Source organism: Scyliorhinus canicula, chromosome 14 (genome assembly GCF_902713615.1).
Source record: "Scyliorhinus canicula chromosome 14, sScyCan1.1, whole genome shotgun sequence".
Taxonomy (NCBI): Eukaryota; Metazoa; Chordata; class Chondrichthyes; order Carcharhiniformes; family Scyliorhinidae; genus Scyliorhinus; species Scyliorhinus canicula.
In genome coordinates, this window is record NC_052159.1 from 17,342,880 (window position 1) to 17,414,968 (window position 72,089).

At 49.0% G+C, this 72,089-nt stretch overlaps 1 protein-coding gene across 2 annotated transcripts; it reads left to right on the forward strand.

Annotated features, from left to right (window-relative positions):
• The first annotated feature begins 5,409 nt into the window (after positions 1-5,409).
• LOC119977626 (P2Y purinoceptor 8-like) lies at positions 5,410-59,752 on the forward strand. 2 transcript variants are annotated; one of them, XM_038818770.1, is made up of 4 exons: positions 5,410-5,940; positions 7,102-7,143; positions 51,059-51,140; positions 56,216-59,752. In XM_038818770.1, exon 4 carries the CDS (start codon positions 56,267-56,269, stop codon positions 57,254-57,256), a length of 990 nt encoding a protein of 329 aa, XP_038674698.1. In that variant the 5' UTR covers positions 5,410-5,940; positions 7,102-7,143; positions 51,059-51,140; positions 56,216-56,266; the 3' UTR covers positions 57,257-59,752. The 2 variants fall into 2 exon arrangements, with proteins under 2 accessions (XP_038674698.1, XP_038674697.1); XM_038818769.1 differs by lacking the exon at positions 7,102-7,143.
• The last annotated feature ends 12,337 nt before the right edge of the window (positions 59,753-72,089 follow it).

Here is a 72,089-nt window from a genome sequence, read left to right on the forward strand (position 1 = left end):
AGGTTTGTTAAGTCTTTTGGGTGTAAAAGGACAGCATACAGGTTACTTAGTGTTGTGTTCTTTGGGGGGTGTATTTGATTTACTGGTTATTCACTGTTTATTTTTAAAAGGTTAACTTGAGTTCATAGAATAAACATTGTTTTGTTTTTTTAAATACTGGTGCCATTTCTGCTGTACCACACCTATAGAGTGCGTTGTGTGCTCCCCATACCACAATCAAGGATTAGAGAACCCCAAAGTGTATCATGGAGTTCACCTGACCCACAACAGGCTTCACAGCGCCAGGTCCCAGGTTCGATTCCCCCTGGGTCACTGTCTTTGCGGAGTCTGCACGTTCTCCCCGTTCTGCGTGGGTTTCCTCCGGGTGCTCCGGTTTCCTCCCACAGTCCAAAGACGTGCAGGTTAGGTGGATTGGCCATGATAAATTGCCCTTAGTGACCAAAAAGGTTAGGAGGGGTTATTGGGTTACGGGGATGGCCTCCTTCTGCACTCTATGTTCTATGTTCACAGTGCTTAGCACTGCTGTTCACAGTGCCAGGGACCTGGGTTCAATTCTGACCTTGAGTGAATGTCTGTTTGGAGTTTGTGCATTCTCCCCATGTCTGCGCGGGTTTCCCTCTGGGTGCTCCAGTTTCCTCCCACAGTACAAAGGTGGATTGAACATGCTAAATTGCACCATAGTGTCGAGGGAGGTGCAGTTTAGGTTATGGGGTTACGGGTGTGGAGTGCTCATTCGAAGAGTCGGTGCCGACTCGATGGGCCAAATGGCCTCCTTCTGCACTGTAGAGATTCTGTGAACACTCAAGAGCTTCAACACCATCCAGGACAATGCAGTCTGCTTGATTTGCACCCCATCCACAAACATTCACTCCCTCCCCCACTGATGCACAGCAGGAACTCATCAAAGCTCCTTAGACGCTACCTTTCAAATCTTTGACCACTACCATCTAGAAGAATAAAGACAGTATGCACTTGGGAACAGCACTGCCTGAAAGTTCCCCTCTAAACCACTCACCATCCTGACTTGGAAATGTAATCGCTGTTCCTTCACTGTTTCTGGATCAAAATTTTTGCACTCCTTCCCTAACAGCACTGTGAGTATATCTACACCACATCGACTGCAGCGGTTCAAAGAGGCAGCTCACCATGACCACCACCTTCTCACAGGAAATTAAGGATGAGCAATAAATGTTGGCCTATCCAGCGGAGCCCACATCCCATGAATGAATACAGATAAGTATATTTTTACTGAACGGGCTACAGATTAGTCCTGCTCTTTCCCCATAAGCCCTGCAAGTTTCACGCTTTATTTTGAGAACATTACTATTGAATCTGCTTGCACCACCTCAATAAGCATTGCATACTACACATGGTTAGCAATCGCCACAGGCCAGGTTTCAAGAAGCTATTTCTTCTGTGGGTTACACATTTTACTTCTTGATTCTTTCCCATTTCTCCCCTTCTTTACCACTTTTGTATATGTTGAATTAATGCTGTGGCGCTTCAGTGAACCCCCCCCTCCACCCCCCCCCACCCCCATCTTCACTCAGGTGACCATTCGCCATTCCTCAGTCTAAGAGATGGGTGTCACAGACTTTTCAAAAATGAACAACGCAACCAATTCTGACCTCATCCCATGTTCAGTCCTGGGGTACTTCCAAAGTCTGGAGAGCTATCATGAATGGGAAACCCGGCTGGTGCCCAGACCTGCGTCTTGGTGAAAGGAACATCATTATTCCAGTAAAATCCCAACATTCTGCAGAGCACAGGAGCACAAGTCGGTGATTCGATTCCTCAAGCCTATTCTACCATTCAGTTGCACCATGGCCTGATCTGCACATAGATTCTGCGGACTGTCCCTTATTGCTTGACATCTTCACCTCAGCAAAGAGGCCATTCGCAGACCTGAATATTTCAATTGACCCCCTCCCCAATCTATAGACGTTTGTGGAAGTGAGTTCCAGATTTCAACTGAAACATTCCGCCTGACTTTATCCCTGATCAGGGTTAGCGCTAATTTTAGTTCTCTGTCTCCTTAAACAGGACTCCCACCGCAAAGGAATGAATGAGACTGTATCTATGCTGTTGAATCATTTTTCAGATTGAACAGCTGATTAGATTACCTCTCTGAAGACAGAACTTGTATATTTCACATCCTCGGATTTCCTCATATATCTAATGGCCTCGGAGGGAGTGCAGCATAGACTCAGCAATAATTAACCTGAACAGGCGGTTGAACTACAAGGAGAGCTTCCATAAACTGTTGTTCTCCTCCCTGAAATTTAGAAGCTTAAAGGGGAATTTGATCAAAGTTGTCAAAATATCAGGGGCAACAGACGGGTCCAATTGGGAGAAAATATTTCCTGCTGGTTCGGAGGAAGCTTTTCACAGTAACTTCATTGCAGTGTTAATGTAAGCCTACTTGTGACAATAATGATTTTCTTTTTTTTAAATTAAATCTAGCAGGACATGGTCGAAAATTTTGATACAGACCCTTTCAGGGGTAAAAGTAGAACACACTTCCACACGCTATCCTACACCAATCTGAAAGCAAATAGTATCATTATTACCTGGACCTCAATTGGAAGCGAGCATGCAGTCAGGCAGGCTAGTTTCCTGGTGTTGGGATGAGGAAGGTTTTCGTGCTGACACCAAAATCCTAATGCACAAGGCAGTCATCCTCCCAACTCTTCTATAACACTCACAAACTTTGACTACGTACAAACGCCACCTCAAGGCCCTGGCGAGGTACCATCAATGCTGCCTGAGACGGATTCTCCGCATCAGCTTGGGGGACAGGCGTACTAACATCAGTGTCCTTAAAGGAACCAAGAGCATCAGCATTGAGGCCATGATCATCCGAAACAAATTTCACTGGGCCGGCCATGTGCTTAGGATGTCAGAGTTTCAACTACCAAAGCAAATCTTCTTCGCCCAACTCATGGAAGTCTTCCAAACAAGAGGAGGGCTTTAAAGACACCCTAGAGACCATACTCAAGAAATGTAACATGGCGTCAATGCCTGGGAGACATTTGGGTCAGAAGAGAACTACTTGGAGGAAGCTCCTAATTGTGGGGTCACAATTCTTCGAGAATATTCAACAGCAAGAGGAGGCTTGGAACTGGAGCCTGAGAAATGGATACCAGCGATCATGGGTGGGATTCTCCGAGCTCCGCGCCGATTGGTGGAGAATGGGCCATTGATGCCGAAATGGCGCGACTCCGCTCCCGCGATTCTCCGGGGACCACGGTTTACGCTGTGCGGATAGGGGGCCATTGACAGAGGTCCCCGCGGCGATTAGCAAGGTCAACTGGCCAAGTGCCCAGCGGCGTTGTTCTGTTGGGAATAGTTGGCGGCGCTGCGGACTCAGTGGGGGGTGATGGGATCTTTCACCGGGAGGGGCCTCACAGTCGGCCAGGGGCACGATCAGGATGCACCGATCCATGGGCGCGCGCGATCTAGGGGGGAACTACATTCCTGGTGCCGCTCCGTGGACTGAGTCCGCCATGTCACACGGGGCAGTCGCCGCCGTGCACATGCGCGGACTCACGACCGGAAGTGCAGGGCCACATATCCGCAGCCAGAGCTGGGAGAAGCACTCCGGGGCTCTCCTAGAACTCTGCAAATTGGAGAATCACTCTGAACTTTCTTAAGGAAAGTTCAGAGTGAAACGCTCGCGTTTTGAAGCTGGCATGGGGACATAGCCCTATTATTGGAGAATCCTTCCTCTAGTGTCCTAGGATCAATCCCACTTCCCGGAAACACATGCCAAGTGTGCAGCCGAAAACGTGGCTCGGGGATCAGAGTCATCAGCAACACAAGAACCCACAGAACACATGACCAGTTACATGGAGTTCCTTAGTTGGACAATCATACTTGTTAGTGAGTGATCGCAAAGAAGACGGCCTATTGTCAGAGGGTGACTGGAACAATCCTTGGAGGTCGCCTCCTGGTGGTAGCCCAAGGCACCAGGTGGACGCAGTGAACTTGCGCAGCTGCCTGGCCTCAGATGCTGCCACATCCCCCTGTCAGAGGGGCTTCCCGTCCACAGTGCTGGCAGGCTGCTAATCCAACTTTTTCCTTCAGTTGAAAAATTCTGGAGATCGGAGGTGGGATTCTCCGATCCCCGACGGTGGAGAATCCCCGATGATGCTAAAATCGGGGGCGGCGGCTCTTTTGCGATGCTCCGGCCCCTGGAAAGCGGAGTGCACGCAGAGTACGGCACATGCCTTATCCATGCCTCCGTACGTTGGCTGAGGCCTGCCCCACGATGCTTCGCCCCTGACCGGCTGAGTTCCCGACAGAGTGGGACATGTATGATCTCACCCGGCAAGAACTCAGCGTGGCGGCTGCGGACTCAGACCAGCGCCCACCACAGTCAGGGGAGGGGCGTTCCGCGGGCAGGGGTGGGCATATTCGGGCTGGGGGCACTGTGGTGGGGCTGTCCGGGGCGCGCAAGCCGGCCGAAGGGGGGGGGACTACTTTGCGGGCCGGGCCGCGCCATGAAGCACAGTGCGGCCACTGCAGGTCGGCACCGTGCATATGCACGGCCACGAATTGGCCAACTCTCCGGGGCTTATCGGCAGCTAGAGCCGGATGCTCTGCACTGCCTCCCTGCTAGTCCCGAGCAAAACAGGGAATCGGTGGCTGTTTTGTGCCCGTTTTCCTGCCGTAACCGTTCGCACACCGGCATGGGGACATAGTCTCCAAATCGGAGAGTCCAGCCCAGGATTTCTCTCATTTAATTGACACGTCAGCCTGGTGTTGCGAGTGTGCTCGAGGGTGTCCTGGAGCTCAGCTCTAGCCATTAATTGGCAAATTTGTAGAAAATCACAGCCCAGTGACCAGTCAATGCCAAATCCTGAGGTCTGTTTGAACCTGAGATCGGACTCCTGACGCCTGTGGAGAAAATCTTACCCATTGTCTCTGGGCTGGCAAACTGCCCTTTTCTCCACATCCAATTTGTCTTTAAGACTAATACACAGAAGTGTTGAAAGAACTTTATTTTAGGGCACTGTTATCTAACCGTAGGCTCTGCCCTAGCTGCTCACACGAGTGCGTTGCGGATTGCTGGAAAGTTGACAACCCGGTGCCCAGGGAGCACGGCACTGCCAGAGGGGAAGTCTATGGGGTTGTGTGTGGATTGGCACTGAGGGAGGGGTAGAGGAATCTGTATCTCTCGGCCGTTGGCAGCAAAGCCCAGCAGTGGAAACATCTGCAGAGGAGAGGGGGGGGGGGGGGGGAGGGGAAGTTACTGACACACAGAAAGAGGATCCAAGCCCAGTTACTCACCGCTTCACCAAGTTCAATCCTGAACACTAGACAGTGACGCAAAACGTCTCTGAAGTGTTGCAATGTTGAGCTGGGTAAGGGCGTGGAGAGGGCGGGTCTCACTGTGGGGAGGGTGGGTCACCAACAGATCCTCAACTTCTCCCTGCAATCTCGCTTTAAGAGTGGAGAAAAACCGGGGTGTTTTTTTGTTGTTGTTGTTGGTTATTAATCAGTGTTGACGTGTCCAATGATGTGCATTTAGACCGCTGCAGGACACATCATGTCCTGCACACAGGATGTTCTCCGCATCGCCCCATCAATAGCCACCATCATCATTCCTGTATTGCGCTGCTCGCCACATTCAACTCAGTTGACAGTGACAGGACACAGCCACCCTCCTGGGTACTGCCTGCTGCCCCTGGCTTCTCCTACACTGTTCCGCTAAACCCGCGGAACCCAACATCAGTGCCACGTGGATGCGAAGACATTAACAAGTGTCCAGATAGACCAGGCAGACAGATGCCTCTGAGACTCCAGGTGGGAGCTTCACAGTTCACCACCGGCTCACGCTGAGCTCCCCTTTCTCCGTTCGTTCACCGTCAGCAGGCTGGAAAACAAAAAAAAACGTCACAGGAACCTGAAGAGGAGTGGATTTGAAACTCACAAGCGGTAAGTCGTTTTATCTCATCACAGGACAATCCTTGTCCTGAAAAATTCTTTCAGTCCCTCATTCTTGTGCCCTGATTGTGAGAACTCACTTATAAGAATTATAATTGTCACAAGTAGACTTACATTAACACTGCAATGGAGTTGTTGTGATCTGACCGTTGTGTTGTCAACTAAGTGTGTGTACACTTGCGAATACCTTTGTGTGTGTGTTGTGTCTGTGTATATCTTTCTGTCAGTGTGCAAATATGTGTGAATTTTGTACCTGTGTGTAAATATCTGTGCAAACATGTGTACATGTATGTGCGCTCTTTGTATGTATATGTATGTGTATATCTATGTGTGGTGTGTATATGTCTGTATACCTGTGTGTGCTGTGTGGTGTGTATGTGGGTGTGTGTAGTATGTGAGTGTAAGTGTTTATATGTGTGTGTTGTGTGTATATGTGTGTATATTGTGCGACTGTGTGCAAATTTAGAGGTGCTTATTAAAATCAGGATTAATTGAAACTGATACTTAAAAAAAATAAATTTAGAGCACTCAATTTTTTTTTTCGAATTAAGGGACAATTTAGTGTGGCCAATCCACCTACCCTGCACATCTTTGGGTTGTGGGGGTGAGACCCACGGAGACACGGGGAGAATATGCAAACCCCACATGGACAGTGACCCGGGGCCTGGATTCGAACCCGGGTCCTCGGCGCCATGAGGCAGCAGTGCTAACCAATGGGCCACCGTGTCACCCTGAAACTGACACTGAACCGCAGACCCCAGATTCTACCTCACCCCTTTTTGTCTGACTAATTGCTTTCATGTTTATGCAAAGGAACATTATCCGCAGGAAATCCTTGTGATTCACCTTTGTGAATCTTTTTTTGCGGGAGCTGCTAACTTAATAGGGCTGTGAGGTTATTAACAACGGATTACTACGGCAAGAATCAGTTCATCAATTTGAATTTGTGCCTGCTTTGCTCTTAAGTCCCAGAGGCATTTTATTGGGTGGATTCTAATGAATGGGAAGTCGTACAATTCCAAAGCCAAACTAAAATAATAAAGAGTACTGGAAAAAGCAGATAAGAGAGAGAGGAATGGTTTGAGGTTTTGTTAGAGGTGTATTCCTCGGTGAGAACCTTTGCATTGTATTTACATCAGTTCTTACTTTCAGTTCCCGTTTTCAGCATTCTGACCTAGAGTGACGCCCAGGAAGGTTAGTGTACTTATTTCACCATTGCAGATGTTGGGTTATATTGCCACTGAATTAAAGAGACGAGATAGCTTCTCCTCGGCTTGTCTTGGCTGCTTACACCAACCTGCTTTGTGGATAGTTGTGTTACGGCGCCCTGGGTTAGTGTGCGGTCAATTCCAGCCCCTCTTAACCCAGAGTCGCAACACAATTGATTTAACCAATAGTTCTTAGAAAAACACCCCGAGTATTTGGCCCTTGGCTTCCCAATAATGACAGTCACCAGGTTTGTAAATTTAAACCAAATTACTTTTTATTTATAACAAAACCTATACTGAAATCTGCAGTAAATACAACTGGCCAACTATTATCTAATTCCTAATCCTCCACTTTAACTTGACACACGCACTAAGACAGACAGACACAGAGGGGAGGAGATGGGTGAAAATCATTCAGAAAAATAAATAAAGTCTTTGCTTCACATGGTTGACTTTAAGTAGACCTTCTTTCAAAGTAAGCTTTCAGACCCAGGTCTCTGTTTGCAGCCTGTAATGGCTTCACAGTAGATTAATTCAGGTCTTGGTCGGTTCAGGAATACATCAACTCAGTGCCTTTCTGAGGAGAGGAGGAGGGAGCAGGTCCTTGGGCCTGGACCCAGCCATTCAAGCACTGTGGCTACAAGAGCAGGTCAGAGGCTGGGAACTCTGAAGTGAGTAACTCATATCCTGACTCCCCAAACGGCTGTCCACTATCTGCAAGTCATAAGTCAAATGGACTGGGTGTATGTGGACATCAATCACCAAAGGTGGCAAGACAGGTTGAGAAAGCATTTGGAACCAGATGAGCCATAATCTTACTAAGTGGCACAGAAGATTCAGGGGCTGAATGTCCCGTTTCTGCTCCTTGTTTGTATAGGCTCTGTCAACATGGAAGAAGAAAATGAAAGCAAAGAATTTAGCTTAAACTTGTATCAATAATTTTCTTAGGTAATTTGGACGTTCTGAATTCTCCTTCCGTGTACCCAAAACGGCGCCGGAATGTGGCGACTAGGGGCTTTTCACTGTAACTTTATTGCAGTGTTAATGTAAGCCTATTTGTCACAATAAACATTATTATTAGCTGGAGTATTTGCAATTCTGGGCATCGCACTTTCAGACAAATGTGAAGGCTTTAGAGAGAATACAGAAAAAATCCATGGGAATGATTCCTGAGAGGGGCACTTCAGTTGTGTTGAAAGATTGGTGAAGTTGAGACTGTTCTTCTTGGAGAAGAGAATATTGAGAAGCGATTTGAGAAGGTTACTTCTCATGAATGGGTCTGTACAGAGCAGAAAGAGAGAAACTGTCACCAGTGGTGGAAGGATCGAGGAGCAGACGGCAGAGTTCAGGCAATTGGCAATGTAAATAACGGTGACAGAAGGAAAGGCTGTATCACACAGCGATAAATGTGCTGACTGAGAGTGTGGTGGATGCAATTTCAGTTGACGCGCTCACGGAGAAATTGGAATATCATCTGAAAGGAAAGAATGTGCAGGGCGATGGGGAGGAGGTAGAAGAATGGTACGAGGTGAATTCCTCCTTCAGAAGGTCAGCACAGACACATTGTGCTGAATGGCCCCCCCTGTTCTGTAACTATTCTGTAGTACAGATGGAACACTCTCCAATTGCCTTTGACACCATCCAGGACAAAGCAGCTTGATTGGCAAACGCACCACCACCCTTAAATATCCAGTCCCTCCAACAACGGTGCATGTTGGCAGCCGTGTGTATCCATCTGCAACATGCACAGCAGCAACTCACCAAGGCTCCTTTGGCAGCACCTTCCAAACCTCCCTAACAGCACTGTGGGTGTACCTGCAGCACATGGACTGCAGTGGTTCAAGAAGGCGGCTCAGCACCACCCCCTCAAGGGCAGTTAGGGATGGGCACTAAATGCTGGCCCACATCCCATGACCGAATTTAAAAAAAAGTTCCGATTGCATTTATTGGTGACTGTCTTATATTTACAGCCGCTAATTTTTGTTCCCCCCCAAATATGGAAATACTTTCTCCTCATCGTAGAGATGTAGGGGATGATTTTCCACTCGCGTCGCTCCCAGCGCACATCCCACAATTCCATAAATGGGTTTCGAGCGGGCGCTGAACGGAAGGTGATGCTCCTGGCCCGCAAAATCTGACGCTACCCGGTTCATGCTCTCACTGGGCGTTATCCAGAATAACATATTTTAAAAAAATTAATGTGGCCAATCCACCTACCCTGCACATCATTGGGTTGTGGGGCTGAGACCCACACAGAGCGGGGAGAAAGTGCAAACTGCTCACGGACAGTGACCCGGGCTGGGATCGAACCAGGGACCTCAGCGTCGTGAGGCAGCAGTGCTAAGCACTGCACAACGTGCTGCCCCCAGATTAATATATTTAAATTAGTATCTAAATGCGCTCAGACCGTTTGAAGCCAGAGACTCCTGGCACCCGGGATTCTCCCCCTTCCCCCACTCCCGCCAGCATAGCTGACGCCGGCAGCATTCGCTACTGGCTTCCATTGTTGGAGGCCAAACGTGATAACAATGCCGGGGTCCCGGAGGACATTGATGCTTTTGGGTGGGCAGAGACATGGCAAGGAAGTGCCCCAGAATTGCCCTGGAACCCTGACAAGGCCAGGTTGGTGCTGCCAGTGTGCCAGGTTGGCACTACCATGGTGCCAAGTTGGCACTGTCGGGGTGCGAAGGTGCACTTCCAAAGGACAAATCATGAAAGGGGGCTGGTGTGTAATGCCAAGCGACGCCAACAGCCTGGATTCAATTCCTGTACCGGTGAAGAATATCCATAAAGGCCTCGCCTTCTCAACCCTGCTCCTCGCCTGAGGTATAGTGACCCTCAGGTTAAATTACCAACAGTCAGCTCTCTCTCAAAATGGAAGAGGAGCCTACGGTCCTCAGTAACTGTGGCGACTTTCATCCATTTCCCCCATAATTTTGTACATTTCAGTCGGGTCCGCCATCAACCTTCCCTGCTTGAAGGAAACAACCCCAGCCTAACCAGCCTCTCTTCACAGCTGAAACTCTGTTAATGCTCTTTCAAAAACATCTTTCAAGTGACCCTCAAAGCCTCAGATTCCTCGAAAAAGGAGCACCAGAATGTTTGTTTTTTCTAATAATTATAATCTCTCAATCCTTAAGGATATCTTTTGAATCTTCTCCAATTCATCTTTATTCTTCCTAAAATATGGAGACCAGAATGGTGTTCAGTTCTCCAATTGTGGTCTAACAAAGTTTCCTTACAAGTTCAACATGGCTTCCCTGCTTTTCAATTCCCTCCCACCCATCCCTCCCAAAATGAACATTCCGCACACAATCTAGAACGGCAGGAGAATCATACAAACTTGAAACATTAACTCTGTTTCTCTTTGCGCCGATGCTGCAGTTTTCAAGCATTTTGTGCTTCATTCCATCAGTCAATCCCACTGTGTTTAAATCCCTTACCAGCGCCTCAGGCCTTACTCTTCTCCATCTTCAGGTCATCCCATCTTCGATACTCATCTCACCGCGTTTCCCGTTTCCCTCCGTAATAGATGACCAGACCATTTAAATTTCTTTCCAGATACTTTCTTTGACAATCCCACAATCTTCACCACCCACCTGATGTTCCGGTTCCCAATGTTGTCCTTTCTCATCACTCCGCACATCCATCTCTGCATCTGCATCTTATTGGTATCCAGCCACTGTTCCTCTCTCCTTAATGTTGCCCAGGTTTCTGCACTGCACAATAAGGCTGGAGCTCAAATCCTAACATTTGAGTTGGGTTTAAAGTAAAATCTTGAAATATAAAGCAGAATACATCTCAGAATAAGGGGTTTGCGATTTGAAAAAAAGTGGAAAAAAAATGGAAATCGCTTATTGACACGAGTGGGCTTCAATGAAGTTACTGCGAAAAGCCCCTAATCGCCACATTCCGGCGTGGAGTCCGGGGAGGCTGGTACGGGAATCGAACCGTGCTGCTGGCCTGCTTGGTCTGCTTTAAAAGCCAGCAATTTAGCCCAGTGAGCTAAACCAGCCCCTAGCATTAGCATTTAGCATTGCGATGAAGAGAAATTTCTTCACTCAGAGGGTTGCAGATCTTTGCAATTCTGTACCGCAGAGGGCTGTGGATGTGCCGTTGTTGAATAAATTCAAGATGGGGATTGATTGATTTTTGTGAAGGGGATAGTGTGGGACCTGCAGTTGAAGTAAATGGTCAGTCACGATCTTGCTACAGGTGGACCAGGCTTGAGGGACCAAACGGCCATCTCAATATTAGTAAAGAAATGATGTCGGGGATGGAAGACCGATAAATCCCCATTGCCCTGATAATCGACATCCCAGAATACTTAACGAAGTGGCTCTGGAAATAGTGGATGCATTGGTGGTCATCTTACAGGCTTCTGTGGACTCTGGAGCATAGATCCTGCAGATTGGAGGGTAGCTAATGTCACTCCAATGTTCAAAAAGAGAGGTAGAGAGAAAACAGGGAACCATAGATCAGGAAGCCTAACATCGGTACTGGGGAAAATCCTTGAAACCATTATCACGGACTTCATTGTGGAGAATTTAGAAAACAGTGGCATGATCAGACAGTGTCAGCATGGATTTATAATGGGGAAATCATGCTTGACAAATGTATTGGAATTCTTTGAAGGTGGAGCCAGTCGATGTGATATATTTGGAAAGCGTTTGACAAAGCCCCGCATAAGAGATTATCATGCAAGATTAAAGTGCATGGGATTGGGGGAAGTGTATTGAGATGGATGGAAAACTGGTTGGCAGAAGGGAAACAAAGAGTAGGAATTAACGGGTCCTTTTCAAATTGGCAGGCAGTAACTAGTGGGGTGCCACAGGGATCGGTGCTGGGACCCCAGCTATTCACAATATATATTAATGATTTGGATGAGGGAACAAAATGTAATATCTCAAAGTTTGCAGAGGATTCGAAGTTGGGTGGGAGGGTCAACTGTGACGAGGATGCAGAGATCCTTCAGCACGATCTGGACATGTTGGGCGAGTGGGCAAATCAATGGCAGATGCAGTATAATTTGGATAATTATTCACTTTGGGAGCAAAAACAGGAAGGCAGATTACTACCTGAATGGCTGTAAATTGGAAGATGGGAGTGTGCAGCGGATGCTGAAGGTAAGCATGCAGCTGCAGCAGGCAGCAAAGAAGGAAAATGGTATGTTGGTTTTCATTGCGAGAGGTTTCAAGAACAGGAGCAGGGATGTGTGGCTGCAATTATACAGGGCCTTGGTGAGGCCACACCTAGAATATTGTGTGCAGTTTTGATCTCCTTTTCTGAGGAAGGTGGTTCTTGCTCTCAGTGGTGTGCAGTGAAGGTTTACCAGGCTGATTCTGGGGATGGTGGGATTCATCTATGAGGAGAGATGAGATTGACTAGGTTAGGATTGTTTTCGCTGGAGTTCAGATGAATGAGGGGATCTCATAGAGACTTCTAAAATTCTAACAGGACTGGAGAGGGTGGATGCAGGGAGGATGTTCCCGATGGGTGTGTCCAGAACCAGGGGTTACAGTCTGAGGATTCGAGGTAGACCATTTAGGACAGAGATGAGGAGAGATTTCTTCACCCAGAGAGTGATGAGTTTATGCAACTCATTACTGCAGGAAGTAATTGAGGTTAAGACAGTGAATGCATTCAAGAGGCGGCTAGATATGGCACTTAAGGCAAATGGGACCAAGGGTAATAGGTAGAAAGTAGGATTAGGCTATTGAGTTGGGTGATAAGCCATGATTGTGACGAATGGTGGAGCAGGCTCGAATGGCCGCATGGCCTCCTCCTGCTCCTATCTTCTATGTTTCTCTGTTTCTCATTCTCCGAATGCTCGAAACAGCTTATATTGGCTATAGGTGACGATGAAGCTGTCGATTGTCTTGAAAACCCAACAGATTGGCGAATGCCCTTTGATGAAAGAAAAACCTGTGACTTCAGCCGACCGTCACTGTGGCTGACTCTTAAACGTCTTCTGAGGTCGCCTCACATGCCTTTCAGTTGTATCAAACTATGATTCAATTTTAATTCCCATGTCACTTGATTTCCTTCAAACGGAGGGAGTTAAAATAGGCTCTTTAATATATTGTAGATGTTACATTAACAACATGAATTTCTGGCAACATTTAAAAATAGTTCTTCTTGTGTCGGTACAGGATTACGAATGGCGTAATGCATGCCCGCGTTGCCACTCAGCTGCCATCGGCAGCAGATACAATAGTCTGAGAACACGCATGAACAGATTCAAAAACAGCTTCTTCCCCGCTGTTACCAGACTCCTAAACGACCCACTTATGGACTGACCTGATTAATACTACACTCCTGTATGCTTCACCCGATGCCGGTGTCTATGTCTTTACATTGTGGGCCTTGTGTTGCCCTTTTATGTATTTTCTTTTTATTTTCTTTTATTTTCATGTACTAAATGATCTGTTTGAGCTGCTCGTAGAAAAATACTTTTCACTGTACCTCGGTACACGTGACAAAAGAACCTTAGTTAGGCTACACTTGGAGTATAGTGTTCAATTCTGGTCGCCGCACTACCAGAAGGATGTGGAGGCTTTAGAGAGGGTACAGAAGAGATTTACCAGGATGTTGCCTGATACGGAGGGCATTAGCTATGAGGAGCGGTTGAATTAACTCAATTTGTTCTCACTGGAACGATGGAGGTTGAGGGGCGACTTGATAGAGGTCTACAAAATTATGAGGGGCATAGACAGAGTGGATAGTCAGAGGCTTTTTCTCAATTACTAGGGGGCATAGGTTTAAGGTGCGAGGGGCAAGGTTTAGAGGAGATGTGCGAGGCAAGTTTTTTACACAGAGGGTAGTGGGTGCCTGGAACTCGCTGCCAGAGGAGGTGGTGGAAGCAGGGATGATTGTGACATTTAAGGGGCATCTTGACAAATACATGAATAGGATGGGAATAGAGGGATACGGACCCAGGAAGTGTAGAAGATTTCAGTTTAGACAGGCAGCATGGTCGGCACAGGCTTGGAGGGCCGAAGGGCCTGTTCCTGTGCTGTACTTTTCTTTGTTCTTTGTTCTTTAATAAACAAATCCAAATCCAAACTTTTAACAGCAATACCACAATCTGTTTGTTACCTTCTGGTTTTATTTACAATCAATACATGTTATTATCCTGAGCTGCACATAATCCGCTCATTTTAATCAATCTCTGAAAAACCCATTGGGTTCTTGGGGTTGGGTGATAATGACTTTATTGCGATAATGTGAGATGGATGGCGGTGAGTTGGCAGCCCATTTTCCAACCTCCTATTCCTGTCAGAGTCAATCGGATAGAAAAATTCTGATCGAGGTAAAATGGGCTCCTGACCCGCTGTCGCTTTACACTACCGTACCTAATTGTGATCTACCTCGCTGTCGAAATGTTCTGAATCCTTTTCTTTAATGTGTCAATCAAACGCCTGAAACCTTAGAGCTAAATTGCAGTCACAAAATAGCTCTGAAACTCTAAAAACCGGTGTAGCACTCAACAAATTGCAATGTATTTTTTCCCACATAACTCACAGCCCGAGTCCATCTCTGATACACAGTTGTATTTCGAAATACCACAGATGTCTGTGCTGCATTTTGAAATTGCTTTGAAGTGACACTAGTAACAGCCAAAAACAGCAAAGTACTGTGGACCTGAAAGAAAAAGAGAAAATGCTGGAAATACTCAGCTGGTGTGCCAGCCTCTGAGCAGAGAGATGCTGAATTTTTTTTTCAATTTTAGAGTACCCAATTCATTTTCTTTTCCAATTAAGGGGCAATTTAGCGTGGCGAATCCACCTAGCCTGCATGTCTTTTTGGGTTGTGGGGGAAAAACCCACCCAAACACGGGGAGAATGTGCAAACTCCACACGGACAGTGACCCAGAGCCGGGATCGAACCTGGGACCTCGGTGCCGTGAGGCAGCAATACTAGCCACTGCGCCCACCGTGCTGCCCAGAGAGATGCTGAATTAATGGATAGGATTTCCCTCTGGACTTGGGAATCCCGAAATTGGGACCAAATGGGAAGCCTGAGTTCGCACTTGCTGCGAGCCAAACCGATGAAGCTAATTTCTCATACGCAGCCAACGAATTGTCCACCTCCACGCACAGCATTCAGTTAAGGATGGTCGGCAGGCTCCCTACGCTGCTGGTCCAATCCCAGGGCTTGTGATGTCAAGTCTTGGCAGCCCTGTCGGAAGGGTCAGAGCGAGGGGCACTGCTGAGGCAGCTAGGGGAACGCGAGGGCACCTCTGAACAGAAGCACTCTTGGAAGGGTCAAAATAAATAATATTTTTGGTGGGGTCAATCAGGAAGGCCTACTCTAATATCGGTAAATCCCTGCCCATGGCAGCGCCCGGACCCCGAGTGAGGCCTTTGCTGCCCGTGATCTCCATTTTTAGGGGGATGGAACTTGCTGCCACAGGGAGGCCACCTCTATTCAGGTTGGTGCCTCCTCATACATCAGGGGTGGGTGGGGCAGGGCGGTGGGTTCACTGCCCACTTCCTTCCAGCCAGCATCCAATCCACATGCCAGTCCCCCACCGGAAAACTTCCCCGGTGGCGGCAGTGTATCAAGAAGCCACGTCAATGGGCGTAATGGTGGCGCAGTGGTTAGCACTGTTGCCTCATGACGCTGAGGACCCTGGTTCGATCCTGGCCTTGGGTCACAGCTCGTGTTGAGTTTGTGCATTCTCCCCGATCTGCGAGGAGCCTTTCCTGCAAGGCTCGCCAGCAGGAATTGATTCTAGGTGCATCTTGAGTCCTTATAATACAATTTTACTTATATGTTGTTATTAACCCTTACTTTCCTTTTTCATTTCCCATCCCTAACTATTTTTAGAAGGTGGTGGTGAGCCGCCGTCTAGTGCTGTCAAGAAGTTAGTAAACTCTTAAGTGAGTCGCATATCGTTTTGCAAAAGTAGTAGCGGGAATGAGGGACTTCAGCTATGTAGAGACTGAGGTAACTGGGATTATTCTTCTCGAAGCCGAGAAAAATAAAGGGGGGGGGTTTAGTGGAGGCGTTCAAAGCTATGGTGAATTTTGACTGAGTGGATAGAAGGAAACAGTGCGGCCAGCTTCAGTAAACAGACAACATTGAACTAAAATCATCAACAAAGGGCCAGAAGGAAGATGAGGAGAATGGGCGGGATTCTCCGACCCCCCCGCCGGTCGGAGAATCGCCAGGGGCCAGCGTCAATCCCGCCCCCGCCGTGTCCCGAATTCTCCAGGACCGGAGATTCGGCGGGGTCGGGAATCGCTCCGCGCCGGTCGGCGTGCGCCCCCCCCGCGATTCTCCGGCCCGCGATAGGCCGAAGTCCGCCACTGTCATGCCTCTCCCGCCAACGTGGATCAAACCACCTACCTTACCGGCGGGAGCAGGTGGCGCGGGAGGGCTCCGGGTTCCTGGGGGGGGGGGGGGGGCGCGGGGCGATCTGGCCCCGGGGGGTGCCCCCACGGTGGCCTGGCCCGCTATCGGGTCCACCGATAGGCGGGCAGGCCTGTGCCGTGGGGGCACTCTTTTCCTTCCGCCTTCACCATTGCGGAGGCAGAAGTGACCCACTCCCATGGGCATGCGCGGGGATGACGTCAGCAGCCGCTGATGCTCCAGCGCATGCGCGGACTTCCACTGGCCGGCGTAGTCCTTTCGGCCCTGGCTGGCATAGCGCCAAAGGCCTTCCACGCCAGCCGGCAGAGCGCCAACCACTCTTGCGCGGGCCTAGCCCCTCAATGTTAGGGCTTGGCCCCTAAAGGTGCGGAGACTTCCTGTCGGGTAGGGGAGAATCCCGGGCCAATATTTTGAGGAAGTGAAATCACTCTGCCACTGCCTGAAAGAGCAGCGGAAGCAAATTCGATTGTAACTTTTGAAAGGTAATTTGCTAACCACTTGTGAAGGAAGGATTTTCAGGGCTATGCCGGCTAATTGCGGGATTTGCAACGCTTGGAACGCATCGCGAGATTTTACAAAGCTTCACAAGACGTCGCAATCTGGATTCCGCCCTACCAATGCACGATCCAGTACTTTGTAATGTCTGTAGTACCTTGCTTCATCTCAAAGCAGTCTGCGGCCAATCACGCATAAATAAACACTGTGAGTAGGTGTGTATGGAGCAGGAAAGGGTGCAGGAGATCCAACACCCAGAGGAAATGGCTGATAACACTTGTGCCTTATCAAACCAAAATCTAAAACTGATTTCAATGTTTTTTTTTTCTCAGCAATTCTTGATTTTTCTTTCGTGCATTTTTTAATCCTTTCTTGGGAGCATCTCTAAAGATGCAGGTTGTCAGATTTGGCAAGTGCATGTAATTAAGGCCACACACAACGACGTCCTTTTTGGTCGTTGAGAGCACCTGTGCACAGTGTGCTAGAATGTCTGTAATTCCGTTCAGAGTGTTTGATAAGTATGAAAGGGGACCTTCACTTTCTGTAATTTACAGCTTAAGTTGCCCACAAAAGCAAATTAGCGGTCAGAACTTTCCAGCCGTTCACACCGTTGGGATCTTCCAGTCTTGCCCACGGTACACCCGTGCCGGTGGTTTCCCGTCGGTGAGGGGAGCATTCAACAAGAAACTCCCTTTACTATGGCAGCACCAGGAGATCCCACCGCCTGCCAATGGCTAGTCGCCTTCGCTGCTGCAAAACACATGGAAAGTCCCGCCCAGAGTTTATTCAATAGTGTTTTCTTAGTTATTTGTTACAGTAAAAGTTTTAAAATGTGAAATCTTGCCATGTCAGCTCTTCAGCTAGTAACTGCAAGTTTGAATCTCATCATTGATCTCTCAGGAGATTGTGACTCTCTGGTCGTTGAACAACTTCAGGAGAGGTGACCCCATGGTGTTTTGGCTTCTCCTTGCCGATCATAGAATCCCTGCAGTTCAGAAGGAGGCCATTCAGCCCATCAGGTCTGCACTGACCCTCTGAAAGAGCACCCTACAGAGGCCCACTCCCTACCCGACCCATGTAACCCCATAACCTGCACATATTTGGACACTATGGGGCAATTTATCATGGCCAATCCACGTAACCCGCACATCTGCGGGAGGAAACAGGAGTACCGGGAGGAAACCCACGCAGACACGGGGAGAACATGAAATCTCCACACAGTCACCCAAGGTTGGAATCAAACCTGGGTCCCTGTCGCTGTGAGGCAGCAGTGCTACCCACTGCAATCCATAGCACTGGAGCCCATTGTGCAGCAGATAACTCAATATAGGCTTCAGATCACCTCTGTTGTTTCCGAATCTTTATCATGCAGACCTCCAGGCGGGACCTGATGTTGTCGACTCCAGTTGGACATGAAAGTTCCACTGACACCTTGCCCACTCGACTGGCCCTTTCTGCCATCTTCAACAGATTTTTGATATAACTTATCAACAGAGCTGGTTAAAAATGTAATGTTTTTTGAATACCCCAGTGATTTTTCTCTCAGCTCATTCACAGCAGTGCCCAGGTAACCACTCGCCCATTCCTGGGACGTAGATACCAGCCGGGAGGGTTGGCAAAACACTTTGGTCGTGTGCGTATTCTTATTGTATCTTTTTTAAAACCTGACATTATAAATTAATCTAATCCTGAACGAGTGAATCATATTGTCGTTCAGTTCCAATGTAGTCGGGCCTGTTGCATCTTCTGTTATACGATATATATTCAGAAAACATAGCACAGTGATTAGCACTGTTGCTTCACAGCGCCAGGGTCCCAGGTTTGATTCCCGGCTTGGGTGACTGTCTGAGCAGAGTCTGCACATTCTCCCCGTGTCTGCGTGGGTTTCCTCCGAGTGCTCCGGTTTCCTCCCACAATCCAAAGATGTTAGGTTAGGTGTGTTGGCCACGCTAAATTGTCGCGTAGTGTCCAAAAGTTAGGTGGGGTTGCTGGGTTATGGGGATTGGGAGGTGCGGTAAGCTTAGGTAGGGTGCTCTTTCACGGGCCGGTATAGGCTCAATGGGCCGAATGGCCTCCTTCTGCACTGTAAATTCTGGGATTTTATGATTTGTAGTTCGCTTTCCCAACAATTTTCACCTCTCTCCTGATGACTGGATTAGATTGGATTGGATTGAATTGGTTTATTTTCATTTGTACCGAGGTACAGTGAAACATATTGTTCTACGTGCAGCTCAGACAGATCATTCCGTACGTGAAAAGCAAATACATGATAGGGCAAACATAAATACACAATTTAAATACATAGACACAGGCATCGGGTGAAGCATACAGGAGTGTATGCTACTCAGTAGAGAAGATGTGTGAAGAGATTAGATCAGTCCATAATTCCATTAGCCCATGAGAGAGTCATTTAGGATTCTGGTAACAGAGGGTAAGCTGTTTTTGAATCTGTTTGTGCGTGTTCTCAGACTTTTGTATCTCCTACCCGATGGAAGAAGTTGGAAGGGTCAGGAAGTCAGGTGGGAGGGGTCTTTGATTATGCTGCCCGCTTTCCCCCGGCAGCGGGAGGTGTAGACAGAGTCAATGGATGGGAGATGGGTTCGCGTGATGGACTGGGCGGTGCTCACCACTCTCTGTAGTTTCTTGCGGTCTTGGGCCGAGCAGTTGCCATACCAGGCTGTGATACAGCCAGATGGGATGCTTTCTATGGTGCATCTGTATACGTTGGCAAGAGTCAGTGATGATATTGATTCATGCCTTCCACTATGATACCGGCCTGCTAAGTTTTCTTTTGATTCATTTATGGGACATGGGTATCGCAGTCACTCCTCAAACCTATGTCAACTAGCGTTACGGATAAAACTCTCACATTATCGCACAACAATCTCCTTTATAGTACCTTATCAAGTTACCCCAAAAGTACCAAAACACCACTGTAAAGGGTATCAAAAGCTCTGTTTAACACAGCATCAAAGGTATCAAAGCTCATGGCTTGGACCTAAGTACCACCCATTGAGAGATGAGGTGATCAGACTCCCTCTTGGAGGATCCCGACATCCTCTATGGTCACCGACCCAGGGCAAAGCTTCTTACGATGGTTATTCCTGCAGGTTATCACTTCAGAACCCTCTGTCTCTCCTTTTCATGCAGATCTTGCTTATGCTTCCAGTCATGTACACACAGGACAGCACCAATCACTCATTGTCCTTGAGTCACGAATGCTCAAAGAGTCGTGACTCCCTCAGGTTTTGTAATTCTCTCAGGAGCTCGCCACACAGGGGTCTGTCTGCAATCACTGTCTGACCAAGGCATAGTAACAACCATTGTCCACTCAGTTCCTATGCACTCTTCCTGGCTGCACACCCCATTCTTTCACTGCAGAACCCCCCCCCCCTCCACACTGTTTATGCTGCTGATGCTGATAAAGAATTGCTAACCATCATGATTTGATCGTGTTTCTAACGAACGCCCATCAGGCCACCACTTATTGCCCATCCATGAATGAATCATGCATGAATGCGGGCAGTGAGGGGTTAATCCCAAGCTAAGCAGCAAACACTAGGACTAAAGGAGAACTCTCACCCAACAGAATGGCTCACATTGCTTCACAATTTAAATAAGTGTTTTTGAAATGTCATCACTTTGGGAGACACAGATGCCACGTTTCACAATGAGACAGTGACCAGATGATCTGTCTTGGGGGCTGGTTTAGCACAGGGCTAAATCGCTGGCTTTGAAAGCAGACCAAGGCAGGCCAGCAGCACAGTTCAATTCCCATATCAGCCTCCCCGAACAGGTGCCGGAATGTGGCGACTAGGGGCTTTTCGCAGTAACTTCATTTGAAGCCTACTTGTGACAATAAGCAATTTCAATTTCATTCATTTTCATTTCATTTCGTGATGTTGGTTGAGGGATAAATATTGGGCAGCCCAAATCTCCCTGCTCATCTTTGAAGAGTGCCAGAGCATCTTTCAGGTTTCCCTTAAAAGGCAATCTGGGTTAAAACTTCTGAAAGGGATCAAGTGCAGCCCTCCCTCTGTACCGCCTTGCAGCATCAGCACAGATTCTGTGCTCCGGCTTCATGAGATTGAACCCACAAACGTCCGAGGGTGCTGACAACTCCGAAAGAAAGCAACCTTCAGTCTTCGATGCACCTTCCTGTACTTAGCGTCTTGGGCTGATGGTAGAAATGTCAATTATTTAGGCTCACTAAACAGGAGCTGAGTGTCTAAAACTGGGCTGCCCCAGGGTGGAGTGAATTCCCGATTGACGTCAATAGTCTATTGTAATGATATCTTGCCCATAGACCTAATTGCTTCTCGCAACAGAATACAGATAGTAATCCTATGGTGTCATCCAGCTAATCGATTAACATCAAATATGTTTCAAACAAGCGAATCTTTCATACTATGAAATGGGATGCTAGAAATTTGTTCTTCCCAATTGAAGTAGTGAAATGTTCAGCATTTTTATTGTTCCTGTGCATTTCATTTCACAACACGGTGCCAGAGACAGCTGTGAATTTGATCCAGCTGTTTACTAGAAGCTCAGAAATGTCTGCAGACATTGAACAGTGAGGTTGGTTGGAATTCTCTTCGTTAACCCATTTTTGCAATCCTGGAAGAAATTTGGCACAGTCGAATGGACACTCCAGAGAACATCCTGGCCTGGTAGAGTGTTTGAAACACAGAAGGAGGCCATTTGGCCCTCTGGGTCTGTGCCAGCTCTCTGTTGAGCAATTTAATCATATCATTATGCCCCCTCCTCTGGTCAATAATAACCCCTGGGACGTTGACAGTGGGGATTCAGCAATGGTAATGCCATTGAATGCCAAGGAAAGATCGCATTTGTGTGGCGCGAATGTTACTTGTCCCTTTTTAGCCAAGCCTGATTGTCAAGATCTTGCTGCGGAAGTACATGGATTGCTTCAGTATCTGAACAGTCAGGAATGGTGCTGCACATTGTACAATCATCAGCGAACATCCCCACTTTCGACCCTATAATGGAAGAAAGGTCACTGATGAAGCAGCTGAGGATGGTTGGGCCCAGGGCAATACCCTGAGGAACTCCTCCAGCAATGTCCTGGGCTGAGGTGATTGACCTCCAACAACCACAACCATCTTCCTTTGTTCCAGGTATGACTCCAACCAGTGGAGAGTTTTCCCCCTGATTCCCATTGACTCAGTTTTGCTCGGGCTCCTTGATGCTATACTCGGTCAAATGCTGCCTTGATGTCAAGGGCAGTCAGTCTCACATCCCGTCTTGAGTTCAGCTCCTTTGCCAATGTTTGGACTAAGGCTGTAATCTGGTCAGGAGCTGAGTGACCCTGGTGGAACCCAAACCGAGGAAATGTAAGCAGGTTATTGCCGAGTAAATGCCGCGTGAAAACACTGTTGATGACCCCTTCCATCACTTTGCTGGCTGGCTGAGTTGGATTTGACCTACTTTCTGAGCACAGGGCATAACTGGGCAATTTTCCACATTGCCAGGTGGATGCCTATTCTGGCTGTCGGTCCCATGTGCTGACCCCTCTTGAAAATGAATGAAAATCGCTTATTGTCACAAGTAGGCTTCAAATGAAGTTACTGTGAAAAGCCCCTAGTCGCCACATTCCGGCACCTGTTTGGGGAGGCTGGTAAGGGAATTGAACCGTGCTGCTGGCCTGCCTTGGTCTGCTTTAAAAGCCAGCGATTTAGCCCTGTGCTAAACTTCTTTGTGTGAAGTTGCATTTTCTGACATCAGTACTCTATTGATATTTTATAGTTTTCTGGTCTTGTCCCACACTCGCAATTTGCTTTCAAGTAATATTGTGGATTTTTCTTTTCTGGATTATTAATTATCTTGCATATCTCTACACAACCACATCTGGAGTGTCATAGATAGATTACATAGAATTTACAGTGCAGAAGGAGGCCATTCGGCCCATCGAGTCTGCACCGGCTCTTGGAAAGAGCACCCTACCCAAGGTCAACACCTCCAACCTATCCCCATAACCCAGTAACCCCACCTAACACTAAGGGCAATTTTGGACACTAAGGGCAATTTATCATGGCCAATGCACCTAACCTGCACACCTTTGGACTGTGGGAGGAAACCAGAGCACCCGGAGGAAACCCACGCACACACGGGGAGGATGTGCAGACTCCACACAGACAGTGACCCAAGCCGGAATCGAACCTGGCACCCTGGAGCTGTGAAGCAATTATGCTATCCACAATGCTACCGTGCTGCCCAGGAGCACTGCCAGGGTGAAAGACTGGTAGAGCCAGGGCCCCACCCTGCCCAAAAGGCAAGCAGCTGGGGTCTCCAAATCCTTGCCATTCCATCTGGGGACAAGTACCAAACAACACTCACCCAAGGTCCCCGTGTCAACCTAGTCAGGCCGATAACTTCACACTTATTCCCTTACTCTAAACTCTAACAGGGAATGTGTGAAATCTATTCACACTTTTTACCTTACACTAAACTCTAACACAAGGAATGAGCCAAGTGAGCCTTCTTTGTGCCGTCTCCGGCATTCATTGACTGGGGGCACCACTAGAAATGGGCATCATGATGGCACTGTGGTTAGCACTGTTGCTTCACAGTGCCAGGGACCCGGGTTAAATTCCTGCCTCGGATGACTGTCTGTGTGGAGTTTGCACTTTCTCCCCGTGTCAAAGAACAAAGAACAATACAGCACAGGAACAGGCCCTTCGGCCCTCCAAGCCTGTACCGGTCATGATACCAAGCTTTGCAAAAGTCCTCATCACTTCCTTGTGCCGTATCCCTCGATACCCATCCTATCCATGTGTTAGCCAAGATGCCTTTTGAATGCCATTAATGTATCTGCTTCCACAGCCTCCCCTGGCAATGCGTTCCAGGCACTCACCAATCTCTGCATAAAAAACCTGCCTCGCACGTCTCCTCTAAACTTTGCCCCACGGACCTTAAACTTATGCCTCCTGGTGACTGACCCCGCCACCTTGGGAAAGAATGCCTGCCCATCCACTCTATCCATGCCCCTCATAATCTTGTAGACCTCTGTCAGGTCACCCCTCAACCTCCGTCTTTCGAATGAAAACAGATCGAGTCCATTCAGCCTCTCCACATAGCTAACACCCTGGTGTTTACCAGACCAGGCAACATCCGGGTAAACGTCCTCTGCACCCTCTCCAAAGCCTCCACATCATTCTAGTAGTGTGGCGACCAGAATTGCGCACAATATTCCAGGTGCGGCCTTATCAAGATTCTATACAACTATAGCATGACTTGCCAGTTTTTATACTCAAGGGCGAGTCTGCGAGGGTTTCCTTCGGGTGCTCTGGTTTCCTCCCACAGTCCAAAGATCTGCAGGTTAGATGGATTGGCCATGCTAAATTTACCCTTAGCGTCCAAATATGTGCAGGTTAGGTGAGGTTATGGGGCTACACCCATTACATTGGCTTTAAAAAAAATCAAGCAGGCAGTCAAGTAAACAGGAAGAACGTGTTTCAAAGACACATGAGCCAGTTTTGGGATTGGGCCGCAGCATAATTTTTCAAACTTGTACAAAAAGCATCAATTGTCTCATCCCAGACCATTAAGTTAAGGTTTAAGGGGACATTAGCAATTTATCATTGCATCTCAGTTACCCAAGATATATTATCCTCTCCCTCTGTGGTAAGGACAGTTCTCTTCATGTCGGAACAATGCGAGGTGTTTGTTGAGAATATACTGTTGGCGAAAGGGACAGTCAGTCTGGTCAACAAGCTTGTTGATGAATCCCCACCTGGGAAGTCGTTAGAGGCATGACCTTGGCACTAACCAAAAAAATGAAAATTCTGCGGCTTTGTCATGGATGGACAATACCACTGTTATTGCCGGCAAAGTAGTTTAAAAATCTACCCTGTTGTGTTAGGTGTGGAGGCCTGGGAGGTAAAAATGACTGAGGTCATCTTGTGCAGGTGGGGGTTGTTTCGATGGAAGGAATGGCAAGAACAGGCTAACCCAAGGTGCGTGGTTTATCATCCTTTGTGTAGGAGAGAGGTGGTTGGATATTGCTTTGATTGTTAATCTGTATGGTCACTTACTTGCCTGTGAAATAATATTGTTTGACAAATCATACTTTTTTTCTCCAAGTATATTTTCTCTGAAGGGTATTATTACCATGGAGGGAGTGCAAGGTTCACCAGATTTGTTCCCAGGATGGCAGCACGGTAGCACTGTGCTAACCAAGCACAGTGGGTAGCACAGTTGCTTCACAGCTCCAGGGTCCCAGGTTCGATTCCTGGCTTGGGTCACTGTCTGTGCAGAGTCTGCACGTTCTCCCCGTGTGTGCGTGGGTTTCCTCCGGGTGCTCCAGTTTCCTCCCACAGTCCAAAGATGTGCGGGTTAGGTGGGTTGTGCCATGCTAAATTGTCCTTAGTGTCCAAAAAGGTCAAGTGGGGTTACGGGGATAGTGTGAAGGTGTGGGCTTGGGTGAGGTGCTCTTTCCAAGGGCTGGTGCAGACCCAATGGGCCGAATGGCCTCCTTCAGCACTGTAAATTCTATGATTCTATGACTGTACAATGAAGAGAAATTGAGGAAACAGGCCCTGTATTCTCCAGAGTTTCGAAGCATGAGAGGTGATGTCTTTGGAACCGGCAAGGGACAGACAGGGTCGATGCAGGTCAGGGGCTTCCCCTGAAATAAAAACAGAAAATGCTGGATTACCTCAGCAGGTCTGGCAGCTTCTGTGGAGAGAAACAAAATTGTAGAAGGGTAATTTAGATTCAAAACGTTAACTCTGTTTCTTTCTCCACATATGCTGCCAGACCTTTTTTTTAATAAATAGTTTTATTAGCTTTTACAAATTTTTTTAAAACATAATTTACATTACACATATTTAACTGACATTTAACAATCCCTCCATCAATCCGAAAACAATTCATCAACTAACTGCCCCCTCCTTTTAGCTGCTGACTGAGGGTAATTCCTTAAAATGAGACATGAACAGTCGCCATCCCATGTGAAACCTCTCCTCATTCCCTCTGAAACTAAATTTAACCTTCTCCAAGCTCAGAAACTCCATGAAGTCTCCCAGCCATATTGAGGCACAGGGTTAAGAAACTGACCTCCGACCCAATAGGATCCGCCTCCTCGCCACCAGCGAGGCAAAGGCTTAGACCACCCCGCCCCTGTCTGGAGCACCGGCAAGTCCAACACCCCAAATATGACCCCTAGGGGATGGAGTTCTAGGTCTAACTGTAACACTGTCAAGATGACGCGAAAGAAGGTGCCCCAGAACGTCCTCAGTTTCAGGCACGACCAAAACATGGGCACATGATTCGCCGCCCCCAACTCCTGCATCTTTCACATTTGGCCTTCACCCTATCCAGCAATTCTGATCCTGCTTCCATAATTTTCCCATAAATAGTTGAGGTAACTCTCCCTTCTGTCCCCAACACCATCAGTGCCTCTTCCAGCAAAGATGGAGGGGGTAACAATGGGGACGTAGGGAAGGTCTTCCATGCGAAAGCCCATGGGCGCGATTCTCCGCAAATGCGGAGAGTCGTAAAGACTGCCGTGAAACTGGCCGTGTTTCACGGCAGCCTCCGCGCCCCCTCCCGGGACCCGATTCTCCTCCCCGGTCGGGGCTAGCAGTGGGGCCCCGTGAACCACGGCATCGCAGGCTTAGCGACCGTCGCTAAGCCCGCGCGCCAAGGGTCACGGCGGCTGACGCGCACGATGACATCAGCCGCGTATGCGCGGATTGGACGGCTCCAACCCGCGCATGCGCGGATGACGTCATCACGCATATGCGTCAAACCCGCGCGGGCTGTCATGCCCCTCAGCCCTGTGGATCCACAAAGAGTGCGCGGGTTTCGGACCCGCTGCCCGCGATCGGTGGGCACCGATCGTGGGCCCATGCCACCCTTGGCACGGCCGTGTTGCGGCCGTGCCAATCGGTGCCATGGTTGTCGGGAACGGAACTTTGCGGCCGTTTTCACAAACAGTGAGAGTAGGTGTGTTTGCGTTCGTGAAAATGGCCATAAAGGCCTGGGAACTCGGCCCATCGGATAGGGGAGAATCGCTGTTCGCCGTAAAAAAACGGCGAGCAGCGATTCGTGTCGTGGGGCGGCCGTGGGGGGGGGGGGGGGGGGGGGGAGAATAGCGGGAGGTCGGGAAAAATGTCGGGAAGGCCCTCCCGCTATTCTCCGACCCATCGTGGGGGGCAGAGAATCGCGCCCCATATCTGTGGAGATTTAAATCTCCCTCCTTGAGAGCTCGTATTTCTCCCTCAATTCTTCAAATGTCAGACCTGCTGCGTTTATCCAGCATTATCTGTTTTTAATTTCAGATTTTCAGCATCCACAGTCTTTTGCTTTTATGTGAGGTGTTTCCTCAGGTTTGAGAGTCCGGAGCCAGGGAATACAATTTCAAAATAAGGGAGAAATTTCTTCACTCGGAGAATTGTGAATCTTTGGAATTCTCTAATTAGAGGGTCGGTCATTGAATATATTTAGAACTTGACAGATTTCTAACTCCCAATGATGTGAAAGGATATGGGGATCGTGTGGGAAACAGGCATTGAAGTGGATGATCGGTAAAATGAAATGAAATGAAAATTGCTTATTGTCACAAGTAGGCTTCAAATGAAGTTACTGTGAAAAGCCCCTAGTCGCCACATTCTGGCACCTGTTTGGGGAGGCTGGTACGGGAATTGAACCGTGCTGCTGGCCTGCCTTGGTCTGCTTTAAAAACCAGCTCTTTAGTCCTGTGCTAAGCCAGCCCCAGTTATGATCATATTAAATGGTGGAGCAGGCTCGATGGGCTGAATGGCTGACATCTGCTCCTATGTTCCTAAGTCAGTCTTTCTCAGGCAAAGATTCGAGAGAGTGTAAGGCCAAATGCGAGATAACCATTTCAGATCTGAAAGGATTTCACAAAGTAGGTACGTGGGAGAAGGCTTGTATGGAGCATAAACACCAGCAGAGACGAGTTAGATCAAGTTGAACGGCCTGTTTCCATGGTGTATGTAATTCTATTAATAAACCCCTCGATTACACTATTGCCTGATGGGTAGGTCAGGTACCTTTCTGAGTGGAAGTTACCCACAACACGTACAGGAACAAACAACATTACCGTGCCCGAGGGAATAAGCCAAACCCTGCTTCAGCCTGTTTCCAACCAATTTCCAAGGTTTGTCCTAGTTTCCCACAGCTTAGAGTTTAACTAACAGCATTTGCCGACGACATCACGCTTGGAAAGTCCAGTTTCATTCTGACTTAGGACTTTCCGAATTCTCCCCGAAGAATGATATGCCCTCAAAGAAGTTGAGGAAGTGGGTTAGACATGATCTTTCCCTTCTGAATCTGCATTGCTGCTTTTTACTAAGTTATTAGTCTACAAAAACTCAGTGGTCGGGATTTTCCAGTCCTTCCTGATGGCAGTACCTTCCGGTCCCGTCGAAGGTGTCGCCCCCACGGCAGGTTCCCTGATGGCACTGACGGCGAGTCGGGCAAATGACCACTGACTTCGGCAGGACGGGAAGATCCCTCCGGCGGTCAGTGGTGATCCGTGGGGGAGGGGTTGGGGGGGCGGAAAATCCCACCCATGTTTATCCTGCTCATTTCCTTTTGCCATCAAGACAATAGGCATCAAATAAAATTCTCCAGGTTGAGCTACTCCACGACGTGGTAACAAAAGGATCTGTTTGTACTTTCCAAATATGGAAGGGAAATTTAATTTTCTCGTGTGTTCGATTGCGTCACTCAGTTCAATTCAGCAGACTAGAGAAATCTATCATTGATTCTTAAATAAGCTATTAGACTCTGATTTTATTTCAATTTTGCTCCATTGAATAGTCTAGGTGAATTAAGCCCGCAGGCTCACTGTGCAACACCAGCACAATTAAACAAGTTGGACAGCAGAAAAGGCCAAGTTAGATTTAATGACTAGGTCAAACCCAGTTCGGATTTTTAAAAGTTGTTGAATGGTGGAAGGAAGACAAGACTGAGGGAGGTATAGGGGTCTGCTGCGTTGAAAGGCAGGGGAAAGTCAGATTAGGAGATGGTGTAATGAGCCTTGTGATGGAACCATCAATTCACTAGACACGTGCTTTAAGATATGAACAGTGGTTTTAATCTACTTACAACAGAGCCAGCCTGTTCCGCGTTGAACTCTCGATGAACTGAACGACTGGCTCTGAGCATTGGTATTTATACAGCAGTCCGGGGGGAGGAGTCGTGGGCGGAGCCAAGGGTGGAGCCCTGTACAAACTCATAAGCATTCCCAACACTACTCCCCCTAGTGGTCGGGCAACGCAACTGCGCTTACAAATTCATGGTCTCATGTATATACAATAGTGTGAATTACGGAGTTACATTCACCACACCTTGTACTCAGCATTAGAGATACAGGGACTAAGCTTCCTCAGTCGATTCCTGTGTGATATTTCCCACCCCCCTTGGATTAAGGTTAGGAATGGACCTGTTCACTAGCAACCCCACAGTGTTCAGCTTCATTCACAACCCGTCCAATGACAAAGTAATTGGGCTCACTAACATTTGGTGTTAAAGGTGCACAGATCCATGCTTGTATGTAGTAGATTCTTTATAGACAGCAAATCAAAGTGCTAGACAATGCTTAAGCCTTGACCATCTCCCAATTTAAAAAAAATAATAGACAACAGTTTCTGATGACCCCTGTCAAAATCTTGTGGAGTCACCAAACTGGGCCAGCCACACCATCCTGGCTACCGCAGCAGAGTTCTCTGTGGACAGCTGTCATTTTTTGAACCCTGAAAATACCTTTACAAGGAGCACGTCAGGAGCATGATGACGCATTCACCATTCACGTGGATGTGTTGTAAAATCGCTCAGAACCAGCTTGGCATTGAAATGAAAATCGCTTATTGTCACGAGTAGGCTTCAATGAAGTTACTGTGAAAAGCCCCTAGTCGCCACATTCCGGCGCCTGTTCGGGGAGGCTGTTAGAGCAGGATACAGCAGGCCGCCTGTGCTGGCGCTGCTCTTTTTGTGGTTGATACCCGGACTCCCTAACCAAAGGCACAGCAGCTTCTCACCGTGGTTACCTGCAAGCCCTACCACCAAGAAGGACAAGAGCAGAAACCTCCCCCCCCCCCCCCCCCCCCCCCCCAACCATCCCAAGTCAGATACCATCCAGAATTAGGCATATCACCACTGGCTCAAACCCTGAAGAGTGTCTCAACCGAACACCATTAGGACAAGGACGGCAGCAGTTTCAGGAGAAGGCCCAGCATCACGTCTTCGGGCAGTTAGGGACTGAATGTAGCCTTGCCAACGGTTACCTAAGTTCTGGGAACAAACTATACAAGAGTTAGAGCAGCAACATTGGATCTACGGGAAGACCAAAAGGTGGATGATCAGAGCAGTGCAAATAGTAATAGTATTGATCAAGGGAAAACCATAAGAGCTTTCAGAAAGAGTTGGACGTCTGGATTAGAGAGAATGATTGATTGATAAAGTAACAAGCGTTTCTTGTAATCGGTAAGAGCCCAACTAAAGTATTGAGTTGTTGGCTGCACTTCTTCAGCAGAAGCATTAATTCATAGCCTGCAAGCTGGAGACATCATGCCTTCTGAGATAGAGATACTTCAACAGTCAAATGATACTTAAGTTAAAGTGTGGGCTGCCCATGCAGCAGAGACCTGGGATGTACGTTTGTATCTGAAATTGATAAACAGGTAAAATGTTTTCTCTTTCGTTATAAATGTGGTGTTGGATTTATTCTGCTTGGGCAAAACAAAGTGATGACTAAGATGACTTTTAGTTGGAGGGCTCAGAGGTATTTACCAGGGTATTTTCCCCTGTACTTACTCTGGACTTTTCTCTCCTTTGGGAGTTTATTACATGCTGGTGAGTGGGGGATTAGCAGGACATCATTATGGCGCCGACAGTGAAGATGTACAACTTGTCCGACCGACTAGTCTTTCCCATTGTCGATTTTACATTGAATCGTAGAATGCTTACAGCACAGAAGGAGGCCGTTCAACCCAGCACCTCAGTGCCAGCGCTCTGTGAAAGCAATTCCCATCCACTCCCCTGCCCCCCCTGCCCTCCCTCCCCTGCCTCCCCTCCCTCCCCTGGCTCCCCCTCCCCTGCCCCCCCCCCTCCCCTGCCCTCCCTCCCCTCCCTCCCCTCCTCCGGAGCTGGACACAAACGTTTGATGCCTTTTTATTTGCATGTCACCGTTCCTTGTTGAATATCCTCTATTTTTAATAACCCACAGCTGGTCGATTACAGCCACAAGGTTGACAATCGCTACCAGGAACTACACTCAATCACTCTCACGTTCAAAATTAGATTCGATCCATTGGTCTGACTGGCTGATTCTGACTTGAATTTCAGTAATTGTTTATTTCGGAATCTTTGTCTCTGGGGTGAATAAACATTGCAGGGAAATTCACCCCCTTCCTCGTTCCACCCCCCCCCCCCCCCCCCCCTCAACCCCCGGGCTCCCCGACCCCCCACCACCACGTATCACTTGCCTCCCAAGCCACGATACTTGAGAAATCTTTTTTATAAATGTTTTTATTGAGCTTTTAACATTTTGAATCACAAATACACAGAGCGAAACAAGCCCAACACTTATATCAACTGTTGGAACCAACAATTCTACGGACACGTGCTTGTAGGATTAGAATAGCGGTTTTAATATACTTACAACAGAGCCAGCCTGTTAGCCGTTGAACTTTCGGTGAACTGGCTGGCTGACCCTGTGGCACGGATCTTTATACAGCAGCTCCAGGGGGAGGAGTCCTGGGTGGAGCCAAGGGAGGAGCCCAGTACAAACTCTCGAGTACTCCCAAAGCTACTCCCCTGGTGGTCAGGTAGTGCAACTGCACTTACAATATTGATATATATATATACAGTTTATAATACCGTGTGAATCTCATTGACCACATCAACAAAAGAATAAGTTCCCACTGACAACTGTAACAATAGCGCCCCCCCCCCGCCCCGGCGAAAATACTTCTCTTGCAGACTATACATTTCTAGACTTGGTCAAAACACGTATTCCCAAAGTATAAAGGGCAGCACGGTGGCGCAGTGGTTAGCATTGCTGCCTCATGGCGCCAAGGTCCCAGGTTTGATCCCAGCTCTGGGTCACTGTCTGTGTGGAGTTTGCACATTCTCCCATGTGTTTGCGGTGTTGCACCTACAAACCAAAAATGTGCAGGGTTAGTTGGATTGGCCACGCTAAATTGCCCCTTAATTGGAAAAGTGAATTGGGCACTCTAATTTAAAAGGAACACATATGTACAATGGTTTATGTACATTGTGGTTCAGGCATTAATTTGACAGCAAACCGATCTCTTATAGTTTCCCTCCCTTCTGCCTGTCTCCCGTGTTTCTCTTGCGTGCATTCATCAACCACAACTCAACCTCCCCCACCGCCATTCCCTCCCTCCCCCTTTCTTTCTCTTCCTTGTTCCGTGACTTGCTCTGTTTCCCCTCCCTGCTTTATTGGTTGCTGACCACAAACAGGCCTTGAAACAAGTTGGTGAGTGGCTTCCACGTCCTATGGAAGCATTCTTCCGACCCATGGATGGCGAACTTTACCTTCTCCAGCCTGAGAAATTCCGCCAGGTCGGACAGCCCATCTGCAGCCTTGGGTGGTGCTGCCGATCGCCAGCCGAGCAGGATTTTCCGGTGAGCAATCAGGGAGGCATCAGCCCCCCGCCCCTCCCCCCCACTCCCCATGAAGAACTCTGGCTGCCCTAATACCCCAAAAACTGCCACTAGTGGGCACAGCTCCACCCTCACTCCTACAACCCTGGACATGGCCTCAAAGAAGGACGTCCAGTACCCGACAAGTCAGGGGCACACCCAGAACATGTGGCTGGGTCTCCCTGGCACCGTTAGTATTTGCCCTCCACCTCCGGAAAGAACCTGCTCATTCATCTTCTCGTTAGGTGCACCCTGTGCACCATTTTTAGTTGTGTTAGGCTTAGCCCTGTATGTGGAGCTGAAGTTTGCCCAGTGCAGTGCTTCGATCCAGAATACTTCAGAAATATTGATTATAAGATATTTTCAGCAACGCTCAACCAGTTTCAGAAACACCACTGTGTAGTTCAGTTGAACCGTTACTCCATGTTGTAATGGTAAAGCACAAGTCATCCCTTGCTTTGTTCCCAATTGCTACTTTACCTCCAGCTTGTTCCTGCTATACCCTTGGAGCAAATGATGTAAAGAGGGAAAGATTTATTTCAAAGAATGGAATCGGCTTTCAACTTGCTACCTTGACACAACATGGGCAGTGTTCGTTGGCTTTCCGTTGGCGAGTCTGCCGTATTGAGTAAGTGTCTGATGTGTAACGCCAATTGCAACACCAGGATGCCAAACAGATAATCTATCTGAAGGCCTTTTAAATTAAACAGAAACATTTTTATAATCCTTGGTGATTCATTTGAGATAAGAAGCTCCTGAACTTCTAAAGTATCTTTCGCAGACGTACGGCGTGCAAAAGGGCTTTAAGTGTGTCATAATATACATCCAGGTACATGATGATGCACAGACAGGCAGTGCTTGACACACAGGATGACCAGTGAACACACAGAACACGGCAGCCAATCACCAGACAGGACACGACCACTATAAGCCCAGAGGGCACTAGTTTTCCCGCTCTCTCGGGATCCAGCCTCTGAGACAGTCAGAGCTCGTGAGCAGCAACTAGAACATACACCATGTGGTAGTCAGATAGTCTGGTCAGGTTAGCCTCAGGTCTCCAGTCAAGTCAGCATAGTGTCAACCCACAGTTAAAGCATGTATTATAGTTAAGTGTTCAATAAAATCGAGTTGCATTTCTTCAAGTGTTGAAAGCCTGCCTCTTTTACCACTGCAGTAAACCCAGTCCTCGCAGACCCAGCTTACCCAACACATCAAAGTGCTTCTGAAGTGTAGTCACAGTTGTAATGTGGGAAACGTGGCAGCCATCTTGCACACCGCAAGATCCCATGTGTGGTGATATGCCTGTGCACAGTTCTGCTTATAGTTAGCAACGTGACCTCCAACCAGCTGGTGGCGATAGAGATCTATCATGTGACTCAACACACCCGGCACTTGGTAGTAAGAAGTACAAGGGGATAGTCGCACTTAGAGTAGCTCCAGGAGATTTCACTGAATTCATTTAGTAGCCATTGTCTATATTATAGTTCGTTAGTTATCTTTTCCATGTGTTTATTAATAGATCATCTTTATAGTTAAACAACTATATGTTCTTGTGTACATCATTACAACAGTTACAGAACAGAGAACAACATCATGAACAGCAATATGCCCGACCTTTGCAAACTATTGAAAAGTGGGAAAGATGATTATTAAGAAGCCCAGGTTAATCAAACACGGTAATGTAGTAAATGATCAAGGTAAGAAGCAAGAGACAAAGACGGGGACCAGAATTTCATGCTCGCCGCTCGCACACGATTGGCGGGCCTGGAAGCGGATGCAACATGCTCTTCTGCCTGCCATCGCAACTGAAACACCGTTTCATGCTGGCAGGCCAATTAACTGGCAGCCGGCACGAAACGCACCTGCCGGGGGAGGGAGTGGGTGGTGGGAAAGGGGTGGGCATCGAGGGAAATGAGGGCATAGGCTCCCTGAAGGCTGATAGCTAATACTTCAGGAGGTTCACTCTCGGCATTGGTCACGCTTCTTGTGAACAAGAGGTTCCTGGTCTTAAACTCATCTTTTGCCAGTTTGAACTTGTATTGATTTGTGCTGATCTCTTAATTTAAATTAATATTACAGATTCATGTTTTCCACCACATTAACTGGCCTGTATTCAGTTACTTCCCTTCCCGGAGAAAAAGCTGGACTTTCTCCAGTTTCTGTTCTTCTTGCAGATCTTTGACCTGAGGAATCAACTTTATGGTTCTCCTCTGCACAGCCTGCAGTACCTCAACACCTCTGCACAGCCTCCGTCCCTCCACACCTCTGCACTGCCTCCATCCCTCCACACCTCTGCACAGCCTCCATCCCTCCACACCTCTGCACAGCCTCGATCCCTCCACACCTCTGCAATGTCTCCATTGCCTCAACACCTCTGCACTGCCTTCATCCCTCCACAGCTCTGCACTACCTCCATCCCTCCACACCTCTGCACTGACTCCATCCCTCCACACCTCTGCACTGCCTCCATCCCTCCACACCTCTGCACTGCCTCCATCCCTCCACGCCTCTGCATTGCCTCCATCCCTCCACACCTCTGCACTGCCTCCATCCCTCCACACCTCTGCATAGCCTCCATCCCTCCACACCTCTGCACTGCCTCAAGTGCCTCAACACCTCCTCCAATGCCTCAACACCTCTGCACTGCCTTCATTGCCTCAACACCTCTGCACTGCCTCCATCCCTCCACACCTCTGCAATGCCTCCATCCCTCCACACCTCTGCACTGCCTCCATCCCTCCACACCTCTGCACTGCCTCCATCCCTCCATGCCTCTGCATTGCCTCCATCCCTCCACACCTCTGCACTGCCTCCATCCCTCCACACCTCTGCATAGCCTCCATCCCTCCACACCTCTGCACTGCCTCCATCCCTCCACACCTCTGCAATGCCTCCATCCCTCCACACCTCTACATTGCCTCCATCCCTCCACACCTCTGCAATGCCTCCATCCCTCCACACCTCTGCACTGCCTCCATCCCTCCACACCTCTGCACTGCCTCCGTCCCTCCACGCCTCTGCACTGTCTCCATTGCCTCAACACCTCTGCATTGCCTCCAGTCCCTCCACACTTCTGCACTGCCTCCATTGCCTCAACACCTCTGCACTGCCTCCAGTCCCTCCACACCTCTGCATAGCCTCCGTCCCTCCACACTTCTGCACTGCCTCCATTGCCTCAACACCTCTGCATTGCCTCCAGTCCCTCCACACTTCTGCACTGCCTCCATTGCCTCAACACCTCTGCATTGCCTCCAGTCCCTCCACACTTCTGCACAGCCTCCAGTCCCTCCACACCTCTGCACTGCCTCTGTCCCTCCACACCTCTGCACTGCCCCCAGTCCCTCCACACTTCTGCACTGCCTCCATTGCCTCAACACCTCTGCATTGCCTCCAGTCCCTTCACACCTCTGTACTGCCTCCTGTCCCTCCACACCTCTGCACTGCCTCCATCCCTCCACACCTCTGCACTGTCTCCATTGCCTCAACACCTCTGCACTGCCTCCTGTCCCTCAACACCTCTGCACTGCCTCCATCCCTCCACACCTCTGCACAGCCTCCATCCCTCCACACCTCTGCACTGCCTCCATCCCTCCACACCTCTGCACAGCCTCCAGTCCCTCCACACCTCTGCACTGCCTCCATCCCTCCACACCTCTGCACAGCCTCCATCCCTCCACACCTCTGCACTGCCTCCATCCCTCCACACCTCTGCACTGCCTCCATTGCCTCAACACCTCTGCATTGCCTCCATCCCTCCACACCTCTGCACTGCCTCCAGTCCCTCCACACCTCTGCACTGCCTCCATCCCTCCACACCTCTGCACTGCCTCCAGTCCCTCCATGCCTCTGCATTGCCTCCATCCCTCCACACCTCTGCACTGCCTCCATCCCTCCGCACCTCTGCATTGCCTCCATCCCCCTACCCCTCTGCATTGCCTCCATCCCTCCACGCCTCTGCACAGCCTCCATCCCTCCACACCTCTGCACTGCCTCCATCCCTCCACACCTCTGCATTGCCTCCATCCCTCCACACTTCTGCACTGCCTCCATCCCTCCACACCTCTGCATTGCCTCCAGTCCCTCCACACTTCTGCACTGCCTCCATTGCCTCAACATCTCTGCACTGCCTCCAGTCCCTCCACACTTCTACACAGCCTCCAGTCCCTCCACACATCTACACTGCCTCCGTCCCTCCACACCTCTGCACTGCCTCCAGTCCCTCCACACTTCTGCACTGCCTCCATTGCCTCAACACCTCTGCACTGCCTCCAGTCCCTCCACACCTCTGCACTGTCTCCATTGCCTCAACACCTCTGCATTGCCTCCAGTCCCTCCACACCTCTGCACTGCCTCCTGTCCCTCCACACATCTGCACTGCCCCCTGTCCCTCCACACCTCTGCACTGCCCCCATCCCTCCACACCTCTGCACTGTCTCCATTGCCTCAACACCTCTGCACTGCCTCCTGTCCCTCAACACCTCTGCACTGCCCCATCCCTCCACACCTCTGCACAGCCTCCATCCCTCCACACCTCTGCACTGCCTCCATCCCTCCACACCTCTGCACAGCCTCCAGTACCTCCACACCTCTGCACTGCCTCCATTGCCTCAACACCTCTGCACTGCCTCCAGTCCCTCCACACCTCTGCACTGCCTCCATCCCTCCACACCTCTGCACTGCCTCCAGTCCTTCCACGCCTCTGCATTGCCTCTATCCCTCCACACCTCTGCACTGCCTCTGTCCCTCCACACCTCTGCACTGCCTCCAGTCCCTCCACACCTCTGCACTGCCTCCATCCCTCCACACCTCTGCACTGCCTCCAGTCCCTCCACGCCTCTGCATTGCCTCTATCCCTCCACACCTCTGCACTGCCTCTGTCCCTCCACACCTCTGCACTGCCTCCGTCCCGCCACACCTCTGCACTGCCTCCATCCCTCCACACCTCTGCACTGCCTCCATCTCTCCACACCTCTGCACTGCCTCTGTCCCGCCACACCTCTGCACTGCCTCCAGTGCCTCAACACCTCTGCATTGCCTCCATCCCTCCACGCCTCTGCACTGTCTCCATTGCCTCCACACCTCTGCATTGCCTCCAGACTTTCCACACCTCTGCACTGTCTCCATTGCCTAAACACCTCTGCACAGCCTCCATCCCTCCACACCTCTGCACTGCCTCCATTGCCTCAACACCTCTGCAATGCCCCCAGTCCCTCCACACCTCTGCACAGCCTCCATCCCTCCACACCTCTGCATAGCCTCCATCCCTCCACACCTCTGCATTGCGTCCATTCCTCCACGCCTCTGCATTGCGTCCATTCCTCCACACCTCTGCATAGCCTCCATCCCTCCACACCTCTGCATTGCGTCCATTCCTCCACGCCTCTGCACAGCCTCCATCCCTCCACACCTCTGCACTGTCTCCATTGCCTAAACACCTCTGCACTGTCTCCATCCCTCCACACCCCTGCACTGCCTCCATTGCCTCAACACCTCTGCACTGTCCCCAGTCCCTCCACACCTCTGCACTGCCTCCATTGCCTCAACACCTCTGCACTGCCTCCATCCCTCCACACCTCTGCACAGCCTCCATCCCTCCACACCTCTGCATTGCCTCCATCCCTCCACACCTCTGCATTGCCTCCAGTCCCTCCACACCTCTGCCCCCAGTGCCTCCACACCTCTGCACTGGCCCCAGTGCCTCCACACCTCTGCACTGCCTCCATCCCTCCACACCTCTGCATTGCCTCCATTGCCTCAACACCTCTGCACTGCCTCCATCCCTCCACACCTCTGCATTGCCTCCATCCCTCCACACCTCTGCACTGCCTCCATCCCTCCACACCTCTGTATTGCCTCCAGTCTCTCCACGCCTCTGCACTGCCTCCAGTCTCTCCACGCCTCTGCATTGCCTCCAGTCTCTCCACGCCTCTGCATTGCCTCCATCCCTCCACACCTCTGCATTGCCTCCAGTCCCTCCACACCTCTGCATTGCCTCCAGTCCCTCCACACCTCTGCACTGGCCCCAGTGCCTCTCAGCATTGCCTCCAATGCCTCAGGACCTCTTTACAGCCTCCAGTCCCTCCACACCCCTGCAATCCAAGTCATTGATGTAAATTAGAAACAGTTGAGGACCACCACCTGGGCTACCTTATTTGGTACTTACCCCAACACACCGCCTCTACAAATTTTTACCCTTCAGACCATCGTTATGACCAGGTGAGAAGCGGCGAATTGGTTCCCCCCCTATTCAACCTCCTCTGTTAGCCACAACAAATGTCTACGTTTATTTTTTATTAGGATGTGCCTTTGCCAAATTAAACTATGCAGCGGGGAGACAGTCAAACCCACTTTTCTTTAAAGAGCAAATTTGTTAACCCTTAAACCCGAGTGAAAAATAGTAAAAACACACGTCAAGCATTTGGCCCTCTGACAACCGTGCACACACATGCTCACACATGCACACACATGCTCACACATGCACACACATGCTCACACATGCTCACACATGCACACACATGCACACATGTGAACATACCGTATCAGAAATAAGGGTCATTGGGTTAAATGTCCTTTGATTGTCCTTGAGGCATAGATTTAAAACTTTGCAGGTAATTTAGGTTAGCTGGTTTCTTGACCATAAGACATGGAGTTGAAGTCGGCCCCAGGGCCCATCGAATCTGCTCCGCCATTCAATGAGACCATGGCTGTTATGATTTAATCCTCAACTCCACTCTCCCATCTTATCCCAATAACCTTCAATTCCCTTACTGATGAAAAATCTATCTATAAGATTATTACAAAATATTGGTTTGCCAGTAGGTTCCTTGTAGAACTGGCTTCTTGACCTGGGTAACACGCTTATTCCAAAAGAGATGGAGGGAGAGAGAGGAGTCTTCAGCTTGTTTCCTTTGCTGAAGGCTCTCTGGACACTGCCTGTGTCACTTGCAATCTCGCTCTAGTGGATGGCAGCTTTCCTTTAAAATACTTCACCCATTGTGTATTTCCAAGTGGTTTTGGGTGTGTTGGTCGGTGGCAGCCATTGTTTCAATGTTGAGCACTTTGCATTAATATCTCTTCTTGAAACTGCTCTGAGTTTCGATGGGTATCTAGATTATAGGTTTGGTCTCTTTCTTCATGCTCTCCTGAGGCTGTTTTGCTGGTTTCATACCTTCAACTTGCATTTCTAAACAGTTTGCTCGTGCAGGAATTTCAGTCAGTTGAGTTATGGAATGATATTTTAAAAACTATGATAACACCATTTCTCATCAATTCCCAAGATTTGCCCTGAATTCCCAGTGTTTTGCGTATAATTGGTACAGGTCAGGTTTAGATTGGTCAGTTCCTGGTGGCACTGTGGACCAGGTACCTGGGAGAAGATCTTGTGTGACTGGTATGTTAGAGTGGTCAGCACATAGTGGTTGCAGGCAAGTGTGCATCGCAAACAGAGAGCAGACCTTGGGAATTTACTGCAAGTGGGATTCGAATAAATAGTGGATGAGGTCTGTTGATCTGAAAGAAGTCTTGTGGAATAGTGGGTAGCCTCTCTGCCTTCGAGCCAAAAGCTCCGAGTACAATGGGCGGCATGGTGGCACAGTGATTAGCACTGCTGCCTCAAAGTGCCAGGGACCCGGGTTCAATTCCACCTTGACTGTCAGTGTGGAGTTTGTACGTTCTCCCCATGTCTGCCTGGGGTTTCCTCTGGGTGCTCCGGTTTCCTCCCACAGTCCAAAGATGTGGAGGTGAGTTGGATTGTCCATGCGAAGTCGCCCCTTAGTTTCCAAAGATGTGCAGGTTAGATGGGGTTACACGGATAGGGCTGAGGAGTTGGCCTTGTAGGGTGCCCAGAGGGTGGGTGCAGATTTGTTGGGCTGAACGGTCTCCTCCTGCTCCTATGATTCCAAGTCCCACCCCAGCATGGCAGCACGGTAGCACAGTGGTTAGCACAGTTGCTTCACAGCTCCAGGATCCCAGGTTCGATTCCTGACTTGGGTCACTGTCTGTGTGGAGTCTGCACGTTCTCCCCGTGTCTGCATGGGTTTCCTCTGGGTGCTCCGGTTTCCCCCCACAGTCCAAAGATGTGCTGGTTAGGTGGATTGGCCGTTCTAAATTGCCCTTAGTGTCCAAAAATGTTAGGTTGGGTTACGGAGATAAAGGGGATAGGGTGGAGGTGCTGAGCCTGGGTAGGGTGCTCTTTCCAAGGGTCGGTGAAGACTTGATGGGCTGAATGGCCTCCTTCTGCACTGTAAATTCTCTGACTGTGAGGATTTGACAACCAAGGAAGGTGCTTTCGTAACGTGACCAAACAAGATGAGTATCGACATCTGGATCTTTCCAACATATGCCAACGACAAGATAAAAGAGAGGGAAAGATTCCCTGGTCAGCCATGTCATGGATAAAATGTTGGACCATCTACCATTCCTATCTATAGCTCCAGATCACAACATGCATGTAAAAGTGCATGTTGCCAAAGCAACCAGGACTCCTTGAGTCCAGTCAAACTAGAATATAGTTCAGTTTTAAGTTTAACATTTTGCATTTAACCCAGAACATTAAAAACTGTCAAGTCAAAGAAATTGCTAATTAGTCAACACATAACTCTGACAGGCGATTGCAGTCAGTCCGAAAATGAACAGTTGAATAGGTGTGAGTTACAATGAACAGGAAGCTGAGTCACCACAAACGTCATCCACAGAGAACAGGACAAATCCAACTCAACCAATTACTGCCCCGTCAGTGGTGGAAGGGGTTGCCGACAGTACTCTCAAGTGGCACTTGTTCAGCAATAACCTACTCGCTGATGCTCAATTTGGGTTCTGCCAGGAACAATCAGCCCCGGACCTCATTGCAGCATTAGTCTGAACATGCAGCGAGGAGCTGAACTGCCAGGGCAGAATTTGGCCGAGTGTGGTATCGAGCCCTGGTAAAACTGGACTCAGTGGGAATCGGAGGAAAAACTCTCCACTGGTCGAAGTCATATCTGGCACTGAGAAAGATGGCCGTGGTGGTTGGAGGTCAATCATCTCAGTCCCGGGACATCGCTGCAGACGTTCATAGAAACATAGAAAATAGGTGCTGGAGTAGACCATTTGGCCCTTCGAGTCTGCCCCACCATTTAATATGATCATGAAAATTCAGTATCCCACTTCTCCTTTCTCTCCATACCTCTTGATCCCTTTAGCCACAAGAGCCATGTCCAGCTCCCTCTTGAACATATCCAAACACTGACCTCAACAGCTTTCTGTGGTAGAGAATTCCACAAGTTCACAACTCTCTGAGAGAAGAAGTTCCTCCTCATCTCAGTCCTGAATGGCTTACCCTTTATTCTGAGGCTGTGACCCCTGAGTTCTGGACGTAGCCAACATCGGGAACATTCTTCCCACATCTCGCCTGTCCAGTCCCATCAGGATTTTATATGATTCTATGAGATCGCCTCTCATTCTTCTGAACTCCAGTGAGTACAAGCCCAGTCGATTCGGTTTTTCTCCATATATCAGTCCTGCCATCCCGGGATTTAGTCTGGTGAACCTTTGCTCAATAGCAAGAATGTCCTTCCTCAAACTAGGATACCAAACCTGCACACAATACTCAAGGTGTAGCTTTACCAAGGCCCTGTATAACTGCAGCAAGACATCCCTACTCCTATAGTCAAATCCTCTCCAAGGCCAGCATGCCATTAGCTTTCCTCACCGCCTGCTGTACCTGCGTGCCAGCCTGCAGCGACTGTTCCACCAAGACGCCCAGGTCACGTTGCACTTCCTCCTTTTCTAAATTGCCACCATTCAGATAATAATCTGCCTTCCTGTTTTTGCCACCAAAGTGCAAACCTCACATTTACCCACATTATATTGCATTTGCCAAGTATTTGCCCACTCAGCCAGCCTGTCCAAGTCACCCTGCAGCCTCTTTGCATCCTCCTCACAGCACACACTGCCACCCAGCTCAGTGTCATCTGCAAATTTGGAGATATTGCATGCAATTCCTTCGTCCAAATCATTAATGTATATATTGAACAGCTGGGGTCCCAACATTGAACCCTACAGTACCCCACTAGTCACTGCCTGCCACTCTGAAAAGGACCAATTTATTCCCACTCTCTGCTTCCTGTCTGCCAACCAGTTCCCTATCGATGTCAATACATTACCCCCAATACCATGAGCTTTAATTTTGCTCACTAATCTCTTGTGTGGGACCTTGTCAAAAGCCTTTTGAAAGTCCAGATATACAACATCCACTGGTTCACCCTTGTCCCCTCAACTGGTCACATCCTCAAAAAACTCCAGCACGGTGGGCAGCACGGTAGCATTGTGGATAGCACAATGGCTTCACAGCTCCAGGGTCCCAGGTTCGATTCCGGCTTGGGTCACTGTCTGTACGGAGTCTGCACATCCTCCCCGTGTGTGCGTGGGTTTCCTCCGGGTTCTCCGGTTTCCTCCCACAGTCCAAAGATGTGCAGGTTAGGTGGATTGGCCATGATAAATTGCCCTTAGTGTTCAAAATTGCCCTTGGTGTTGGGTGGGGTTGCTGGGTTATTGGGCTGGGGGGAAGTGTTGACCTTGGATAGGGTGCTCTTTCCAAGAGCCGGTGCAGACTCGATGGGCCGAATGGCCTCCTTCTGCACTATAAATTCTATGATCTATGATTTGTCGAGCATGATTTCCCTTTAGTGAATCCATGCTGACTTGGACCGATCCTGTCCCCGTTTTCCAAATGCTCAGTTATTTCATCCTTAATAATTGACTCCAACATTTTCCCACCACCGAATGTCAGGCCAGTTCGTCAGGGTAGTGTGTAGTGTCCTAGGCCCAACCATTTTCAGCTGCTTCATCAATGACCTTCCCTCCATCATGAGGTCAGAATTGGGGATGTTCACTGATGATTGCGCAATGTTCAGCACCATTCACGACTCCTCGGATACTGTAGCAGTCCATGTCCATTTGCAACAAGAACATTCAGGATTGGACTGAGAAGTGGCAAGTAATATTCATGTCACATATGTGCCTGCCAATAACCATCTGCAATAAGAGAGAATAAGACCATCTCCCCTTGACATTCAATGGCATTACCATCGCTGTGTCTGCCGCTATCAACATCCTGGGGGTTATCATTGACCGGAAACTGAACTGGGCTAGCCATCTAAATACTGTGGCTACAAGAGCAGGTATGACAACTCCAGACCAGCCCCCAACAGTGGTTAGGATACTGGGCAGAAACATCGATATTTAATTTAAATTTGTAAGACTATGAGGAAAGTATACCTTGCTCCAGAAGTGATTTCACACTTCTGAACACACTGAAATAAGGATATGGGGCTGGATTCTCCGCACCCCGACACCAGAATCGCGTTCGGCGCCGGGGCGGAGAATGCAATATCTCACATGGAATCGGGACCGGTTCCCCGATTCGCGCTGCGTATCCCCTACCTGCAGTCATTGCTGGATGCCCGCCCTCAACTGGCCGAAGTCCCAACGGCCTAATTTGAATGTGGTCCTGTCGTTCGGGATACTTGTGTGGCGGCTGCGGACTCAGTGACCTCCGACCCGGAAGTGCAGGGGCCCGTATCTGCAGCAAAAGCTGCGAGCTTCCCGACGGATCACTGCTAGCTCCTGCGGGGCTGTGAATATGTGGCCCTTTCCCGCTAGTTTTTCTGGCGCGAAAGGCCACAGTTTTTACGAAGGTGTGGGGACATAGTCCCAAAAACAGAGAATCCAGCCCATGATATTTTAAAACAAACTTTACTACTAATACAGTGTTAAAATCATGAACAAAAATAACTTACAATTTCCCCTTAAACAATACTACTCAATACAGTGAATACAATACCCTTAATTGCTACTTTATTCCCACTTAAACAATAAAGTAAAAACATTCTCAGTTCTCAATCCACTATTAAATACCAATGACACAGAGGAATACTTGTTTTACAGAGATGTTCTTTGAGAAAGAGAGACCTTTCAACACTGCTTTAAAGAAAAGGTCTGACCCCTGTCAGAACCATGCAGAGACTACTTCTCCCCCTGTGCTCAGACAAGTCTGCTCTTATTTGAAGGCTGTAATCTCTTTTTAACTGAACTGCAGAGAACAAAACTTGACTTGTGCTCACAGCTTCATCCAAAAATGCACTGACCTGTTTTTCCTACAAAATGCCTAATACCTTAGCTCCACCCATTAATTACATCATCTTGCCAAGCTGAAATCCAATTAACTCCACAGGGAATCCCCTTAATCAAAACTAAATTACATTATCCCAAGCTTTTTATAATGCTGAATGGTACCCCTGGCTCCCCAAATATACGAGCCTTTCAAAGTAAAATTAATTTTAAAACATGGCTGCGGCAGTCAAACACACTCTAATCCAGGCTTTTAACCCTTACTGCACCAAATACTATGAATACGACACATCTGAAATTGCTACATTTGTCACACAGGTCTGAGATTAGGATTCCTGTGGCAGGTATCTCACCTCCTAACTCCCCAAGGCCTGCCCACCATCGACAAGCCACAACTCACGAGTGTGATGGAATGCTCTCCTCTTGCCCAGATGAATGCAGCTCCAACGACACTCAAGAAGCTCAACACTATCCAGAACAAAGCAGCCTACTTGATTGGCACGTCATTCACCACCTTACACATTCACTCCCCCGACGCTGTGTGATTTTTAAAATATTCATTCATGGGATGTGGCAATGTTGGTTGAGCCAGCAACTGAGTGGCTTTCTAGGGAATTCCAGAGGGCATTTAAGAGTCAACCACACTGCTGTAGATATGTAGGCCAGATGAGGTAAGTCAGATTTCCTTCCCTCAAGGACGTTAGTTTACTAGATTATTTTTACAATAATTGAAAACGCTCAATTCCAGATTTTGTTCAACTTGCATTTTATTGAATTGAAATTACACCATCTACCAAGGTGAGATTCGAACCCAGGTCCCCAGAGCATTACCCAAGGTAACCACCACGGCACTAGCTCCCCCTGGCCATCTACAGGATGTACTGCACCAACTCAGCAAAGCTTCTTCGATAGAACCTTCTGAACCCGTGATCTCCACAATCCAGAAAGACAAGGGCAGCAGCTACATCGGAATACAATTGTCTGAAATTTCCCCTCCAGGCCACACACCATCATGACCTTTAACTATAATGTCACTCCTTCACTGTGGCTGGGTCAAAATCCTGGAACCCCCTCCCTAATAGCACTGTGGGTGTATTTCGACCACATGGACTGCAGTGTTTGAAGAGGGCAGCTCACCACCACTTTATCAGGATGGGCAGTCGAGCATATGCATTAGGAGTAGGCCACTTGGCCCCTCGAGCCTGCTCCGCCATTCAATAAGATCAGTGGTGGCTACCGCCGGCCCATGGGTCATATGCGGCCCATTAGGGTACTGAGTACGGCCCATGAGGCATTTTGTTGACCGTTGACTACACACAGGACTGCCAGATTCCGCTGATTTTCGTCCACAGAGATTTTGACGAACGTGACTAAAGCGAAACGCATGCAAGGCAAGGGAACGTGAAATGGGCTGTGTGCTGATTGCCCACAAATTGACGGTCAGAGCCGTGCGCTCCCTCTGCGTCTAATTAAAGCCAAAATCTTTTTGTTTTTACCATTTGAAGTTGATGATTGTTCTATTAAAATATAAATGACTCAGCATTTTCTGAAACTCGTTGTGACATTTTTGGCATTTATTAAATGTATGGAAATTATTCATGGGTTGCTGGTTAGTGACAAGCCTCATTTCAATCTTGGGGCGCACTGAGATGAAGGGGGCCTACACATGCAGCCCACTCACTAGTCTCGGTTTCCCATCACTGAATAAAACCATGGCTGATCTAGCCTAGCCAGCGACACCACATCCAGGTTAGTAAAACTGGTTTAGCACAGTGGGCTAAACAGCTGGCTTGTATTGCAGAACAATGCCAGCAGCGCGGGTTCAATTCCTGTACCGGCCTCTCCAAACAGGTGCCGGAATGTGGTGACTGGAGACTTTTCACAGTAACTTCATTGAAGCCTACTTGTGACAATAAGCGATTATTATTATAAAAGTACACAGTAATAATCATTATTATTTTTTTTTAAATCTTTATTATTATCACAAGGTGGCTTACATTGAACAGGGCAATCAGATTACTGTGAAGATCCCCTAGTCACCACATTCTGGCGCCTATTCAGATAGACTGAGGGAGAATTCAGAATGTCCAATTCACATAACACCACGTCTTTCGGGACTTGTGGAAGGCAACTGGAGCACCCGGAGGAAACCCGTGCAGACACGGGGAGAACGTGCAGACTCCGCACAGACAGTGACCCAGCCGGGAATCGAACCTTAGACCCTGGCACTGTGAAACAACAGTACTAACCACAGTGCTACCATGCCGCCCAGTGGTGCACCCACTGGTGCTTCAGTCGACAAACAGACTGCAAAATGTGAGAATTGTTGCAGGTGGGAGTTCACTGCAGAGGCTGAAGGAGGTGATGCTCTTTTCGTCCAACATTTGTAATGACATTTTGTTAATTTAATCTCGCCATAACTGAAATTAAATCAAGTAATTCCTTTCAAAGACTAAAGCTGCAAGTTAACTTGATCAAAAGCAATAAGTTAAGATGGTTGAAAGCACTGACTAATTGAATTAGCGAAAGAAGGGGTGGCAGCTTGCGCTGGTGGTGTGCCCAGCTGCAACATGTGGGTGTTTGTGGAGAGCATTGTAATCACTGACAACCGCATCTGTAGCAAATGTCTCATAGAATAGATTCATAGAAAAGTTACAGCGTGGAAAGAGGCCTTTCAGCCCATCTTGTCCATGCCAGCCCGAGACAGTCAGGTGCCCTTTCTAATCCCACGGGCTGAATTGTCCGCCCCACCACATTTCAGTTTCACCCCACCGGCGGAATGCTCCATTACGCCGGCCCGTCAATGGGGTTTATAAGAATTCATAGAATCATAGAATTTACAGCGCAGAAGGAGACCATTCGGCCCATCGAGTCTGCACCGGCTCTTGGAAAGAGCACCCTACCCAAGCCCACACCCCCACCCTATCCCCATAACCCAGTAACCCCACCCAACACGAAGGGCAATTTTGGACACTAAGGGCAATTTATTATGGCCAGTCCACTTAACCTGCACGTCTTTGGACAGTGGGAGGAAACTGGAGCACCCAGAGGAAACCCACGCACACACGGGGAGGATGTGCAGACTCTGCACAGACAGTGACCCAAGATGGGAATCAAACCTGGGACCGTGGAGCTGTAAAGCAATTGTGCTAACCACTACCAAAGAAAGTAGTTGATGTCAAAACATTGTGTAATTTCAAGAAGGAATTCGATATAGCTATTGGGGCTAAAGGGATGAGGGGATACGGGGGGAAGATGGGATCAGGGTATTGAACTTGATGATCCGCCCTGATCAAAATGAATGGTGGAGCAGGATTGAAGGACCAAATGGCAGCCTCCTGTTACTATTTTCGATGTTTTTACGTTAACGGCTCTGCCGATCATTTGGCTGCATTCATTCAAGACGGGGGCGCAAGATTACTTCTCAATTCGGGATGGGGAACAAAAGCTGGTCTTTTCACATCCCACGAATGAATAAGAATGAACAAAAGTGGGCTATCTGAGGTCATAGGGTCATTAGTCATCAAGCAATGATCTGCCGTTTGTGCCAATAGTAATCTCTGGATTTATGGTTTTACCACACCTTGAGGTAACGACAACAGAGTTCCTCTCCTGCTCAGGCATCTTAAGCCTGCTTCTCGTGCCTAATGTTTTTAACAGCCATCTTGTAAGTAAAGAGAAAGGTGCCTCACTTCTGAAATTCAAGTATTGAGGGAAGAACACCTCATGGATTTTGGCGTGCTTCATTTGTATGTTCCACCAATTTGCACGCCGCCATTGTGACAGAATTTGTTTCCAGAAGCGCACAATAGCTTGTGCCTTCCCAGCATGAGTTTGCGCTGTGAGGTGATGTCCAGATTTGCGCCTGGCTTTACCCTCCAAAGCCAATCTTGAACTGAACTCATAAAATTGGCTACAAACAATACATGAGTCAGTGCAAAACTTCTTTCCAACACTCTCGGTGTAAACAACCATCATATCGGAAAATCTCGACTGACAAGTTCTTCATGTTTTTCTCATTGTGGTGTCGTGGCTGAAGCATGTCGCCCAGTATCTAGATCTTCATTGTGACTCGATTCATTAATTGTGGTAGTTCTAGGATATAGAGCTGTGATGTTCTGAGGTACAAGCAAAACGCAAATCTTGATGGTGCTGAAAAGTGGTCGCTAGTAAATAGAAACATAAAATGCAGGGTAAACTCAGCAGGTCCAGCAGCATCTGTGGAGAGAGAAAGAGAGTTAACGTTTTGAGTCCGTGTGACTCTTCTACAGAGTCGTTGGTTAAACGAGAGTGATGCAATGTATTTATTACGATCGCAGACAAGACCCCAACAGTGGCTCGGATACTGGACGGAAACTCCAATATCTTATTTTAATTTTGTAAGATAGCTCACTCCAGGAGTGATTTCATGAAGAAATCAGGATATGGTATATTAAAACAAAGTTTATTACGAACACAGTATTAAAATATCTTAAACATCACATAAGTAAATAGCTTACAATGACCCCTTAAACAATGCTAATCAATACGGTGTCACAATAACCCTTAACCGCGACCTTTACTGCCACTCAAACAATAAAACCATCTCAGATCCTAATCCACTTTTAAATACAGTTAGCAGACTCTAGAATACTGAGAGGGGAAGCACGGTGGCTCATTGTTTAGCATTGTAGTCTCACGGCGCCGAGGTCCCAGGTTCGACCCGGCTCTGGGTCACTGTCCGAGTGGAGTTTGCACATTCTCCCCGTGTTTGCATGAGTTTTGCACCCTCAACGCAAAGATGTGCAGGGTAGGTGAATTGAGCACGCTAAATTGCCTCTTAATTGGAAAAAATGAATTGGGTACTCTAAATTTATTTAAAAAAAGAGAAAGTGAGACTGCTTTAAAGAAAGACCTGACCCCCTGTCAGAACAATGCAGACTATCTGGCTGTATTTCTCCAGAACCTTCTCAGCTCCACTTGCAGCCAAAAACTAACCCTGTGAACCTCAACATCTGACTGCTTCAACCCCTGACTCCTCCCATTAACTATACCATCTCACTGAACTGAACACAAAAGGGCGGGATTTACCGGCTGTTCACGCCAGCATGTTTGTCCAGTCCCACGAGGGTGCACAGGTTTCCTGACGACGAGGGGTGCAATCAACGGGAAATACCGTTGACAACGGCGGGATCAGTAAATCCCGCTGGGGCCCACCTCCACCGCTGAAAGGCATGCCGCGGGTTCGTCGGTAAGTCCCACCCAATGTCTCTAATTAACAAAGAAGGCAACCCTCTTAATATAAATACAAGTCCATTAGCCCATCTTTTATGATGCTTTAATTGCACCTATGGCTCCACAAAAAAGCCTAGCTGTCATGCAAAAGAGGATTTGACAAAGCACTACTGCGGCAGTCATACACACACTAACCCAGGCTTTTAACCCTTGCTGCACCAAATACCTAGAATACTATGGGCTGCATCTCCCATCGCTGGGATCCTCCGCGTCGCTGGTAACGCACTCACGCCCGTGAATTTCCTGACAGCGCGGGGGTGCCCACAATGGGAAATTCTGAAATTCTGACAATCATCACATATTGAAGAACAGGCGTGAGAGCCCAACACTTCTGTCCCCTTCGAAATGAGAGAACTATAAAAAATTTACAGCAGAGGGACACATTCGACATGTCATGTTTGTGACCGCTATCCAGCCGACCCCCACTTTCTAGCTCTTGGTCTGCAGCCCTGTATGTTAAGTGCACGTCCAACTACTTTGTTAACGGGATGAGGGTTGCTGCCTCCACCACCCTTTCAGGCAGTGAGTTCCTGACCCTCAGCAGCCTTCTCCTGAATGTCCCTCTGAGCAAGAGATGACATATGAGATAATCAGGTTCCTGAGCCAGAGGATTCTGATTTAAGGTGATTTGCAAAAGAAAAAATGGTGACGTGAGGAGGAACATTTTTTACATCGCGAGTGGTTAGAATCTGGCGTGCACTGTGGTGGAGGCAGACTAAATTGTGGCTTCCAAGAGAGAATTCGATCATTATCTAAAGAGGAAGCATTTTCAGGGCTACGGGGGCAAAGGCAATGGGCTGGCACTACGTGAATTGCTCTTGCAGAGAGCCAGAATGGACACGACAGGTGAATGGCCTCCTTCTGTGCTGTAACCATTACATTTCCCAGTCTGAATCTATCTTCCGTCTCTAGCTACTAAATTTCTAACTCCTTGCACAGAATGTTTATTGTTGATTATCTGATTTGGTGACTGATCCATTTCGTTATAGATATGCATGGCGTTCCCCAGGTGCTGAATGTGACAAGAGTCAGCACTCTTCAACTCTGAAGCATTTGGAGACATCCAGAAAGGTTTGAATACATCCATGTAACTTATTCCTTTCCTTTTCTATCTTGGCTCTGTGGCTGCCACCCCCTGGCTAGGTAGGTAGTACATACTCGCAGTTCCAAGGGTCCGGGTTCATAGAACATAGAACAGTACAGCACAGAACAGGCCCTTCGGCCCTCGATGTTGTGCCGAGCAATGATCACCCTACTCAAACCCACGTATCCACCCTATACCCATAACCCAACAACCCCCCCCCCCCCCCCCCCCCCCCCTTAACCTTACGAGGGTCGAGTCCCACTCTGAAGGCTTGAGCACACAAATCAAGTTTGACACTCGGGTGCAGCGCTGAGAGAGTGCAGCACTGTCGGTAATGCTGCCTTCCAGGCGTGGCATTAAACCGAGGCCCCAGCTGACTGCTTGGGCAGATGAAAAGAATCCCATATCACTATTTGGAAGGAGTGGTATGTGTTCTCCCTGACGGCCTGACCAATAGTTATCCCTCAATCCGTGTCACTGATGAACTAGTTGGTATCACATTGTTGTTTGTTTCTACAATGTAGCAATGGCCCCACTCCAAAAGTACCTTCATTGGCCGGAAAGAACTTTGTCGTGACCAGTCATCACTAATAAATGCAGGTCTATCTGTGACACTGAAATGTTGTTATTGATGCAACATTTTTCACACCCTCAATATATCCCAAGTGTCTTTCCAGCGAAGAAAGTGCTTTAGAAATGTTGCAGCGCGCAGTGTCCCCGAAATCCAACAAGATAAGTGACTTGCTTCGACAGTGCTGGTTACGTGGGCTTACAGACTGTGATTTCCTGACAGATCGGCGAACTCCAGACAGATAAATGAATGAACGGTTTATTAAAATAAAAAAATGATGTACAGAGAGTGAGATAACAGCTACCATGTATCAAGACTTCAAACCGCTAACTAACTGGGAACCTGTGCTGACCACACCCTCCCCGGGGTTCACGCACTCCGGGTCCATTGGCCAATCGGGTCACATGTTCCTCTGGGAAATCGCCCTCCCCTCATAGGGGCATGTTGCCACACATACGTGGGATGTACGGCACAAAAACATTGGCTGAACCAGCCCATGCCAATGTTTATGCTGTATCAAACTCTCGTCCATCTTTTCTAAAACAATCATTGTAGCCATCCATTCTCTTCCCTCACACACTTGTCTATCCCTTTAAGTGCTGTTTGCTCCAACTGCTTCTTTTGGTCACGCTCTCCACCTTTGCCCCATTATTTGAGTGTAAAGATGTTTCTCCCAAATTCCCTGCTGGATTTCTCGACGATGATCTTATATTGATGGCCTCCAGCTATGCTGCTGCCCACAAGGGGGAACAATTCTCCCTGTCTCCATTCCACCAAAGCCCTCTATCATTTTAAAGACCTCTACTAGGTCATCCCCTGGAAACAGACCCAGCCTGTCAATCCTTTCCCGATGTATCCGCATATTTCTGGTAATATCCTTGCAATTCTCCTCTGCACCATAGCTCCATGCATAATTGGAATATGATGACCAGAATTGCACGCAGTACTCTAAAAAACAGTGTTCTTCAAACTTTTTTTCCGGGTACCCATTTTTACCAAACGACCAACCTTCGGGACCCAACCTGGCCGACCTTGGCGACCCACGCCAGCCGACCTTGGCGACCCACGCCAGCTGACCTTCGCGACCCACGCCGGCCGTCCTTCGCGACCCACGCCGGCCGACCTTCGCGACCCACGGCAGCCGACCTTGGCGACCCACGCCAGCCGACCTTGGCGACCCACGCCAGCCGTCCTTCGCGACCCACGCCGGCCGTCCTTCGCGACCCACGCCGGCCGACCTGCACGACCCACCATTTTCTCTTACCTTGTTTGCTGCTGACAAAAATGGAGGAAATGGTTTTGGGTCCCTTTGGCCCTCGTACACGCTCCTCCAATGGAACCTGTTGGATGAAGGTGAAGCCTTCCAGTGTCGGAAAGTATGGAATCTCCATCTATCCAAAGTTTTGCATATTTTTCCTGTAAAATTTTATCAAATAAACCCCCCCCCGAACTTGTAAAGAAAAAGAAAAATGAAATGAATAAAATAAATGAATAAACCCCCCCCACCTGTACTTGTAAAACAAAAAGCTGCGACCGTTTAAAAAGAAAGGGGCCGCACTGGTCACCGATGATCAGGCATGCATGCGCAGTGCGGCCGTATTTGTTTTACATGATCGCAGCCATTTTGAAGGCCGCTTGCAGCCGGCGTTATTAACAGCCGGCTGCTGCGACTGTTGCGCGCAGATTTGCGCGATTGGGAGCGCCGCGACGGACGGCTCCTCGACCCTCCCGGGACCCACCTGCGGGTCAAGCCCCTGGGTTTGACAATGCCTGCTCTAAAACTGTGACCTAACCAAGGTTTGATGCAGGTTTAACATAATGTCACTACTTTTTGCTTGTTTATATCATGTGTTGCCTTCATGGTTTACAGAGGTAGGATAATCAAAAGGGAGCCCCCTGGTGCTGCCTTCAGATGGCCCTGGAGATATTTATTTGAACTTGTGCCAGGAATGCCCATCCCCCAAACTGATCAGAACATCTTTTGGCCATGCTGCCTTGCATCCCAGGTGATGGTGATTTGGGTGCCTTTAAGCATCTGTGCTAAAGCCTGTTCAGCTCAGTTGGCTGGATAGCTGGTTCGTGATGCAGAGCGAGGCCAACAGTGCTCAATCCCTGTACCGGCTGAGGTTATTCAATGAAGGCCTCACCTTCGCAACTTTGCCCCTCGCCTGAGGTGTGGTAATCCTCAGGTTAAATCACCACCAGTCAAAAGGGTGAAAGCAGCCTACGGTCCTCTGGGACTATGGCGACTTTACTCACTTACTAAAGCTACACCAACAGAAGAGAAAAGATCTAGGTCTGAAAGTCACGCTGCAAAAAATATTAGTGTCCTCGGCACCTGCACACAATTCCGTTGTTATTTTATCAGAGGAGTTAACCTATCTTCTGAGGTGCTAATCCTCTAAACGCAGGGCAGGGCCTGTGTTAGAATTGTGGTTAGAGTAATGACATCGAATAAGATGTTGCTATCCAATGAGCAAGAGATCTATAAGAAATTCATGCCCTCAATTTTTGCAGCATCTCCACATTGATTTCAAAACCTGTCGATATCAAATCTTTGTTCTCACAGGAAATAAATAAGGGCTGGTTTTCATTGCGTATTGCAATTGGAGATAACATCATTGAAAGATTTCTGGTGTTGCCAGCAAACCCATCTCACTGTTTCAAATAAAGAATTATCGATTAGCCTAATGCAATTTTTTGTACCTGTTTATTTATTTTTAATGGTAATTAGTTATTGAGACAGAAATACAGAGCACCGTATATCAGTTTATACTCAGGAAGTATGATGGTGTCGGCAGTGTGGTACTGGAATTAACCCTTTCCCCAGTAATATTTGCTCCTAAGTTGTTCATCTGCGGAACGGTTAATGTAATGACTGAAGCCGTTGAAACATTTAGAAGAAGAAAAGTCCCAGAAAATATCCGTCCCTTTCAAAGCCCGGCCTTTGAACTTAACGCTGATCCCATGTTTTCCCATTTCCCATCGTAATGCAAACTGAATACGTATTTTTAAAAATTTATTTATTTTTCCAATTAAGGGGCAATTTAGCGTGGCCAGTTCACCTACCCTGCATATCTTTGGGTTGTGGGGATGAAACCCATGCAGACAGGGGGAGAATGTGCAAACTCCCCACGGACAGTGACCCAGGGCCAGGATTCGTACCCGGGTCCTCCGAGCCATAGGCAGCAGTGCTAACCACTGTGCCACCGTGCTGCCCCCAAATTGAATTATTTTTGTCATCATTTGTGTTCGCATGAGCGTCTGAAATCATTTGAAACCTATGTCCGATACCTGAATATTCAGGGAAACTGAGTGGGCTATCAACAACCCGTAACCTTCACGCAATTGTCCATATTTTCACAGGCGGAGCATTCCAGGTCCTAACCACTCATTGCATAAAGTTTTTTTTTCCTCGTGCGGCCAACGATTCTTTTCCCAACCACCTTCAACCTGTGCCCTCTCTTTAACGATCCTTCAGTCTTTGGAAACAGCGTCTCTTTATTTACTCGACCTAAACCCTTCATGGTTTTGAACATCTCTATCAAATGACCTTGTAACCTCCTAAGGGACATGGGAACGTAGGCCATTTAGCCCTTCGGACCAGCTCTGCCATTCAATAAGATCATTGCTGATCTGGTTGTGGTGTCGACTCCACTTTGCCGCCTGCCCTCCCACAACCCCTGACTCCCCTGTCCATCTAAAATCTGCCCAACTTTGCCTTGAATAAATTCCATGAACCCGCAGGAAGTCCAATGATGCAGTGATAGTGTCCTTGCAGCTCCAGGTTAAAATCCAACACCAGCAATAGTTAGCCACGGAAGGAGCGTTCAGAAAGCGGATCAACAGGTTGATAATCAGCTCGGGAATCCTTTCGCCACGAATTCCGGAAGTGCAAAAAAGTGAGGATCTGTGAAGATACTCCTCAGATTAAAATGACTCAGCCTCCACTTCTCGCTGGGGCAGACAACATCACAGACTAATTTAAACCCCCCAACTCCTCATCTCAGTCATAAACGGTAGACCACTTATCCTTAAATTGTGTCCCCTGGCTCTCTCCCACAATGGAAACATCCTCCTGGTATCCAACCCATTAAATCCCCTCGGGATCTTATAAGGAGAACAATTTCTCCTGTCTACCTATAACTGTAATCCCTCGTCACCAGTACCATTTCGGTAAAAAAAAAATCTACATGTCGCCATTGCTCCCGAGGACCATAGGCTGCTCTCCTTTGAGAGAGAGCTGACTCGTGGTGATTTAACCTGAGGATCACCACACCTCAGGCAAAGGGCAAGGTTGGGAGGGCGAGGCCTTCATGGATAACTTCAGCCGGTACGGGAATTGAACCCGTGCTGTTGGCATCGGTCCACATCACGAACCAGCTCTCCAGTCAACTGAGCTAACAGATCCCCATTCCAGTATCATAACTCTCATTACTTTGTAGATGATACATGAAATCTGAACCTTTTTTTTAATGTTTCTTTTCTCAGGATTTTGACTCTTAATCCTTGTAAATAACCTCTCGGAGGCCCTGCTGAACAATGAACTCCACAAATCCAATACAGAACTCTACAATCCAGATGCTCAGCAACACTATGCTCCATCGCACCTTGCCTGCCATCTATCTGACCATCTTCATCATCAGCACTCCTCTCAATACCATCTCCCTCTGGCTCCTCTGCTGCCGCATGTGGCCCAAGACCCCGACCATGGTCTTTTCCATCAACCTGGCCATCTCCGATCTGCTGTACAGCTTGGCGCTGCCGTTCCAGATCACCTACCATTGGAACAGGAATAACTGGCAGGTGGGCGACCCGCTGTGCCGAATGGTGACTGTTCTCTTTTACGGAAACACGCACTGCTCAATCCTGACGGTCATGTGGATAAGTGTGGAGCGTTACCTTGGAATCGTGCACCCGTTGCACACCTCTCACCTTCGCACGGTAAAAGCCGCCATCTTTCTGTGCCTTCTCAGTTGGTTCTTTGTCTTATTCGTCCATTTGCCTCTGATGTACACTGAGTTGACCTATCAAGTGCTGGCTCTGAAAATTACCACATGCTTCGACATTATACGTCAGGATATGTTTCCCGAAATGTATTATTTCTACCTCTACTACTCGGCACAGATCATCCTGTTTTTCCTTGTTCCTTTCATTGTCATGGTGCTGTGCTATTCCAGAATTATCCGGACTCTGCTTAGGACCCCGATAACTCAAATGAGAGAGTCCAGGAAGCAGATTGTTTATTTGACACTTGTTGTGTTGCTTGCCTTCGCCATCTGCTACCTCCCCACTCAGATAGTTATGATAGCGCACTTTGTCCTGTCAGAACAGAAGAGGCCAATCTACATCCTCTATAAGCTCTCGCTGACTCTGAACAGCTTAAATGGCTGCTTTGATCCTTTGTTGTACTACTTTGCCTCAAAGGAGTTTAGACGGAAGGTCCAGGCACTTTGCACTTGCATCCCCGTGGACGTGAGTGACAAGACCTTAAGCAACACCGTACCTCTGGCAGCTCAAGGCAGTCAGTAGTGTTGGTGCTGATTGAGCCAGTAAAGAAACTCGCCACTCATATCAAACTTATTGTTGTCCCTCAGACCATCCATGGGTGGGGATGGTGGCCAGGGGCTACTCTCAGTCCAGTTTTCTCAAGGACAGTGAGTGGGTACCTGGCATGATCTGCAAAAAAGCTGCAGCTCCGCGATATGAAAACATGGCGACTGATCCTCAGTACCAAACCATCAAGACTTCACGCCAGAATTGTGCTCTTCGTCCCGGCACGCCTGGAGCTGTTGAAGAGTGACAACTCGTTCCTGCTCCTTCCCTGCGAGGGTGTTGGCAGCCATGGACTTCCAATGGATTGGCTAATGATCACGGGCTTGGCAAAGTACTGCAGTGGTTTGCCGCTGCCTTCTGCAGTGCAGGTGACCAGGAAACTCTCCCTGCCCTCACCACCTGAAATCAGTCAGATTGGAAGGATTTACGGTCTGACAATCAATCTGTTTGGCCGCGTCATGAACACAACTTCACTGGCCTCCAGCTTCTGAAGCGAAGCCTGGAGCTTCTGGTCTAGAGGTCGGGACACTACCGTTAGATCACAAAACTTCCCGGACAATCCAACAACCCTTGTAAAGTTTTCACCCGCAACAGCCATTCTTTCCGTTGAAAGATAAAGCCAACATGCAGACATTGGGAAAATCCCGTCCATTGTTTCTCCTAGAAGGTTGAATTATTTATCACTGGCTTGAAATCCAACATTCTTGATGTACCAGCTATTCTGCTCGCATGCCAGCATATGAGAAGGGAGAAGGAGATAGAGGATTACGTTGATAGATTTAGATGAGGCAGGCTGGGAGGAGACTTGAATAGAACATAAACACCGACATGCACTGGTAGAGCCAATAGGCTGCTTCCTGCGGTAGATATCCTACGCCACCCTCGGAAAGTGGCAGCAAGTAATGACGGCATCTTCAATCAAAAGAGAACCATTCAGAAGTGGGAATCTCCCAAGTAGTAATGAAAGAATGGAACCTGCAGTCCGCACCAAATATACTGCACCATTTGAGGAGCTGTACTTCAATTGGCAAGCGTATAATTGATTTAACAGCAGGGATGTCGAGAGAAGTAAGATTGGCATGGCATTAATGTGGAACGCAGTGTAAATTATCGCCTGACGTTCAGCTTCTCTCTGTCGAGGGTTGTTCAATGAGCTGTTCGGCGGGGCAGTGAGATGGTGGTCACAGGACTTGCCTGCTTCACAACAACAACCACAAAAATACACATTGCATTTTGGGTGCTCTGAGGATGCAGTACAAAGAAAAAGAACTTGCATTTACATAGCAACTTTTATGACCTCAGGATGTCCCAAATGCTTCACAGCCACTGAAGCACTCTTGAAGTGTGGCCACTCCTGTAAGGTAGGGAAGCACCAATTTCCTAATAGCAAGTTCCCCCCCACAGATTACCATGAAATAAATAACCGGATCATCGGTTTTTGGTGATATTTGAGGCAGGGCAACATCACTAAGTTGGAGGATGATGAGTCCTCGGTCCCCAAGTCAGAACTTGATACAAAGAGCAGGATTTCCTTCTTTGAAGTTTCCCACTCTGCCATAATCCCAACCCATTTTCCCGCTTTGTAGTTAATGCTCCATTTACCTTGGGTTCCTGGAAGGGTTCTTGCATTCGAGAGATAGGGTCAAAGTGTGAGGAATCCAAAAAGGAGCTTTGGAGTCAAGAGGTTGCCATGAGGACCCGTCCCATAGTGTTGCCCTGTTTTACACCGTTGTCTGTCATGAATACAGTCGAGATCATGGAGGAAAGTTTATTCCATAATCTAGACTTTGGTGCATAGAAAGTGGTTCATTGTCAGAGGTGCTTTTTTCTTGGATCAGTCATTTCTGCATGGTTTCGCAACAATTGCTCAGGTACAGATAAACAATCCCATGGCAGTAGTCGAGGAAGAATGGGAGACGTGCTTCGGGTTCCTGATCAAAATCTATTTCTCATCCAATACAACTAAAACAGAATAATGGCACATTGATGTTAGAAGCAGCCGGTGGGACCCTGCTGTGTGAAAACTGGTACAGATAATGCCGACCAAACGGCAGCGATTCATTTCAGAAGAAATTCATTGATAGTGGAGATTTCGCGGACATCTGGAGAATGTGCAGCTATAGCTCTGTAAATAGATCAATAACAACAGGGAGCCTGAGGGAGATTGGACTCTGCATCTGTTAGACGGTGAAATTCAGGCTTGAGGTTGTTTATCGATAAATCAGCTGCCTACTTGTAGCATTTTGTCAATGAATGAAATGAAAATTGCTATTGTCACAAGTAGGCTTCAAATGAAGCTACTGTGAAAAGCCCTTAGTCGCCACATTCCGGCGCCTGTTCGGGGAGGCTGGTACGGGAAAGAGTTACTTCCGGAGTAACACACTGAATTGTGCAATGTAAATAATAAATAATCTGCTAATGTGCTAATTATCTCCGTGTGTAAATTATGTCAATAAACTGCTTTGGAGCCTATCACTGTGTCCTAGTCTAAATGGGAAACCATGGATGATCATAAACCGTAGCCTGGGTCCACCTGGAGACAACGACATGACACATTAATCAATTTACCAGTTAGTAATACATCAATAGTGTTAATGGGATCGGATTTGCCAGAATCAACACTGTATTCTCAGCTAACAAAGAAATCCATGTTGATTTAATAGAATTTTCTTGCTGTCTTTTGGCAGTAAGAGTCCTGTATTAAACTGATCAAGGCATCACCACACCTCATGGCATTCAGGCCACCATGGGTGTTGCCACACTAGTTCAGCCGTGAGCCTTGCCCTGACGTTGGCACGAGCTACTATTGCAGGGCTGGGGAAAGAGATCCCGAGTTCAATCTACATACAAGTTCGGAGCAGGAGTGGGCCACTCGGCCCCTCGAGCCTGCTCCGCTATTCAGTAAGATCATGGCTGATCTGATTGTGATTGTAACCTCAACTCACACTCCTGCCTGCCCCTAATAAGCTTTCAGCACCCCCCCCCCCCCCCTGCTTATTAGGAATCTTACCTTTAAACATATAAAGGGCACAATTTTCCCCAAAAATGATTAAGTGTCATTTTGGGCAGGTTCGGCAGGTGTTTGGGTGCAGTCCAGACTGGTATTCACCCAAGCTAGACATTGGGCGCGATCTTCCGGCCACGCTGCGCCGGAAGAGAAGTTCACTGCGGTGGAGAGTAGCCGTTGAAAGCCGGGAGATCCGACTGCCGGGATCTACCCAACTCGCAATGCCTCGCAAGATTCAACGCAAATCCGCGAGGCTTTGCAAGGGGAATCCCGCCCACAATGAGCGGGATTAGTTTTTGGCAAATCTGCATATTAGAGCAGGTCAGTAAGCCTTACTCTAATGTGCAGATTCCCAAGGTACCTGAGATTTTGGGATGCCTCGGGGACCTCGGGCGAGCGCCGTTTGGTACTGGTCCCCACAAACGGGACCAGATGGAAAGGCATTCATGGGGGTCTCCAAGGGGAATTGGAGGACCCCAGCTGCATGCCCTTTGGGCACGGTGGTGCCCTGGCACTGCCAAGGTGCCAAGCTGGCATTTTTTGCATACGCGCGATGGGAGACAGGGGACCTTCCTATGTTGTGTTCGGGCTGGGGGGGAGGGTCGAGGATTTGTTTTGTGGGCCTCGGAGATCGGGACGCCATTTTTAAATGGTATCCTGATCTCTCACTACAACCGGGAGTTCTGATGAGCGGAGCTCCCCATTGTAAAAAAATGGGGCGATGTGCGGCCTCAGCCATGCATTCAGGCCCCTGATTCAACGCGAGAGACGTTGAATAGTCATGTGTTTCTCGGCACTGCGAGTGCCGGGAAACATGTGGCTAAACGTGTGATGTACCATCAATTGAACGCGAGACGAGTTGCTGAACAAAAGTATGGCTTTAGTATACTAGATGTTTTGCCGTGCGGTCGATTACAGTAGAAGGACGACCGCCGGGAGTACTGGGTATTTATAATTAACTCAGCCTCTCGACCAATCGGGGAGCCGTCACATGACTGGTCTCAACCAACCGGTGGAGAGGCACATGACCGACCAGGGCCAATGGTAAGCCGGTGTTCTGCACCAATGGCAGGCAGCTATGCTAATCATACCACCACAACATGCTCGTTCGGGGACTTAGTACCCTTTCGCAAAGATCGTGCCAATTTCTTTGGAGTTGGGGGAGTTTTTCTCTGGAAAATACCACACTTTGAATTTTCTTCTACAGGGGAAAACTAACGTCGTCGGCAAGACCAGCTCCTCAGAGAACCGGGTGTCATTGTGAAAAGGTGCCCATATCTCAAAGTGAGCTTGAGGATCCCCCCCACCCTCCACCCAATGACATCGTGGCACCCACAGTCATCAGTAACACCTGAACTCTTCAACCCTGGAGGGGCAATATCCCTCCCATCACTAAATGTTCGCACCACCCAGACATGAGGCTGACCCAGCCCAACACCCATCCTTCTTGAGCATTGGGGCATTCCCCCCCCCCCCCAAGTGAACATACCCCACTATGAGGTTGCAGAGGGCCCCCACCTTTAAGCCCCCCTTCAGGCACCCCATTCACCCCCCCAGACTTCATAACCCCTCCCTTAATACCCCTCTTCATGGGCATGGCACCGCCCCTTGGCTCTGCCAACCTGACACCCAGGCACTGCCCCGGCACCATGACAGTGCCAACCTGGCAACCCTAAAGTGCCACGTTGGCACTGCCAAGGTGCCATGTTGATATCTCCCAGATGACAGGTTGGCACTGCCTGCCCTGTTCGTGACCGCCCGGAGGGTCCAATGGCCTCCGAGCCCACCAGCATGACCATCACGCTTTGTATCTGTGGAGACCATTACTAATTAGCGCCGACACAAGGCCTGTCCAGTGCGGCTGGTGATTACCGGGAGCCAAGGGAATGAGACCTCAAACAGGCTGGGTGCACATGTGGCTCATTTAAATATGATTATCTGGATCATGCCCAGCGAGGCCGTGACGTAGTGGGTCGGGTGCGTCGCTCACGGCTCGGCACCCAGCGTGAAACCCACTTTGGGCCTTTCCCGCTCTGCACCCGGTGTAATAGGGTCGGCACCGGCTCATCGCCGTGGGAATATCGTGCCCAAATACTCTGCGTTCACTGCCTTTTGAGGAAGAGAGTTCCAACAAAAGAGAAAATTTTCTCCTCATCTCTGCCTTACATGGGCGACCCCTTGGCCGGGATGTTCCAGTCCCTCCATGGAGGATATCCCATGCCGGATACAGTGAGCCATTGAGACAGACTCCAGCGGGACAGGAAGACATCGCCAGCAGGAAGACCAGAAAATCCTGGCCGTTATTTTTAAACAGTGACCCTTGCTTATCAATCCTCCCACAAGAGGAAACATCCTTCCCACATCTACACTGCCAAGAACCCTCAGGAGGTAGCTGAATGGAAAACAATAATGCCGCTTGTTAGAAAGGATAACATTCCTTCATTTTGAAACATTTGTCACCCTGTTGAATATTTGCTGATCTCAAAGCAAAGGTGTCTGTTTGGGCTATCTGCTTACCCCAGGAATTATACATGCGTGTCACAAAGTTGCAATCAATGCATAGAATGACTGAACAATTTCATAGCCGTAATGATAACTGTAACACCTCCACTGGCAACGTATACATTATGGAACAGGGAGATGTTAGATTACATTCTCAGCCTGTGGTGAGTTAGCTTGACCTTCAAGCCAGGGTTAATAGTCTTGCCAGTCCTGATCACAAGAACTTAATTTGTACAAGGCCGAGTGGCTGGGAGAGAGGCACACGAGTGGAGCCCCATAATGGAAGCAAACCTGGTGAGGTCAGTGACGTGGAGGCCTTGCCGATCTTAGTGGCAGGGCCTTTTTTTAAATAGAGCTGCCCGAACTCATGCCTGAAGCCTGCCCAGACTGACTGCATGGCCGGAAGGAATGGCAGTTTAACCACAGGAGGCTGCATCTGAGGACCACGGGATAGTGGTTCCTGGTAGTCAGTGTCTGGAGGAAATTCTTGCATGTCGGGGAGACTCGAGACCACTGTGCATTGTGGGACTTTGGGCAACAGGTTGGGGCTGGGGTGGCCCAAAGATTCCATATAGGTCCTTAGACTGGGTGTGATGGTGACACACTCTCCTGCTGCTCCCAGAGCCATCAGCTCTTCAAAGAGAAAGAATTCAGAACTCTGATGAAAGGATGGATTCTGCCTGACCTTTTTATTATTTCTCAATGAGCGTGGTTGGCTGGGCCAGCCTTTGTTGGCCATCCCTAATTGCCGTTGAGCAGGCGGTGGGGAGACTCCTTCTTGAACACTGCAGTCCATGTGGTGTGTGTAAACCCAGAGTGCTGCCAGGAAGGAAGTTTCAGGATTGTGATCCAGTGACAGTGAAGGAACAGCAATGCAGTCCAAAGTCAGGATGATGTGCTGCTCGCAGGAGAACTTTCAAGTGTATTGTATTCCCATGCATCTGTTGCACTTGTCCGTTAGGTGATGGAGATTGTGAGTTTGGAAGGTCCTGTTGACGGAGCATTTGTTGGGAGCACGGTGGCGCAGTGGTTAGCACTGCTGCCACACGGCTCCGAGGTCCCAGGTTTGATCCCGGCTCTGGGTCACTGTCCGTGTGGAGTTTGCACACTCTCCCCGTGTTTGAGTGGGTTTCGCCCCCACAACCCAAAGATGTGTAGGATTGGTGGATTGGCCACGCTAAATTGCCCCTTAATTGGAACAAATGAATTGGGCACTCTAAATTTATTTTTTAAAAAGGAGCACTGAGTTCCTGCAGTGCTTCCTATACGTGGTACACATTTCTGCCACTGTGGGTCAGTGGTGTCGGGTGTGAATGTTTAGAGTGTTGGATGCGGTGGCAAGCGAGTGTGCTGCTTTGTCCTGGATGGTATTGAATTTCTCGACTGTTGTTGGAGCTGCACTCACTCAGGCAAATGGGGAGTATACAATCGTATTGCTGACTTGCACATTGTATTTGGTGGACAGGCTTTGGGGAATCAGGAGGTGAATTGCTCCTCTTTGAATTCCTCGCCTCTGACCTGCTCTTGTAGGTAGAGTGTTTAAAAGGCTGTTGCAAATTGGTCCAAACCTGGATTCCAGAGGCGAAGCGAGAGTGACTGCTCTTGACATCAAGGCAGCATTTGACAAAGTGATATCAAGGGGCCCGAGCAAAATTGGAGTCAATGGGAATCAGGGGACAATCTTTCCACAGGTTGGCATCATACCTGGCACAGAGGATGATGGTTGTGGTGGTTGGAGGTCAATTGTTTCAGTCCCAGGACATTGCGTTGCAAGTGTTCCTCAAGGGACTGTCCAAGATCTAACTTTCTTTAGTTGCTTCAGCAATGATCTTTCCTCCATCATAGGGGATATGGGCCAAATGCGGGCAATTGGGACTAGCTTAGTGGCAAAAACTGGGTGGCATAAAACTGGCCGGCATGGACAAGTTGGGCCGCAGGGCCTGTTTCCATGGTGTCAACCTTTATGATGCTATGACTCTATAAGGTCAGAGGTGGGGATGTTTGCTGATGATTGCATTATTTGCGACGCCTCAGATACTGAAGCTGTCCATGTCCATCTGCAGGGGCCATCCCACCACTATTGGGAATTGGATTGAAATAGTTCCAATGGATTTAATGAAGGGCTCAAAAAGCAGAGGAGGCTTGTACCCCATCAATCTGGACTGCATTGGAAGGTGAAAGTGCAGTGTTGAATCCATAACTGCACCCACTCACTCGCACTATTTTTTCATTCCTAATTTTTTCTCAGATTTAAATCAAAGAAAAGCAAAAAAGCTCGACTGCCAATTCACGACGCAAATCTCAAACCGGGAAATGCCAATGAATCTGAATGCCAGTCAAACACAGCTCGTTTTAATCAATATTATTTCAAGTATTTTACGGCACTGAATTAGTTCATAATCCTTCAATACTGCAACACCAACTTGCATCTATATAGAACAATATCCCAAGGTGTTTCATAGGAGCATCCCATACCAGTCTTGTAGATACGCAACTCAACACAACATGTATCCTCTCGGGTATTGTCCGATCAGGTTGACTCCCCTGGCTCCCAGCTTGGAGCAACATCCCACCCATTACCTAAGGACGGGATTGCAATAAGTAAGCTACTGGAGAGGGTTTACATCAACCCAAGCCTGCTGCTGTACAAGGATATTACTAATCCACCTGCTGCTCACCTCCCATCATTCCCCCCCCACCCCACCCTCCACCAGCCTGTATGACTGAGATCACTGTGCCAACAGCAGAGGCCCCATGGCAGCAGGAATGGAGCCAACACACTGCCACTAAAAACCACACATCCTCATCACAGATCCCACAACTTCAACCTGCCACGCCAACATTGGGAACTTCTCAACCATTTCCACATTGGCCAGGGCTTTGTGCAGCAAATCAGCAAAAATGGGGCCTAGGCAGAGAACCCAGGCTGCAGCTGTGTTGCAGCCCAGCCAATGAATGACTCACATAATTGAAGACCGCCCCCTCACAAAATTCAGCGGAGGGCTGCAACAAGCTGGAGAGCTCCATTTAGCCCAAAGGCCATAAGCTGGCTGAGTAATGTCAGGCGATTTTGGAAAATGGAACGTGGGCTGAAGTGCGTTTGACTGGTGCTCTTATGATGCAGGACAGGACACAGAATGTGACTGCGTATGAGGGGATTTTTGCCTTCACCACAATCTCACACGTCTCCCCCGCCCCACCTGCGCTGAAACCTTGTCAAGTTTCTGCAGGCAAAGATCAAACATGAAAGCGAACATTTCAAATAAATCCAACAAGAACGTGAACCATAACGAGACCAGAATCGGAGGAGAGAAGCGATATCGGGGGTGGAGGAGTGGGGGGTTTTGGGGGCTCGGCGGTCATAGGGCCAGAATATTTCAAAGCTCCAGAAGAAATGGGCCTGGCTTGGGACAACAGATTAAACATCATGAGCAGAAGGTTTCCTGTTTTTACACTCACATTGACCTCACGTTGGTAAATATTATTGTATACCTGAGCACCCGGAGGAAACCCACGTAGACACGGGGAGAACGTGCAGACTCCGCACAGACAGTGACCCAGCGGGGAATCAAACCTGGGACCCTGGCGCTGTGGAGCCATAGCACTAGCCACTTGTGCTACCGTGCTGCCCTGTGCTACCGTGCTGCCCTGTGCTACCGTGCTGCCCTGTGCTACCGTGCTGCCCGAATATCCGATATTTTTTAAAAAATTATATTTTTGTTCGATTTTTCAATTCTTTTTCCAAATAATGCAATCAAGAAAAGTAAAAAGGAAGCAGAACCCCAATATAAGAAGAATGCAAAGAAATCGCAACACCAAGAGCTCTAAAAGGATATTCCTCAACCAAAGGCCATACTGTCATTACCAACCAGATACATCCTCCTCAAAGAGGAGGGGAGGAAGGGAGCCGCCAAGGGAACGCAAAAGGAGTCAAATTCCCCTTGTGCATTTCAAGCCCACCTCTGAAGACATGTATTCATCACCCACTCATCAACAATGATGCCACTTGAATCTTCCAGGATTAATACACTGAATATACGAAAGATAATGCATGACTAGAACGCAGCACAGCTACCATACATGAGGACAGATCATGGATTAGGCAAACCTGTGCTGCAATCAGGATAAATGATGCAAGTGGCGCCAAATAGCAGCGGAAAAGCTGCTATTCCCACGGCTGCATCACGTGGTCTCCCCCCCCCCCCCCTCCCCCCACCCCCTCCCATGTTTGATATTTGAACAGAGCTCTTGTTTATTTTAAGATCATCCAATAAACTTAGACCAAGGGGGTTGGCCCGGTGGCACAATGGTTAGCACCCTTGTCTCACAGGTAGCAGTTAACCTGCCTCTGGACTAACCAGGTCAACCCTTTGAATTTTGGATCCTATTCTCTTTCTACATTCAGGTCTCATCAGTTAAAAAAAGTTAACAAATGTCCTCTCGTGAGCGAAAAGAGGAAATGCCGTTCTGCGCCGTGTCAAGCGCAATAATGTAAAATCGAACCTGATGAAAAAAATACTGGAACATATGTTAAATTAAAATTTGCTAATATTAAATCTGTCCAATAAGCACACGGTGTCGTTATTTTATTGTGTAGGATATGCCACACAGACAGAAACAGGATATTTGGCCCAACAAGCCTCTGCTGGCCTTCACTCTGGAACACAACACAAGAAATAGGAAGGGTCATAGACTGGCCTGTCGAGCCTGCTCTTCCCATCAGCAGAAACGTTGCTGGTCTTGGGCTTTAATTTCACTTTCCCGACTAGTCTCCATGTCCCAGAGACACCAACAATCTCTCCATCCCAGCTTTAAATACAGTCAACGATGGATCATCCACAACACAAGGGATTAGTGAGTAAAATGAAAGCTTGTGGTATTGTATTGGTAATGTATTGATGTGGATTGAGAATTGGTTGGCAGGCAGGAAGCAGAGGGTGGTCCTTTTCAGAGTGGCAGGCAGTGGTTAGTGGGGTACCGCTGGAATCAGTGCAGGGACCCTAGCTGTTCACAACATACATTAATGATTTGAACGAAGGAATTGCACGCCATATCTCCAAATTTGTAGACGACACGAGGTTGGGTGGCAGTGTGTGCTGTGAGGAGGGTGCAAAGAGGCTGCAGGGTGACTTGGACAGGCTGGCTGAGTGGGCAAATACTTCGCAAATGCAATATAATGTGGGCAAATGTGAGGTTATCCACTTTGTTGGGAAAAAAAAACAGGAAGGCAGATTATCTGAATGGTGGCAGTTTAGGAAAAGGGGAAGTGTAATGAGACCTGGGTGTCACGGTGGAACAGTTGCTGAAGGTTGACATGCTTCAGAGCGAATGGATTTGAGTACAGGAGTAGGGATGTTTTCCTGTAGTCATACAGGGCCTTGGTGAGGCCACACCTTGAGTATTGTGTGCAATTTTGATCTCCTAGTTTGAGGAAGGACATTCTTGCTATTGAGGGTGTCCAGTGAAGGTTCACCAGGCTAATTCCTGGGATGGCAGGACTCACATATGGAGAAAGACTGAATCGACTGGGCTTGTACTCACTGGGGTTTAGGAGAATGAGAGGAGAATCTTGATGGGACTGGACAGGCTAAAAGCAGGAAAAATGTTCCCGATGTTGGGTACGTCCAAAACTAGGGGTCACAGCCTCAGAATAAAGGGTAAGCCATTCAGGACTGAGATGAGGAAGAACATCTTCTCTCAGAGAGTTGTGAATTTGTGGAATTCTCTACCACAGAAAGCTGTTGGGGCCAATTTATTGGATATATTCAAGAGGGAGCTGGATATGGCCTTTGTGGCTAAAGGGATCAAGGGGTATGGAGAGAAAGCAGGAATGGGATACTGAATTTGCATGATCAGCTATAATCATATTGAGTGGTGGGGCAGGCTCGACGGGCCGAATGACCTATCCCTGCATCTATTTCCCACGACGGGTCAGAGAATAGCGGGAGGGCCTTCCCGACAATTGTCCCGCCCTCCCGCTATTCTCCCCCCCCATGGCCGCCCCACGACACGAATCGCTGCTCGCTGTTTTTTACGGCGAACAGCGATTCTCCCCAGGCTGATGGGCCGAGTTCCCAGGCCTTTATGGCCGTTTTCACGAACGCAATCACACCTGCTCTCACCGTTCGTGAAAACGGCCGCAAACTGCCGCCCCGGACTACCATGGCACCGATTGGCACGGCCGCACCACGGTCGTGCCAAGGGTGGCATGGGCCTGCGATCGGTGGGCACCGATCGCGGGCAGCGGGTCCGATACCCGCGCACTATTTGTTCTTCCGACGCCCCGCAGGATCAGTCCGCGGGGCGGCTGAGGGGCATGACAGCCCGCGCATGCGCGGGTTTGACGCGTCTGCATGATGATGTCATCCGCGCATGCGCGGGTTGGAGCCGTCCAACCCGTGCATGCGCGGCTGACGTCATCGTGCGCGTCAGCCGCCGTGACGCTTGGCGCGTGGACTTAGCGACGGTTGCTAAGCCCGCGATGCCGGGTTGCGGCATCGGGGGGGGGCATCGGGGGGGTTGCGGCATCGGGGGGGGTGGGTTGCGGCATCGGGGGGTGGGTTGCGGCATCGGGGGGGGCTTTGCGGCATCGGGGGGGTTGCGGCATCGGGGGGGTGGGGTTGCGGCATCGGGGGGGGTTGCGGCATCGGGGGTGGCATCGGGGGGTGGGTTGCGGCATCCGGGGGGGGTTGCGGCATCGGGGGGGGGGGGGTTGCGGCATCGGGGGGGGGGTTTGGGGGCACTGGTGTGCAGAGAGGGGGGGCGACGGATGCCCGGGGCCAACGCACCATCGCCCCCCCCGTACGCCGCTGCCCCCTACCCCAACCACCCCCCCCTCACCACCCCTACCTCCCTCCAACGCCCCTACCCCCCTCCCCACCACCCCTACCCCCCTCCCCACCACCCCTACCCCCCTCCAACGCCGCCCCCCCATCTCTCGCAACGCCGCAACCCCCCACCCTCAACGCCGCAACCCCCCCTCATCGCTGCAACCCCCCCTCTCAACGCCGGGTCCCCCCCCTCTCAACGCCGGGTCCCCCCCCTCTCAACGCCGGGTCCCCCCCCTCTCAGCGCCGGGTCCCCCCCCTCAACGCCGGGTCCCCCCCCCCTCAACGCCGGTACCCACACCCCGTCCCCCTCCCACTGAAGGCCGGTACCCACACACCCCCCCTCTCTCCTCCTCCCCCCCTTCCTTCCTCCTCCCCCCTCCTTCCTCCTCCCCCCTTCCTTCCTCCTCCCCCTTCCTTCCTCCTCCCCCCCTTCCTTCCCCCCCCCTCTTCCTTCCTCCTCCCCCCCTTCCTTCCTCCTCCCTCCCTTCCTTCCTCCGTTAGTGGGGGGGGGGGTGCGGCGTTAGTGGGGGGTGGGGGGGTGCGGCGTTGGAGGGGGGTAGGGGTGGTGAAGGGAGTAGGGGTGGTGAGGGGGGGGGTTGGGGTAGGGGCAGCGGCGTGCAGAGGAGGGGGGCGACGGATGCCCGGGGCCAACGCACCGTCGCCCCCCCCTCTCTGCACGCCGCTGCCCCCAACCCCCCCCCCCCGATAACGCAACCCCCCCGATGCTGCAGCCCCCCCCGATGCCGCAACCCCCCCTCGGATGCCGCAACCCACCCCCCGATGCCGCAACCCACCCCCGATGCCGCAACCCACCCCCCGATGCCGCAACCCACCCCCCCCGATGCCGCAACCCCCCCGGATGCCGCAACCCCCCCCCCGGATGCCGCAACCCACCCCCCGATGCCGCAACCCACCCCCCGATGCCGCAACCCACCCCCCGATGCCGCAACCCACCCCCCCCCCCCGATGCCGCAACCCCCCCGGATGCCGCAACCCCCCCGGATGCCGCAACCCACCCCCCGATGCCGCAACCCACCCCCCGATGCCGCAACCCACCCCCCGACGCCGCAACCCACCCCCCCCCCCAAACGCCGGGTCAGTCTCTCTCCTCCTCCTCCTCCAAAAAACGGCGGGTCTCACCACTTCCGCAGCTGGTGAAACTGACGTGTATTGCGTCAGTCAGCTGCTGGCCCCTCCGGGAACGGAGAATCGCCGCCTAAAAGAAGGCCCCCACGCCGGAGTCATCTACTCCAATTTTGCTCGCCGGAAATCGGCGTAACGACGGTCTGCAGAGAATTTCGCCCGTGGTCTCACCAAAACCGTGTGCAATTGTAGCTCGACTTCTTTTTTCCTGCGCTCAAATCACCCGGCAATAAAGACCAATATGCCATTTGCTTTCTTAATTGCTTGTGACCCTGTGTACTAACTTTCTGAGTTCCTTGTATGAATGCACCCAAGTCTCCCCGAGGGTCAACATTTACGAGTTTCACGCCTTTTAAAAATATTCTGTTTTTCTATTCTTGCAACCGAAGTGAATGAGCTCATTCTTCCCCACTTTATACCCTATCTGCTATCTTGTTGCCCACTCATTTACCCTGTCTGCATCTCTTTGCAACCTCTCTGGGTTCGGCCCAAAACTTACATTTCTATGTAGCTTTGTGCAGTCAGTAAACTCAGAAACATTACTCTGTCCCTTTGTCTGAGTCACTGATATAGATTGTAAATAGCTGAGGCTGCAGCACTGACTCTTGTGATATTCCACGATTCCACTCAAATCAACTTGAGAATGCCCTGTTTATTGCCCACTCTTTGATAACTGTCTTTTTGCCAGTTCTCTATCCAGCTCCATGAGGCTCTATCTTGCCTATTATCCTTTTGTGTGGCACCTTATCAAATCCCTTTTAGAAATGCAGGTTTGCTACATCGACTGATGCACTTTATCTAGTCTGCTGGTTACATCCTCAAAAAGCTCTAATAAATTTGTAAAACACAATGTCCCTTTTGTAAAATCATGTTGACCTTGTCTGATCATACTATGCTTTTCAAAGTGGATTGTTTGGACTTTCTTAATGTAAGAGTTCCTTCCTGTTTATTCCATTTCTTCCCATTTCTTTTACGTTATTTTATTATTTTGGTCCATGGACCCATAATCAGAATCTGCCTTTAAGCAGAGGATTCAAGGTTGAAGCAGCCTGCTGAGGATCATAGGATCATAGAATTTACAGTGCAGAAGGAGGCCATTTGGCCCAGCGAGTCAGCACCGGCCCACGGAAAGATCAGCCTACCTAAGCCACACCTCCACCCTGTCCCCGTAACCCAGTTAGTTACCCCATCTGGTCTTTTTGGACACTCAGGGCAATTTAGCCTGGCCAATCCAGCTAACCTGCACACCTTTGAACTGTGGGAGGAAACCGGAGCACCCGGAGGAAACCCACGCAGACACGGGGAGAACGTGCAGACTCCACGTAGA

What these genes read in the sequence shown, in the direction of transcription:
- LOC119977626 (XM_038818770.1), top strand. Translation starts at nt 56,267, where the DNA reads ATGAACTCCACAAATCCAATACAGAACTCTACAATCCAGATGCTCAGC.